This window comes from Mizuhopecten yessoensis, unplaced genomic scaffold (assembly GCF_002113885.1).
Source record: "Mizuhopecten yessoensis strain PY_sf001 unplaced genomic scaffold, ASM211388v2 scaffold7055, whole genome shotgun sequence".
In the NCBI taxonomy this organism is placed as follows: Eukaryota; Metazoa; Mollusca; class Bivalvia; order Pectinida; family Pectinidae; genus Mizuhopecten; species Mizuhopecten yessoensis.
This window is the reverse complement of record NW_018406858.1, coordinates 163,473-235,561: the sequence shown is the minus strand read 5'-3', so window position 1 is coordinate 235,561 and position 72,089 is coordinate 163,473. Positions and strand designations below refer to the sequence as shown.

The 72,089-nt window shown below is 36.4% G+C and overlaps 2 protein-coding genes across 4 annotated transcripts; both read right to left on the bottom strand.

The window, feature by feature from the left end:
* Window positions 1–12,904: 12,904 nt before the first annotated feature.
* LOC110453002 (netrin-1-like) lies at window positions 12,905–63,980 on the bottom strand. Of its 3 annotated transcripts, none has more exons than XM_021501791.1 (7): window positions 62,221–63,980; window positions 31,735–31,923; window positions 26,250–26,399; window positions 25,487–25,525; window positions 20,956–20,991; window positions 15,677–15,745; window positions 12,905–15,321 (listed from the first exon to the last, which is right to left on the bottom strand). In XM_021501791.1, the coding sequence occupies exons 1-7, from the start codon at window positions 63,251–63,253 to the stop codon at window positions 14,969–14,971; spliced, it is 1,869 nt and encodes a 622-aa protein (XP_021357466.1). In that variant the 5' UTR covers window positions 63,254–63,980; the 3' UTR covers window positions 12,905–14,968. The 3 variants fall into 3 exon arrangements, with proteins under 3 accessions (XP_021357466.1, XP_021357465.1, XP_021357467.1); XM_021501790.1 differs by lacking the exon at window positions 31,735–31,923 and adding an exon at window positions 31,972–32,160 and having other exon boundaries at window positions 62,221–63,975; XM_021501792.1 differs by lacking the exons at window positions 25,487–25,525; window positions 31,735–31,923 and adding an exon at window positions 31,972–32,160 and having other exon boundaries at window positions 62,221–63,973.
* Window positions 63,981–67,166: 3,186 nt separating this feature from the next.
* On the bottom strand, window positions 67,167–67,781 carry LOC110452994. Its single transcript, XM_021501782.1, has one exon. It carries the CDS (start codon window positions 67,779–67,781, stop codon window positions 67,167–67,169), a length of 615 nt encoding a protein of 204 aa, XP_021357457.1.
* Between the last annotated feature and the right edge of the window lie 4,308 nt (window positions 67,782–72,089).

The window sequence follows — 72,089 nt, the reverse complement described above, 5'->3', positions numbered from 1 at the left end:
CGGATTGTAATGTTTTATATACCCTAATGTTGACAGTGGATTGTAATGTTCTATGTACCCTAACATTAACAGGGGATTGTTATGTTGTATTTACCCTAATTTTCACATTGGATTGTAATGTTGTATGTACCCTTATGTTCACAGGGGATTGTTGTGTTGTATGTACCCTAATGTTCACAGTCGATTGTAATGTTGTATGTACACTAATGTTTTCAGTGGATTGTAATGCTGTATGCACCCTAATGTTCACAGTGGTTGGTAATGTTGTATGTACCCTAATGTTCAAAGTAGATTGTAATGTTGTATACACCCTAATGTTCACAGTGTTATGTTGTATGTACCCTAATGTTCACTGTGGATTGTAATGTTGTATGAACCCTAATATCCACAGTGGATTGCAATGTTGTATGTACCCTAATCTTGACAGTGGATTGTTATGTTGTATGTGCCCTAATGTTCACAGTGCATGGTAATGCTGTATGTACACTAATGTTTTCAGTCGATTGTGATGTTGTATGTACCCTAATATTCACAGTGGATTGTAATGTTGTATGTACCCTAATGTTGACAATGGATTGTTATGTTGTATGTACCCTAATGTTGACAGTGGATTGTAATATTGTATGTACCCTAATGTTGACAGTGGATTGTAATATTGTATGTACCCTAATGTTGACAGTGGATTGTAATGTTCTATGTACCCTAACATTAACAGGGGATTGTTATGTTGTATTTACCCTAATTTTCACATTGGATTGTAATGTTGTATGTACCCTAATGGTCACAGTGCATGGTAATGTTGTATGTACACTATTGTTTTCAGTCGATTGTAATGTTGTATGTACCCTAATATTGACCGTGGATTGTAATGTTGTATGTACCCTAATCTTCACAGTGGATAGTTATGTTGTATGTACCCTAATATTTACAGTGGATTTTAATGTAGTATGTACCCTAATGTTCACTGTGGATTGTAATGTTGTATGAACCCTAATGTTCACAGTAGATTGTGATGTTGTATGTACCCTAATGTTCACTGTGGATTGTAATGTTGTATGAACCCTAATGTTCACAGTAGATTGTGATGTTGTATGTACCCTAATGTTCACTGTGGATTGTAATGTTGTATGAACCCTAATATCCACAGTGGATTGCAATGTTGTATGTACCCTAATCTTGACAGTGGATTGTTATGTTGTATGTGCCCTTATGTTCACAGTGGATTGTTATGTTGTATGTAACCTAATGTTCACAGTGGATTGTAATGTTGTATGTGCCCTAATGTTCACAGTGGATTGTAATGTTGTATGTGCCCTAATGTTCACAGTGGATTGTTATGTTGTATGTTCCCTAATGTTGACAGTGGATTGTAATGTTCTATGTACCCTAACATTAACAGGGGATTGTTATGTTGTATTTACCCTAATTTTCACATTGGATTGTAATGTTGTATGTACCCTAATGTTGACAATGGATTGTTATGTTGTATGTACCCTAATGCTCACAGCAGATTGTGATGTTGTATGTACCCTAATGTTCACAGTGGTTTGTAATGTTGTATGTACCCTAATGTTCACAGTGCATGGTAATGTTGTATGTACACTAATGTTTTCAGTCGATTGTAATGTTGTATGTACCCTAATATTCACAGTGGATGGTAATGTTGTATGTACCCTAATGTTCAAAGTGGATTGTAATGTTGTATGCACCCTAATGTTCACAGTGGATGGTAATGTTGTATGTACCCTAATGTTCACAGTGGATGGTAATGTTGTATGTACCCTNAATTGGATTGTAAGGTTGTATGTACCCTAATGTTCACAGTGGATTTTTATGTCATCTGAACCATAACTTTACTGTTATTTGTACCCTTATTTTAACAGATTCATATCCGGGTAAACTTACAACAACCCTGAAATAACTAATAAAAACCTGAAGAAAGATTGTTGGTATTTAAGTAAATGACAAGTATACATATATGTGTTATGTTGGTCTTGTGTATGTGTTATGTTGATAAGTTTGTTTATTGCTTTATGTGTATATGTAGACTCAAATGACATGGTACATGTATGTATTGTAATAGAATGGATGGATGTATGCACATATTAGTGTCTTAATATAAAGAATGTTTGCAATGTTTATATATGCTGTCAGGCAAGGGTGTAAGTGTGGGATGTACTTATGTAATATATATAGCAGTTTGCACCTGTATGTGAGTGTATGTGTGTACACTTATGTGTGGTATGTATGACTCCTGTAATATTTCAGTCATCTCGATTGTGTGTTTATTTCTTTTGTAAATACATAGTATGTACGTGTAGTTTAATTTCACATGATTGTAAACTGTTTATATGTTTGTGCCTATGTATATAGGTTTATATTGGTAGGTACATTCGTATTTGTACACTGTTAATAGTTTCGTGTCTATGTATATAGGTTTATATTGGTAGGTACATTCGTATTTGTACACTGTTTATATGTTTGTGTCTATGTATATAGGTTTATATTGGTAGGTACATTGTAAACTGTTTATATGTTTGTGTCTATGTATATAGGTTTATATTGGTAGGTACATTCGTATTTGTACACTGTTTATATGTTTGTGTCTATGTATATAGGTTTATATTGGTAGGTACATTCGTATTTGTACACTGTTTATATGTTTGTGTCTATGTATATAGGTTTATATTGGTAGGTACATTCGTATTTGTACACTGTTTATATGTTTGTGTCTATGTATATAGGTTTATATTGGTAGGTACATTCGTATTTGTACACTGTTTATACGTTTGTGTCTATGTATATAGGTTTATATTGGTAGGTACATTCGTATTTGTACACTGTTTATATGTTTGTGTCTATGTATATAGGTTTATATTGGTAGGTACATTCGTATTTGTACACTGTTTATATGTTTGTGTCTATGTATATAGGTTTATATTGGTAGGTACATTCGTATTTGTACACTGTTTATATGTTTGTGTCTATGTATATAGGTTTATATTGGTAGGTACATTCGTATTTGTACACTGTTTATATGTTTGTGTCTATGTATATAGGTTTATATTGGTAGGTACATTGTACACTGTTTATATGTTTGTGTCTATGTATATAGGTTTATATTGGCAGGGACATTGTACACTGTTTATATGTTTGTGTCTATGTATATAGGTTTATATTGGCAGGTACATTGTACACTGTTTATATGTTTGTGTCTATGTATGTAGGTTTATATTGGTAGGTACATTCGTATTTGTAAACTGTTTATATGTTTGTATCTATGTATATAGGTTTATATTGGTAGATACATTCGTATTTGTACACTGTTTATATGTTTGTGTCTATGTATGTAGGTTTACATTGGTAGGTACATTCGTATTTGTACACTGTTTATATGTTTGTGTCTATGTATATAGGTTTATATTGGTGGGTACATTCGTATTTGTACATTTTTATTTCCACATACATTCTTTTTGAGTTATTCCAAAATACACATGAAAAACGCACTTTTTTTAGTAACATAAATTCGGTTTATCAGTTTTAAAATTTAGGAAAATATAGCAATCCCAAATCGAGAAAGCAGGGTTTTGGCATACAAATGAATTTATAAATATGAATGTACCTGTACTGTCAATATTTGAATATGAATAGAAGGAATGGTTTGGGTAATTTAAGATATCATTTTGTTGAAATCAAATAATATTATTATTGTAAGGAATGAGAATGAACGAATGATCGATTTTGAGTTTGAGAGAAAAAAATGAAGAAGAAAGAGAGAATGAAGGGACAGAGGCCTCCTGCGTGATGCTATATTGTGTAAGAGGGATGAGCCCGGGGCAACCCAACCCTGGCAACCCAACCCTGGCATGCCTCCAAAAAGATGCTGGGGGAATAAATTCAAATTTGAAACAAAACTATTACTATCAGTACCCCAAATCTGTGTAGCAGTAACACATTTCCTTATTTTCAAACTGATTTCCTATTTGATACACAGGTACAACATAATTCGTTTAAATATTCTGAAATATTGCATGCAGTTTTAAGTGATGAGACTTGTCAATGCGTTCAGTTCACATTTCCGAAGACGACCAAGGATGCTACCAATATCCGGTAATCAGTTCGTAAATTGGTTTAGATAGCCAGATGTTACTCACTATGAGTAGGACGAGTGACACTGTATGACAAGGACTCATCCCTGTGCCATTTAACCTGACATATTGTGGATGTACGTTGGAGAGTACCTGGTAACTCAGCCGCACGTGACATACGGTAGTTGACGATCCGTAATAAGAACTTTTGATTCCGTCTCCAAGACAGAAACTGCAATTATCTTTGAAGATTATTCTCTAACAACCTGCACGAATCTTATATCCAACCGTAAGCTGACTCCGGAATAGTTTCCTCCTTCCTCTGGCTAATAATCATGATGACCTAAGACAGTGCCATTGCGCTCACGTCAGACGTTCATTTCCCATCCGAGAGATCGAGTTGCCTCAAATACACCCATAAACTAGTAATTTCCTGTGTTTCGTCGTTTAAAAACAAATAAAGCTCTCTAAACCCAATCGTTTGTTTTTCTATGGACAGATGAGGTCATATTGTTGGTAATGATGTTCACTGTAAGATTGGTGTCCAAGGTTTTAGCAAAATTTTATGAATATTTTTTGTTACTTGGTACAACCTGTAAAGTAAATTTGATAGACAATACATTTCGGTAAAAGTATTACCTACAGACATAATAAAACATACCTGCATGATAGATTAAAATACATTGTCTTCTCATAGAGCAGAGTTCGCTAGAAAAAGCAAACAATACTTTTGAGAATGAAAAATATACTTCCTGCGAAGTAGAGCAGACAAACAACGTATTTAAGTTAACATAATACCTGAAAATGTGCACACTTCCAAAGTAAGTTACAAAATACAATATAATTAATACCCGAGGCTAGTTAGAAGTACAAACAAAGTACAAACGAGCACCAAAATATATTAAAAGGCAACAGGACTACCATGTAGATAAACATAAATAATACAACATCAACATAAAAACATTTAAACACCAAGCAAGCAAATAACTCGCAAGACCAGGAACTAAGGAGAAACAAAACAATATGCACGACCAAGAACTCAGGAGACACCATCATAAAGACAGCACCAGGATGCAAGGAAGCGGACAAACAAAACAAAACAAAAAATGAGCTAAGAAAACACCATTAGAAGACAAACAACAAAGCTGGCACCAAAACAAAACACAAACCCAGAACCGAGGAGACACTAAACCAACACGCCAGACCAGGAACAATCAGGAACCAATGACACAACAAAGAAAGGAAGACCGCCAAACAACCAAGGAGGAAACGGTACCCTAACATGACGAACGATAGAACTTGTACGTGATATCGGTTACAGGATGTGACAGGTGTGAGTTACACGGTGATAAAGGTGAATGTTATAAATGACTTGATTGGAAAGGTATATGTTATAGTAATAGCCCTTGCATAAAATTAGTTTCTTTGTAATACACAACAGGTTGATATAAGGTGATGCACAGTTTTGTACCCTTTGAAATTCCACGTCTTAGACCATAAATGGTCGGATCCCGATACTCTTCAGATCTCCGAAGGAAACAGCGTAAGGAAGTGTGTCATTAACTACAACTAGCCCAGTTCGGGTTTAGCTATAGTATGGCTGGGTTTCTAAGCACTCTATAGAGGCGTGAGGATTAAGACATAGTGGCTTGAAGATTGGACTGTGGTTTGACACCGCTAGGTCTGAGCTTCCAGTACTGTTATTGTGTCTGGTACCAGAGTATGGCGCTGTAGACGAGAAGGGAGGTGACAGTTATCGGCCACTATCCAACCCCATAGAAATAGGTGTCGATTAATTAATTAAATTTTGTCTATGTTACTTTTGAAGAAACAAATTAGTCAAAAAGACATTCATCTATAAATAGACGGTGCCAATTCATTTTCTCGGCACTCCAGTGCAATATTCACAGTGTAAGACGTCGAGAAGCTGGCGAGGTCTCGGCTAGACTATTAGCTTGTGTTAATGACTCGCGTGCAGCCCTCTAGTAGGTTGGAATAGTCCTAGCCTGGTCGAGGTGACGAATACGCTTGCGTTCGTTGATCAAACGGAGCACCCCCTCTTTATATAAGTGGACAGTTGATGCCTTCTTGCCTATTTTTGCTGCCTGAAGACAGGTGTATATCAAACGCCGTTTTCCTGGAGGTGTTATACTCGTTATATATCTATTACATATATTGCTGTTATTACCGTCTGGGGGCTTTTAAGCATTCCGTAGTTAAATATCCATTTGATATCTCAGATTGTTATAGAGGCTAGTGTGATAACGCTACAATAATGACAAGTTACACCATACAGCAAATTTGGGTACATTTGCCGAGGTAGTTTTTTATAATTTCCTATTTCATCGTAAATATTTTGCATTTCATCTTGAAACATTTTTTTTTGCATGCACAACCGACGTGGACGCAACGGCGACTTTATAACGATAGAAAGGATTGGGTTTCTTAAATTATCTTATATTAACTTGCTGTCCTCATTGCAGCGATAGGGACCTCTGTTCCTACCTAGCAATGATCCTTTTCAGCGGGGTCTCCTTCAGCATCTGTATCCGTGTGACTTCACTTCAGCATCTGTATCCGTGTGACCTCAGATCTAAATGTTGCGACGACGTTAAACTCCAAACAAACAAACAAATTATTTTGATTCAAGTGCGCTCTTCCTTATATCTTTTTTTTTTTTTTATATACGATCGCCGGTAATACATATCTGAACATTACTAGTGTCCAGTACTGCAAATTGTGATTACACACGATTAGCGGTGGGACATGGAGGGACAACCGACTTAATCTTACCATCTGGAGCCATAATATATCTGTATATTCACTAAAATCCACTACCATCACCCCTCCTAAGCTACAATCTCACCACCAACACAAGCAACACCACCAAAAATGCCACACCACCACCACCACAATGCCACACCACCATCATCGTGATCGCCACCGCCGCCACCACCACACCATGCCATTTCTATGACGGCTACTGCAGTTTATGGACATATTACCGTATCGTAACTACCTCAGTTCAAGGTGAACAATGTTGTATCCCGTCGTGACTCATCTATCTTTTTAACGTTACATTCACATTGCTGTTGTATCATAAGTTAAAAAGAAAGTTCATGTTACTAACATTTATAAACATTAACAAACAAAAAAATCCAGACCCATTCACATTAAACAGTTGCAGTATGTAGATATGTACGGTGCTGTGTCACTCTCAGCTAATTGTAGAACTCCCCTATATTACAGATGACACTGCCTGTCGTCAAAAGGAGTGTAGTTTGTTTGCGTGCTTAGTGTTTAGTAAACCTAAGTTGTATATCATTGCAGATTTATACACCCCACGTGACTTTATGTTCTACCTCGCCAGGTCCAGTCATAAAACGCTACTAAAGCGGGGTAATAGTTACATATTTAGAGCACTTTGAATGCGTCTATGTAACAAATCGCCGGCTCGTTCTGCTCGTGCCTCTAACATCAAAGTTGGCTCAGGGGACGGCAGTGAAGATAAAGCAGGACCCAGAGTCTTGGAGGAGCGACAGGTGGCGTTTTACTGCCCCCACCGTAGTGTTGACAAGTACCACCCCACTACCGGGGGATGTATTTCTCACCAACACCGGTCTACAGTTCTACAGTTCCAGATGATACTCGTATCAAGTATGAAAAACATCCAGTCCAAATTGTAGGTATGCGAGATTAGCTATCATGATCTCTCTAGATAGTGGTATATTTAGAGCACGAGGTGGTTTCCACAGCGCCATGTCAAGTGGGAAAGGTCTTTAATCAAGTCATGAAGAGTTCCAGAGGTCGTTATTAATATAACAAAATTACCACTAACAAATTAATCAATTAGGATATTGACCATTATGTGTTGTCCTCGTGAGAGTTAACATGTCGAAACGATTAACAGCTTTGTTTGTTTATAACAAATTTTAAAATAAAATAGATATTTGGAAATAAGAAATGAAAAAACCCCAATGGTATTTGTGGTTATTCATAATTTCGAACAATGAGGTGATAAATAGCTAAGAGATGTAGTCATATTTCTGTTTTTAAGGCTTTGCGTGTTTTGTAAATTATCAATAAGCTATCGTGTCTACTCGCTATTTCATGTAGACAACATGAACCTAGATTTTTACAAGGGATTCTGATGTACACTGAAGCCTCGTGTTTTCCCGTCTGTTGGTGTACAGGAGGACATTTATCGGTAAATGAATTCCTGGTAACCAGAAATTGTCTTATAGTCTACGCTTATAAACTGGTGTCCTATCTACAGTTGTATATTACGTAATGGTTTTGACTGTTTGATGGAAAACATGTTTTCTATCCAACTTGTATCTATACACCTTAATCAGTGATTGAAACCACTTCCGGGTACGTTCACATATTGATCTGAACAATTTGCATTGGAGTCATAGTTTGTATTATACGGCTAGATACACCAATGTTAAAGAATATGACATAGTGTAGGTTTGTACATATGTTTATACTTTGTTCGTGATAGTTTTGATCTGCTGACGCAAAAACCAGGATATCACTTCAACTTCGAAAGAACGACTAGATTCATTTAAAATCCCGTCATAGTTTATCCTTGGCTTTATTACAACAACAACACTATTTAAAGTTTTGTCATTATTAGAACTTCAACACTAATTGAAACTACGTGCACTGTGATAGGAACTACGAAACTACAAGAATCAACAGTCACTCATCATACTCAATTCAGAATATTTTATTGTATATATCTCAAAAGGAAAAGGAATCGAGCAACAGGCAAAACCAACGTAGGCCCTATCTAACATTGTTGATCAGTCTCTTGCCTTTTGACTGACATAGGTATTTCGATCTGATAGGGTAAAATAAAGAATGCATGTACTACACATTCTTTTAAATATGCCATTTCCTTTACCTTTAATTCTCAAACAGTGGAGAGCTATTGCTATATTACAATATGAGTATAATGATGAATTAGTATTGAGCGTATTCCACTGAAATAGAACGGGATTTTTTTTACAATTGGCATTCAAGAAAATAAAAAATAAATTAAAGGTTAATTATGATATTGTGTAATTTTAAGCATGTAAACACTCTGTTTGTTTGTATACATTGTACATATTTATGTTGTATTTGCAACTTATGGGTCGCAAGGCCAAAGGAATAAAGAACGTTGAACATTGAACACTGATGTGCAAACTACTAATAAAAACTTATTGAATATAAGATACATATACGCAAAACTTCAATAATTCGATGTCATTGGTAAAGAATTATTTCAATTATTTTACTTAGGTCACGGTTTCACTTTTATTATTTACATTTCACTGTTCACAAATTCTTCATCTGCAGTATCATGTCTGCTTTGGCCCCTTTCCTTAATTTAATGATATATTTCTCTTGTTCAACACTATTTCAAGCTCCTGTTCTCATCTGATGTCGGCGACCGTGTGACGTCTGCCATTTAGTGAAGTACAGAAGACTCTAAAAGAACGATGTGTCCAGGCAGGCGACGGACGTCGGTGTTCTGAAGACATGTGTGTTTGGTCCTCTTGGTGCTGAAGATGAGCTCTTATGAAGATTGTCTCGTAACGAAAGGGTTATAGCTGTAAATACTATGGTTTGACATGGATGTAAACTGTATTTATGTCATCGTCACAGTTGTACAAAGCTTACACAGTTATCGTCATAGTGGTATAATGTGTATACTGTAATTATTGTAGTTATACAGTATCTAAACTATATCCTCATCCGAGTTTTAGAAAGTGTATATATGTTATATCACACAGTATTTTCTAATCACGAGCACGTTTATAAAAGCAAGAGGCAACCACAGGTAAGCTTCATTACTATTCATCAGTTTGGAATATGTGATATCAAAGTTTTACTTTCTACACAAACAATGTACGCATTGAACGTGTCGCAAACAATTAAACAATCTAATAATTGAATTAAAAACGAAAATTGAAAACAAAATTGTATTGGCTCCATATGGTTATTAGTCACAATGACATTGGTGGAACTTTTAATCCGTACATTGTTTGTGTAGAAAGTAAAACTTTGATATCACTGGGATAAACTGTTCATTATTTACAGACTAATACCTTATATATTTTTTCACATTCATAAACAAGTAAACAAATACTGTCTCTTCCAATCGACTTCTAGTCCTTATGATAATCGAAATCGTCGGTCAGTGATAATGTCAACAAATGCAAGTTTTGCACGGAGGAACACCGTGAAACTTAAAACTATGTAAAAAGATTTTATTTCCGCTTCATGACGTCACCTGGCACGAGGAGAAATCCGCTTTTGAGAAAAAATATTCCCTGATGGCAAAATCAATTTTCAAGTCGTTCTCATCTTATGTAGTATTCTATGCCACTGGTAGGTGGTATAAATAATGTTTAAATGATAAAATAGTTAAAATAACCATAGACTTACAATGTACATAATACACATTGTTGAATCACGTTTTAGCTAATACGAACTTATTTTTAAGAGTGAAATCGAATTAGGCTACCATTTTCGATAGCCCTATAGTAAGCCCTCTAGTGACATCTAAGTCGGATAGCGAGACTTACATGAGCACATCAATGACACCCTCAGTGTTAGAGAGACTAAATGAGTTCACCACTAACACCTAGTTAGGTCAAAGTTTAGAGATCTGTCACCTTGTACCGACATTACCCCCTAGAACAGTGGGGTGTATGTTTGAAGAACACATCTCTGGTCTGCACAGCTCATCTGCCTCCTCGACTTTCACATCGGCAGATAACACTGATGACTATACCATTCCTCCGTCTGCACACAACCACAGCAAGTCTTTTAACATTCAACTTGATGCGTATAACAGGCCATCCTGCTGTCCGTTCTAGAGTACATAGCATATACCATTGTCATTGTGACTAATACCTATATGGAGGTTTTTGTTCCTTCTAATTTTCGCTTTTAAATCCATTATGAAATTAATTTATCTATTTACATGTACTATGAGTATTTCTGTATTGTTCACCACACGTTCGCTCATCAATCAAATACAACTTCAACGAAAGACTTATTAGAAAAACAGGCGGTGTGAAACGTATTCAAATGTTTGTCGTAATTGTACAGTAGAAGTACATTAAGAGGCTTCCCATTAGTACATCGTACATATTGTTGACTTTTATTAAGTCATTTGAGAGCGTGGTTTGTGAGAAGGAAGCCTGGGATCATTTGACTGTATACATGGTTATTAATGACTTTATTACCTGAAATTATCCAACAACAATCCAAAGTCTATTGAACATTTTTACCGAAGGCAAAATAGTCTGTCAGATTTCTTTTACAAAAAGATGAAAAATATCCACCGAAGGTAAACAATTCTGTCAGTAGACATTTTCACAAAAGGTGATAAAGTATGTCATTAGAAATGATCACCAATGGTAACAGTCAGTAAACTTATACACAAAGGTGAAATAGTCTATCATCAGTGAATTGGCTTAAATGTTTACATGTTTTTCAAAGACGTGTGTCGGTTTCTTGTGAAATGAATGTTTCGCGGATTCTGTTAGCTTCTAACTGTTTTGTCATATGAATATACCCAAAATATTTCAATAGCTCACTGCATCAAAGTCATATGTTTTTTTCTTACTGTTTGCAGGGCATTTTGTTTTTGCTTAATACAAAATATACAATTCACAAAGTCTATGCACGCATATTGTCTTGTGTGATTGTATTTATAAACACAGTCGTAGTTTAATGCTTTGTCTGTTTGACAATAACTTCCGCTAAATAACTGTTCTCTCATCAATTTCAAAGTACAAGTAACTTCAAAATAATTGGCCTCAACACATGCAGACAAGAACACTATTATCAAAACTGCATACAAACTAATTAGTATCGTACACTCGGTAAAGGAAACACATTTGTGCTTTCATGGAGTTTTAGGGAATTTAAACGCTAATCTGACAGAGTACAAACCTTAGCAAAGAAAATCATTTCCATATAAGTACTAAATTATAATCACTTAAAAATGTCTTTCTGTCATAAGGTGATATTTTGTTTTGTTTCTTTTTATTTTTTCATGAACACCATCTACGAAACCTGCACACATTTATTTTAAGAGAAAATAATGCGAAGTGAGCGATTAGCAAAAATAACGACAGTTTCCGACCAAAATAATACATTTTTTATTTATTAACTTGGAATGAAGAATCGACAACTTATTTTTTGAAAACTGCAAGAAAAAGGGTGGTTTACGTGTTTTGATTGTTTGGAATACTAAACTTAAGTGAGAACATCATCAGAAATATATATTGTGATGACGTTAGACTGTGACTTAACTTTCAATGACAATGTAGACACTATTATACTCAAAGAATAGGGAATACCTTAAATTGCTCATTTACTATATAAAACCTATTTCTATGTGTTAGGTCAGATCTTTGCATACATTTAAATATCAAACATCTCTCAGTTAGAATTAATAGTCAATATGAATGCTAAAGGGAGCGTGACACATTCCATCAAGTGGACCAGCTATGAACGCAAACTGAAAGATGCTTATATTTACTTTTAACTTTTTTTTGTTAGTTCAAATAAATATGACGTATATTTGTTTAATGATTAGAACGACCAATTTCAAGTGAGGGTCATCGGCTTCCAACGTTACGAGTATGACATGATAATAATAGTAATATCGACAATCTGGTTATGACATTCACATCTGATGTGAATGCCATTTGAAATTTGTAGAGTGATATAGTGGTATGAACAGTACACTATAACAGATACGTTCATCGAACAAAGAATAACAGGAAAATAAAACTTAAAACACCATAGCAGATTATTTTGTTTTATTTTAGATGAAGATTTACATGAAATTGTATTATATGGACAAGGGGCACAACCAATATATCACACTGTCGTCTGATAAAACCCTGGTGTAAATATCCACTCACTTCGTGGCATAGGTCATCTCGGTTTGAGGGCCCGGTACATATATTCTGGACGGTCCGATTGCTTCGTACAAACACTCCGGACGGGTCCAGAACCCTGTACTAAATCACTGGATTGTCAGAGTGCTCGCTCCGTATTCGCACTCTTAACGGTCCTAGCTCTTACAAACACTCCGGACGGGCCCAGAACCCTGTACTAAATCACTGGATTGTCCGAGTGCTCGCTCCGTATTCGTACTCTTAACGGTCCTAGCTCTCACAAACACTCCGGACGGGTCGAATGCCCAGTACACATGCTCTAAGACAGGTCGTGCGCCGGTACACGTAATCTGGACGGGTCGAACCCCACGTAAACATATTCCGGACGGTTCAACCGTCCGGCACAAACATGTATACTGTAGACGGGTCGCGCGCCCGCACATATAGACTGGGAAGTCCGAGTGCCCTTTACATATACTCCTCCTCACGAAGATTTCTGAGATAGCATATATTGTGGTGTTTTATGGTCGTTAGCGTATCAGATGAACAGTAGGGTAAACAGTGTAAAGGAATAGCAACATATTTATGTACATCTTCAAAACATCTAAATAACAACTTAGTCAATGTAAATTATGCACCTCAACAGTCAGTACAGCACTGGTTTGACGTTGGTTCATTATCAATAGAGCCTAAATTAGTTAGTTGACGTCTAAACCATATCAAGAGGCCATGTACCTCCCCAACTTGTGAATTCACGTATTGATCATATTCAGTAGCACCTAAACTACGGAGTTGACATTTTTATTACAATCTGATGTGCGACCTGTACCACCCCAACTTTTCCTCTTTAATAATTTAATGAAGACTCGCACAATTTTGACAATTCCCTATCGAAGCAATCTGTCCATTTATATACATGGCAATATTGCTAAATTTGACTTTATGTTGTGTGTGCGAATAGGGATTTAATATTTCAATGAACATCTGCTTTGGTAAAGGTTGCCAATATAGATTCATATCTTACTGGCATATATCTTAGTTAAATAATATCAAACGCATGTCCAGGCGACATGACTAAACATTTGTAATGGTGATGCCATGTACATATATGTAGATAATCTATATCCTGAAATGCCATAGCTTTCAAGTCAAATATTATATCGTTAATATAACAGAAATATTTAAACAGATTTCATGAACAATAAAATATAACGATTAAATTATCTATATACATATCTCAAATACTATACACATATGTAACGTATACAAAGGAACAATGAACAGTTGCCAAGACGGTTACAACACAACAGTATATCCGAATGACGTCATTAACATTTGTCACTGTGTTTATATACACACGAGTCGTCTAACACTGGACAACAATTTCACAACGGAACCAGTTTTGACAAGTTCTCCATTTTATAATTCAAATGGGATCGATCTTATAGAAAATAGTGTGCCTGTAAACACATGTATGAAAATATACTATGTTTTCAAACTGTAATATGTTCGCACATAAAAATAATCCTCACTGCCGCCTCGTCTTTACTCCCTTCTGGTTTCATAGGAGGCATTTTGCCAGATATGCCTGAATGAATCCTTTGTTTTGTGTACTTAATGCAGAAAAAGGACTTTTATAACTTTTCTCCAAAAGACACAATGGAAGTCGGTGGTCACTTGGTATAAACTAATATAACAACACAACCTGTTTTTTTCTGTCGAGGTACGAATTTCCAGGTGGTAGTTTTCTATGAACGTTATCAAAGTTTGTGTAATATAATACCCGTCACACTTAGTTGGTTATGAAACCATGCTACAACACTGTTGTTGTCCGTATGGAATAGTGTGTCATGAGTCTATGTTAAATAACGCTGAGTGACATATCACCTTGTTCGAATGCGTTCTTATTTGATCAAACTCCAGTTTTCAATAATTATTGAAGTTCTTATTTATGCTATTTCATCGTTTTTAATTTCGCTTCTTCCTCAGCGAACTGTTTGACCTACATTTGCCTTTCCGTTGGTGTTTCACAAATCTTCGGAGACGACGCTGCCACCTGTCTTTCCAGCGGATGACGATAGTCTTCCGGTCTACGTCATATCCGGTACGATTGTTTCTCCTCCGGTGTTTACCAATAAGAAGATACTGACGATTGAGACGCAGTTTTGGACATTTACATTTGACGTCCTTTTTGGGAATCCACAGGTACGTTTCACCTCGTCTGTTCTGTTTGGGGTCTGGTTTGTATATGCTGATGACGTGGACTGTAAATCTGATCATATCTCCGACAGTCTCCCTGGACAGAATGTTGGCATGGACAGCTGAAATAATTTAATTGAAAATTTCATGACACCAAAGATTATAAATAAAACATGCAGAAAACAGAATCCAAACGAGACTTTTTGTAGTTGATGTGTCTTCTGCCAAGACAACATATATGGAGTTCAATGGTTTATATTGTAAGATGTGTCCTTTAACTTGGCGATACTATGCACTTTTTGTTTTGTTTAAGACAGTATTAACGTACCTGTTTCTGTTATATGTAACCACATTTTACATTTTCAATCCAAATATGTGTAATTCACACATATACATTGTTTATATAAAGGGATTGTTATTTTCAAAACAGAATCATATGACTGGAACAAAAACTGAACTATTTCCTTGAAAACTCACCGAAGTCGCGACGGCAATATTTCCGAACGTTGACTCTCTTGTTTTTCGATTTGCATTTTCCACAAACGGCTGAAATGGGGAAAATTTGTCTTAGAATGAAGAGCAATACAAATCAGACAATACAATATTACAATAATGAACATAAATTAACACAAAATCAACAGCAATTCAGTGTAGATTCATAGGTCATACTCTATACTACACATCCTTCACAATTAGTGTTAGTACAACACAACGACTGACTCCAGGATACATGAATATTTATTTTCCGTCGATTTTGCAAGTCTATGTCGTATAAATAATTGTTTAGCGTTACACTTAACTTTCAACATATATAACGTCTAAAACATTGAACAAAATCTGGTACAAATTGTAACAACGTATCAACCTATCTATGTCCATACAACATAGTGTTGGCCTGACTTTACTAGTTATATATATCCTGTCACCTTTACTCCGTATTTTATACTAGTTTATATATGAATTATCCGTTGTATATTTGTTACGTTATAAACGGTTTTACAGGCACCCTTTCCGCTGTTTTCTACATATGCTTGGGACCACCTTTAGACAGGGAGTTTCAGGCTATTGACATTGACATTTGTAGCAATGAGTTGAGTCCTTTATAGACGAAATGGCAAGAAGGTGTAGTGAAATCTTTATTTCGTTTAGGTTTCTGTATTTTTAATTAAGATCCTGAAATCCTGTCTTCGTATTCTAGTGATTATGCCACCCACACCATTGTTTATTTGTCAATAAAGACAGACACCAAGGAACATACGGACGTCGTTTGTCCTGTCGTTTATACAAGTCCTCGTGATTGCATCTATGATTAATAATCGCGAATTTAGTATTACACCCACAGTAATGATATTTTTATTACACTCTATTGTTGTTTTTGATGTAGTTTGTCGATTGAAAGAGTGCCATCACCACTTTGTACTACATCTTCATCAATTTGACACCTTAATTGAAGGCAGTAATATTTTGAGTTATGCAATGTACCATAACTATGAACTGAGAAATGAATACACCTCCATAGAACATACACAGCAGGAACTGTATCCTTTAAAATCTGGCTAAGTATTGTATACGTATATTGTATTAATTGTTTGTGTATTTTATAGTAATTGTATATGTATACTGTGTTACTATACATGCCCTTTACGTTGTAAAGCACACTGGAGCTGCTAGCTTCAGCAGAATATGGTTCTATAACTATTGATCCCATTCAGTGTAAATGACATTTATATGGCATAAACTAATTCAAAGAATGATGGAAGATGTAATAGTAATCATTCCACTAAACAACACCAATAAGTCGACATATATGAAGTACTGAATCATGCCATTAGTGATAGTGTTTTACCAGTTATCAGAGGGACATAGAGCGTGGCGTGGATGGCAACACCCATATCGGCACGATCGGCAGTGTGGAGTGTTATAGGTATTATGATATTTTTATTACTCAATCCAAACCAAACTTTTACCTATAATTGACATAATCGCAAACCGTTTCAAAACGTTATTAACTTATCAAAATCAACGATATTTATTACTAGAAATAGTGTTGAGTGATAAAGGTTTAGAACCGGGCGTTAAGATATTACCAGTGTTTTACAGTTTGTCTAGACAGTTAAATTGTAGTGTGTCTATGTCTAACTCAATCGAGGGTTATAATTAGCAAAAATACGATGTTGTTGCTATTAATTTTATGTAAACAACGTTGCAGTGCAAATGCATTATGAAATATGTTTGGAATATAGCTTTTGTGTGTGAAAAGATACAATGCAGTTACAGTATAGATCAAATCTAGACGTGTTCCACAATGCATTCTACAAAGTGTGGGCACGTATTCATGAAACCGATCTCATTTTTTAAGCATGGATTCTGAACTGAAACTGCTTGTTACTCTCTTAAATGATGACACGGTTAAAAAGTTAAGTGTAAACATTTTGAACAGTATTCCGCTTAAAGTCTCTTTTTTCTTCTTTTCCAAAATCATGAATAAAACATGATTTATGACAGCGGTTTTACGAATACCGGCCCGTGGTGATGCAGAAGTGCTGCTGTATGTGTATAGATGTCTTAAACGTACATTTACTATCTGTGTATAGTGTAACACTAGACTGTCAGTAAGCCTATCCTCTGTGTACAGATTGTCGGTACAGTATACTAACTGTCTATGTGTACAGTGTGTACAGTGTATACTACAATGTCAGTAAACCTACCCTCTGTGTACAGACTGTCGGTATAGTATGTCTACTGTCTGTGTGTACAGTGTATACTATAATGTCAGTAAACCTACCCTCTGTGTACAGACTGTCGGTATAGTATGTCTACTGTCTGTGTGTACAGTGTATACTACACTGTCAGTAAACCTACCCTCTGTGTACAGACTGTCGGTATAGTATGTCTACTGTCTGTGTGTACAGTGTATACTACACTGTCAGTAAACCTACCCTCTGTGTACAGACTGTCGGTATAGTATGTCTACTGTCTGTGTGTACAGTGTATACTACACTGTCAGTAAACCTACCCTCTGTGTACAGACTGTCGGTATAGTATGTCTACTGTCTGTGTGTACAGTGTATACTACACTGTCAGTAAACCTACCCTCTGTGTACAGACTGTCGGTATAGTATGTCTACTGTCTGTGTGTACAGTGTATACTACACTGTCAGTAAACCTACCCTCTGTGTACAGACTGTCGGTATAGTATGTCTACTGTCTGTGTGTACAGTGTATACTACACTGTCAGTAAACCTACCCTCTGTGTACAGACTGTCGGTATAGTATGTCTACTGTCTGTGTGTACAGTGTATACTACACTGTCAGTAAACCTACCCTCTGTGTACAGACTGTCGGTATAGTATGTCTACTGTCTGTGTGTACAGTGTATACTACACTGTCAGTAAACCTACCCTCTGTGTACAGACTGTCGGTATAGTATGTCTACTGTCTGTGTGTACAGTGTATACTACACTGTCAGTAAACCTACCCTCTGTGTACAGACTGTCGGTATAGTATGTCTACTGTCTGTGTGTACAGTGTATACTACACTGTCAGTAAACCTACCCTCTGTGTACAGACTGTCGGTATAGTATGTCTACTGTCTGTGTGTACAGTGTATACTACACTGTCAGTAAACCTACCCTCTGTGTACAGACTGTCGGTATAGTATGTCTACTGTCTGTGTGTACAGTGTATACTACACTGTCAGTAAACCTACCCTCTGTGTACAGACTGTCGGTATAGTATGTCTACTGTCTGTGTGTACAGTGTATACTACACTGTCAGTAAACCTACCCTCTGTGTACAGACTGTCGGTATAGTATGTCTACTGTCTGTGTGTACAGTGTATACTACACTGTCAGTAAACCTACCCTCTGTGTACAGACTATCGGTAAAGTATGTCTACTGTCTGTGTGTACAGTGTATACTACACTGTCAGTAAATCTACCCGCTGTGTACAGACTGTTAGTATAGTATGTCTACTGTCTGTGTGTACAGTGTATACTACACTGTCAGTAAACCTACCCTCTGTGTACAGACTGTTAGTATAGTATGTCTACTGTCTGTGTGTACAGTGTATACTACACTGTCAGTAAGCCTACCTTCTGTGTATAAACTGTTAGTATAGTATACCTACTGTGTGTGTACAGTGTAACATTAGACTCCCAGAATAGTGAATATAGAGTATAGAGTAACATAAGAAAAGTCTTGAAAATATATTCATTAAAATTAAATGGGACTTTCCACACTCATGTGAATAAATATGGCGTATATTATAAACGTTAATACCACATTTTACGATGGTAATGCTGAATGCAAAAAAAATACCATTCTATTTGTAACCCGATATAACAAGGGTAAGTGCACTCTCCGTGAACGTGAATTTTGAACGTACATTGCTATAGTTACTCTAACCTGCTAATATTACACCACCTAATTGTGTATTAATAGCTCTCCTGGCCACACTTATAAGTTCGGTGTTCATTATACGATTTCATTACCTTAATACTACATCCTATTAATGCGTTCCTTTTTATCCTGGTGCTAGACATTTGCTCGATGAAACAGAGTAGTACTTTTTTGACGCGCGTGTTTTCCCCGTACCTAATGGACCCTAGCTGGTGCGGCCAGGTGTACGGGCCACACACAATACATTCACATGCGCATCGCATATACAGGCGGAATGATTTCAATGAATCCCGTGATTTCGTATGAAAAACATTCCACAAGAAGAAATAGTGCGAACTGTATACACTAAAACTAGGCATGGTTGTTTTCTTTCAGGACTTGCCGTCGAAGTCATAACAAATCTTAGAATTGGAATGGTATCAAACTGGACGCGAACCAACCAAAATAACTTTTGATTTCAAATAGGAAGGCGGGTATTAGTGGTGAATGGAGACAAAAGGTTTGTTAGGTGGCCCGGTCTCTCGTCACTCTGCGCCTCTTCTTCCGTCTTGTAATAGAGTGTTAGCGCTCAATCCGACCCATTAAACGAAAAGCCTTCCCAAACTCTACAATCAATCATAGAATTGGCCATGGCTTTCAGGCGAGTAAACCAGGCGACAGGCCTTTCGTCGGATATTGCATTTTTTACTGAAGTATGGTCTGAGATAGCTCTTGGGACGTTTTCAACCGTAAGAGAGTTTGATATTTTGGATTAATCGTGACAGTAGGCGTTGTATTAGTAACAAATCAAATGTTTGATTCAGAAACTTATGTCAAAGATATTGAATAGGGGTTACCCTGTGACTGTATGTGGCTTTATGCGATCCTGTAATTTGGTTAGATTAAGGTTTGTGGAGGATTAAGTTCGATGATTTTCTCCCAGAGGAAACATTTCCCCACCAAACAAAATGAATAAAGAATTACAGGTTTGATTTAAATTTCAGTAACGTATTATAAGTTATAAATTTGCACATTTGATGCGGAATTATCCGCATACCACTGTGGTATATGCTCGCATCGTTAAGTCCAACACATCACGTGAAATAGCTAAGAGACCTGTAGTCCCAGCCCTGTCCGCTGTATGATACTAAACAGTACATGTAAGTACATCACTGGCCTTGTAGAGATGTTCCTCTATTGTAAAAACAATCTTACTTGTTTGCGTTATTGTGTTTCATTATATTTCCCCCCGTTAGTGTAACTATCAAATCTGTTCATTTTGATGTCCAAATAAACCTTATAATCGGGTGGTTTTATTAACATTGTCAAAATAAAACATTTGATACATTGTTGGTTAATTATTGTTAATGGCCTACCTGGTCGGGGTCTTGAGGTCGGAGCAACAGGTATCTCTGAAATTATCAAAGAAATTATTTATTAGTACAAACACAATACAATAAAGTATCTACTATATATATGTCAGCATCCCTGATGTTTCAGCTCACAAAGACTAAGGAACGTAACAAATTAAAACTACACCTTAAGTATGGGACTGAACTAAAACAACTCATACATAAAATAAGGTAACAGAAACAGACAAATATACACAAAGTGCTATACCACGGCTACCGCTATGCGCCGCGCCTGCTCTAATGCGACATCTATCGGCTTAATCGCTCTTTCATATGCTAAATCATACAAATCTTGTCTGCTTTACAGGAAATTTGAAGCAATTTCGAACATTTAATGCATTAATTCTTATGAGTTTGGCAAAATTGAAAAATGATAACATCTTGAATTTTCTATGGAATCTAATGTCCAACTTGAGAAAAGAGGAGTAGTAATGGCATCGCTTTCTGATCAGACAGCTAGTTTGTGCATCGACATTCCTGTGTTATATGGGGACGCACGAACTTTCCCCGACATGCACGTGCCAGTGCACATCCAGTGCTACCTTCTACAGGTCTTAACAGACATTCCATGTAAAATATATAATAGCTGAAATCTGTCTACATAAAAATCACACCAACAAAATATTCCCTAAATCATATACGTTGTAAAATATATCACGACAAACACACATCGTCCGGAACGCCGATCGCGAATATTTGATTATGAACTGAGACAAGAGACAAAGAACACCTTATGAGCGTGGACGAACGTTTGTCGTGAAATATGACATACTATTATAATTAAATAGTTAAAACATCTCATAATTAAAGTGTGTTTATATTTCAAATGCTCAACCCTTTTGGCGAAAGCTACTCCGTTCACGCCCTAAATGTGAGCCGTAGAAACCAGTTTATAATAATTAATTCGGACTTTTTCCTACATAGACATGCACGGGAGATAAATTGAGTTTGACTGGTGGTAAACATGCCAATCGTATGGTTAGACCGACTCATGCGTGTCTGATTAAATGCATCAACAAGTTTCATACTAGTTGACATGATTTATGTTGTTAGGGCGAGGGTGATAAGACAAACATTATTTCACAACTACAGCTTTATTTTGGAACTTATTTTGGATTTTTGTTTAATATCAATTTGGCTTTGCGTGTGTTAAAGTTGAAAGTTGAGATACAAATACGATTTTATTATGTTAATTAGTTATCTCCACTATCTTCTATTTAATAACAGTTTCCGCGTTTTCATATACAGAAACATGATATATGTATTTATCTTAAACAAAATCACAGCATATTACTACATATTTTTCATTTACATTGTAGTTACATTCATTGGCCTATTGGCGTCATTCAATCAGTGTCATTCGGACGTTTCTGCCCTTGTCCCGCATAACGTGAGATTATCGTAAGAAGCAAATATTTAGATGATGTTAGTCTGTTTCAGGAAAGACTTTGTTAACTATTAACTTAATATATCACTCAATATACGTATTGAGCGGAGTTTCTTTTCTTTATAAAAAAAATGACAGTTATCAATCTCAGTCTTCGAGGGCCTCATGCAATATAGATGCAATCAGTTTGCGCTAATACCTTTTTGAATGTTAAAAGCTAAAATGTAAAAAAAACCTCATTCAATCCGTATAACAGAAACACTTAATATGTGTACCTTTACCATGACTACACACACACAAAATGTATATTGATTCAATTAGATTCAATATAAAGTTAACGAGCATAAATTATCTACCTTAAAAACATTTAAATCGAATTTTGAGGATAACACTTTGACAGTCGTTTATGATTTGGCAAAAATCTCTGCTGTAGCATTTCCGCTACGTGATCAAACTAACCACCGAATTATTCCTTAATCTAATGACTGTCAAAGTTTTATCCTCTCGATTCCGTTACGTAATGATAATTTTACGAGCATTGCTAGGACCCATATTATAGCATTCGTACCGACTAAATGCACACACTAAACCCCTAAACAGATAGCACGTTTTCTAATTTACAAACACTTCACACAAAGAGTAACTTGCAGAGATTCGGCTGTTTCGGAATAAGAAATCTTCATCTGTTAGCAACTAGGTAATTTGTTAGACAAAGTGTAGGTACAAGTCACCTTCCTGTTGTACAAGGAGGAAGTCATGTACAGATAACCAATCACAGAAACATGGTTAACATGAACATGCACGTCCGTCATTCCTTAAAATCATGTAAATTATGTGTGAACAGTGGGCAGACCTGAAGTAGTAGACCTCTATAATACATTGGTGGCCCCCTTGCCGTACATGTTTGTTGTTGATATATAAAACAGATACGGAATAAGCTCCGTCAGTTTGTGTTTAACACGATATAGTCAGCTATATAATATTATGTTGTTTTTAATTTTTACACTGGAAATGCCACAAAACCCTTTTGTTAGCTGAAACACGAACATATCCATCATATATTGTCGGACAACTCGGCAGGATTCATTACAGGCAAAACTCGAAATATTTTCACGTATTAAAAATCCTCGTTTTGATGCCATTAGTGGAATCGTGTTACAGGCAGCTGTTGTGCATGCATTACTGCCACTTCCCCCCCTTCCTCATCTACTGACCGCACCGAGTGTAAACTATACAAAGCTGTAGCGTGTACGGCGAGGGGGTGGAATAACTTACATTACAACTATGCTAAAACTATTTTCTTTTATTTAATTGAAAATGTGCAGGCTTCAATAAGTGAGTCAGCCACGCAAACGAACATATCATGCAATATTAAATAAAACACTTTTTTTTTACCTATGAAAGTATGTATCTCATGTCTTTTTTATTTATGAATTTGGAACTTACACTTGTAAAAAGTATTAAGTAAAGATAACTTAGGTTATGAAACACTAGAATGGTTTCCTTATCTATATTTTCCATATCCTCGTAACAGAGAGAGGGAGTTTAACAGATGTTCCTGTACTCGCCGCACGGTAGCTGCACAGCGACGAGCGCGACTACAATAATAAACAGCTGAAATGTCAAACCCACAGCACCCCTTCCCGGCCGTGATTGATTATTTGTAAGGAGCCGAATCCACGTATTAGTTTATGTATTCAATTCACCAAAACATAATACTCCTGTTTTCGAGTTCTGATGACAATACGGTATGTTATACATTCACTACTGGTCAAACCTTCAGTGGCTGGGTGGATCATTCTAGTTAGATCTGTTGTGATTAAGTATGAGATATTTTTGTAGTTAGGTAAGGGGTAGTTTTATTGGTAACTAAGGGTAAATTGTGTGGTTACACAAGGGTTATTTCATTGATAGATTAGGGATTTTCGGGCTAGTTAAGGGGTATAATTGTGGCTAGGTAAGTGGGAGCATTTTGGCTAGGTTAAGATTGTTTTTGAAGTTAGAGATATTTTAGACGTTACGTCAAAAATTTGTTTGAAGTAAGGGATATTTTAGACGTTACCTAAGAGATATGTTTGAAGTAACATAATGGTATTTGTGATGCAAGGATAATGGTATTTTTGAATTACATTAGGAGTATTTCTTTTTAATTGGGATAGGAGTTCTTCGTAACATAAAATAAAACAAGTTATATTTAAAAAAAAAAAAAACTTTTGAACAGGATTTCTTATTTATTCTGTATATTTTTACAATTCGAATTCAGTGTAATTACAACTGTAACATAATTTTTAAATTTTGTTCTAGATAGAAACCGCACACATGCATTTAAGAAGTTGCTTTGTAACCGAAAGACAATTTTCATCCGAGAAAAGGGGAATAGTTATAGTAATATAAACATATCTATGCCATTATTGTTTATAGTGTTCAGCCTAATAAAGATTTCATTCTTTTTACATGAACTTTCAAAAATGGTAATTGAATGTTTCCTTCGTGAACTATCTCTTACAATGTAGTATGCTCTGTCATATTTCGCTAAAAAATAGGTAAAACTTCTTTCAAACATTATAACCAATTCGAGATCTGATTTATTTACGTGGTCGGTTTGAGCCATTAAGTCTGTATCCTACTTATCGCAAACGCACGTGATTCATTAAAGCGAGCATCGTTTTACTGACTTACATGTATGACTGTATGTTGAGCTGTGTTAATACAATTTTCATGAAAAGGTGACAAGGCTCTCATAGAAAACTGGTAAGTGTTAAAAATGTCCTCAACGTTAGATTGACGCATCGTGTTATTAATACTTCTACACTCTTTCTTGGTGCTATGTACTAGCGGGGCCACTTTGGTAGCGAAGCTAGTGTTAATAAAACAGAAAACAACAATGATACTTAACACGATCGTCAGTTATTGACCATATGTATAGTGCAATATCTGTTTAATTAACAAATCTACGCATGCCATATTGCTTTTCAAGAACAACAAAAACCAAACAAAAACGCCATTGAAAACACTAGAAATGCCAATCATGAACTTTGCTTCCCTATCTATAAACTTTCCAAATTATATCTGATCTACGCATGCGCTAGACGAAATAATAACACAAACTATTTTTGTTGTAATCGTTCGATGTCGAGTTGGCTGTTCCTGAAATAGAGGAATAGCATTTTCCAAACAAGAAGCATAATGTTTAGTCTCGCAAATACATGTTTTGTATTGGGTTTGTTTCATGACTTGCGACGTTGTGCCTATAACGTTGATGCGACATTTAGTTTTTTCACTATTTCTGAATGCATCTGCGCTTTATATACACGTGTAAAACAGAAGAAACAAAAAACAGCTTACAGAGCACGACGGTAACATTTACGCGCATATACATATTGGTATGTACGGAAATTAACCAAGTTGGTTCTCTCATTGTCTGCCCATGCATACGATAACAAACCCGAGATTGTTTTAAAATGGAAATCAGTCTTGAGTGACGTGTATAATGGACATGCAAAATACATTACTCATTAAAAATTAATTAATTTTACATTTCATGAAAATACCAAGATATTCATATCATCACTGTATTAAAATGCCTTTCATTTCTACTGAAAAATCACAACCATAATTACAAATTATTTATATTTCATTTGTCATTTGGCGCAACAATTACATGTATAAATGATTGAAAACTTCTGTGAATAATGTTGCTGATTTGTGTAGTAAAATCTTTATATCAAAATGTAACGTTTTAAACCGGCAGCAACAATGGAAAACTATCACTCATTAAAAAAAATCTATATATAATTTTTGTTTTGTTATGTACTGTAAGTAATTGTCAGTATATGTGTGTTAGAATCTAGAATATCACATGTACACTTACTTATGCACGGGGCGATGGGGGAGTTGCTCTGTTGGTATCCTTTAGCGCACCTGTTACACGTCAGACCGGTCACACCATCCTTACAAGGACACTGTCCGGTAGATTGGTTACAAGTTCGTCCAAGAGCGCCGACGGGGTGACAGTCGCAACCTGCAAAGACAATTTATGATACAGGGTATGAACAAGTCACATCATTGTCATTAAGATCCAATACATTCATGTACATCAAATGTAGCATACTATCAAATATCCATGATCTTGTCCTGTGAAATAGAAAGAAAGAAAAAATGGCTATAAAAAACAAAGTGCCACATCGTCAATACACAAACTTAAAGTCAACACAATATGTACCACACAGTCAACACAATATGTACCACACAGTCGATACATTATGTACCACACAGACAATGATATAGCACATTTAAAGGTATATCACCATCAGTATACTTACACATTTATCCGAAAATTGGTGGACCAGAATTTGACAAATATAACAAGCTATCGACTGTAGCGATTAAATATATATATTGTCTGTGAAGCCTGTTAAACCTTTCAATATTTGATCATCAGCTATCAGTATATTGCAAGTACATGTACACGGTAGCAGTGCCCACTTGTCTACGTTATAGAGCGTTGTCCTCAGTGCACGGATGCCAGGTCGAATTGGCTTGTCTAACTTAATGATTAGATACATGTACATACCAATCTTAATGATTAGATACATGTACATACCAACCTTAATGATTAGATACATGGACATACCAATCTTAATGTTTAGATACATGTACATACTAATCTTAATAATTAGATACATGTACATATCAATCTTAATGATTAGAAACATGTACATACCAATCTTAATTATTAGATACATGTACATTCCAATCTTAATGATTAGAAACATGTACATACCAATCTTGATGATTAGATACATGTAAATACCAATCTTAATGATTAGATACATGTACATACCAATCTTAAACATATTGCAAAATACATAAATAGAGCTTTACTCACTGAACAGAAATATATATCAATTATGAATTATATATACGCAATTCAAATACATATACAATCTGAACATATATATAAGAAAGTTTCATGCATTGCAAACATACATCCATTATGTATTATATAATTTTATATATTTTTTATATTTATTTGCATCATAGACATTCTTAAAAATGCCTTCTTTCCGAGATAGTGATAACAACCTATTTTACTATATTAAGTAATTTAGTAATTACAATTTAGCTCTTTATTGACATTTCTGTGACGATAATTGAATTCCTCGTGTGTCTGGAAATCAATATTCCAAGGCAATGATTGTAATATATTACCGCGATACCTACCACAGAAATATTCAATACAAATACATTTTACTTTAATCAAATAGAGCATAACATACCACCACATGTAAAACAATATAACGTATTATTGTAATTTGCTAGCAAACACATTTGCATATTGCATATTTCATTTTAAGCACTTTTACGTACAATATAACGCAACGTTATTTACGTTATCCAAATGCCTACCAAACGTATTTAGCACATTTAAAAATATCCTTCTTAAAATAAAAATGATTTGCAGATCGCTTGCATAATTGTGCAAACGAGAACTAAAAACAACATTAACATGCAATGTGTTTTATTTACATAAACAGGTTATATTTAATTCTGAATAGTATTACGTTGCGAGTCAACAGAGCTAATAACAGGTGCCGTATGGAACACGCTGAGAGGCGTCGTTGTTGAACTGTATTTTAAACAGAAAATTATATTCGCAGGTAAATCTGACACTCGAACTATAAACGTCAGACTGTTGTGATGAAAGTGATCGGTATTGTCATGCACATTAGCTTGTCAACAGTAGACCATCGCGGGCAAAATAACACATTAAAACTAGTAGCGCAAATATAATTATTTTTCGGGAATGTTCAATTAATATATTTACTTACAAAATCGAAGCATTAAAAACAGGATTATTGATTTCGATCTTATATATATAGCCATTATGTTTGATTTTACCAAAAAAATGAAATATCATTTCAATATCGTATTTAAATTACAAGCTGCCTCGGCCGATGCATTCTTGAAAAGAAGTGATGTGTAACATGCCGGCTCCCTCCCGCTTACCACTCCTCTTTGCTATCTTATCCACACTACAGTATCAAAGTCTGAAGCTTTGGCGAGGCGAGAAAATCGTGTTCACTCCGATGTTGCTCCCCATTTTCCTATATACACACTACTGGCCTGTGCCAACACAATTCAGCAAAACAAACATAGTGTAATTGGAAAAGACACCGGAATAACGGATGTCGGCAGTATGGTAGAAAACTAGGCTTCAGAAAGAACGGTTTCTATTTTATAAAATCATTAAAATATCTAGGATGTTTAAAAATGTTTTTGACCATAATATATAGTAAATGAAAAGCAAACAACATCGACAGGCCAATCAGCATATAGTAAGAGTTTTAGATATCTATATTTACTGACATTTCGCACTTGTCTGTAAAAAATAAATTTCGAAAGGCTATGTGAACGAAAATGATAAATAAAGTACTTTGGAAGTAATTGATATAATTGAAAATATATACATTGTACATAAATAGCAGGAGTACTCATTGTATATTGTATAAGGAACTGTATAGATCCAAGTTAAATGCAATGTTGGTGCTTATCACTTAAGAGAATATTGGTGACGTACACCTGTGGACCGAAGGAAGACGCACTAGAAGCCAAGGTGTTAATTGCCTTCGGCGTTTGTGCGTCCCACCTCCTGAATACTACCGCTTCGTGGAGGTCTACTCGAGAGCTTATCTGGGGCTGAGGGTACGGCTATTAGCACTAATGAAATAGGTGTTACTAACAATAGTATGAGCTTCTTTTGATAGTCCTTGGGTAGATTTCAATGAAAGTTTTGTCACAGCCTCTTAATAACTCAAGTGTTAATCTGAAGCTTGTATCGAATTCCAGCACACATTTACATCGCTAAGTATAAGTACCTGAACATAGAACACTATCGGCAAAAGCCTTTTATCTTACGAGTGTCACACATAAACACCGATGTCATTGAAAGCAAAACGGATAATTCAAACAGGTGACACAAAAGAGGAGTTTCAATGTCTGAAATCGGTTTTTTTCAAGAAGGGGCGAGACGATTGCTTAGAAAGACTTAGCAATGTGACTATTGCGAGTAGGATAAGTAACGGCCTGGCGCCTTCTCTATTTAAATGATTAGTGCCAAAGTGTCAAATGACCTAACAATACCACAATACATAGAGCATTGGATTAATTGCCAATGATTACCTCATGTAAAAATGTCTTTTAGTGATTGAAGTATGTGCTACCAAACTTTCTAGTGAAAAATTGAAACTTGACAACGATAAATTAGTGTATATTTGGATGTTTTTGTAATTGATCAGGTGTGCAATTGTTTTGTAAATAACATATCCAAAAAAGTTCAACTTTCTTGCGAATTAACTATAATTTTTCGATGATCTCAGTAAGATTCAATGAGCTTCAAGCTATTCTGGCACACGTTCCATTATTTTACAGATCCATTGTTTTACAGATCCATTGTTTTACAGATCCATTTTTTACATATCCATTATTTTACGGTATCAGGGTCTGATGGATATTTTAGTATCTTAGGAATGACGAGATAATGTTGTGAGATAAAAAGGGTATATTTTTATTTAACATCAGTCATGACAGGCTTGATCCAAGACCCTTTTGTAAACCCAGACGTTTCTCTTTATAATTTCGGCTCTAAACTCAGAATGAAAGTATGCAATTCCAGCAACAATTTCAATATAATTCAACATCATACCTAGACAAATGTTAGGGAAGCTAGGTGTGATTTTGTTATATTTTCATAACCTACTAATTTAATTATCAAGAAATGAAAAACCGGTGTTCGATTTATAAATAAACCCCAACAATTTACTTTCCTGGTTTAATCAAATACTAGTATATCTTTGAATACCTAAGCATGGGTGGGCGTTATATAGCACATAGTTTCGTGTATATTTTTACGAATTATTATTGCATAAAGCATCTTTCAGGAAAAATTCCGAAAAAAGTTCAGTAAATTGAAGAATTCCACTTTGCAATCTTTTCTGAGATGTGGGGCGGAATAAAAGGGTTCCGTTAACATGCCTTTTTCACACCTCTGGCAACCGCTTTATATGGCGGTTAACGCGAAGATTGCGTCGATCTAAGTGGAAACACACCAATAAAATGGATTGATTTAGTTTTCAAAAACATGCCAATGTGGTTATGATTGTTAAGTAATGCTAACTTTCACGTACTATACATTTCCAGCTGGAGCCTGTTAGACAAGCACCGTTCATTTAAGCGTGGTTTGGTTATTAACCATCTTTCTGTAGTATTAAGCACGACCAGCTAGTGTCTGGTCCACACCTGTGAAAGGAAACTATAATGACTTCTTTTCAAGGACCACTGCATTGCCTACACGTGTACATGTTATCCTGATAATTCTGGTCTGTGAATCTCCCACTCCTCCACCCTCACCCCCCGTTTACAACCCCCAAAAATTCCCCTACGGATATCATCACAATCCCGCCCCTTCATAGTTCCAGGAAGATCCTCCTACGGATGTTATCACAGCTCCGCAACCCCTAACAACTCCAGTTAGGTCCCCTTATAGATGATTTGCAAGTCCCCTCTCTTCCCCTACAGCTCTAGGGGGATTCCATCTTGGATGTAATACCAGCGCCCCTCCCCTGACAACTCTAGAAACATATCTAACGGATGCTATCCATCTGTAGGTCTGTAAATGAAACAATTATCCAAGTAACACGTGGTACTTCCATTCGTCAAGTAATTCTAACTCATTGTAACAATTTGAAATCAATTTCACATAGTTCTTTATCCCGGGTTTTTAATTTGCAATACAATAGTGTATAGTGGTCGGTTCAAAGCCTATCAAACTAATCGATATTCCTGATTAATGTTCATCATTGTTCAATCATAATCCACGTCAGGGTGTACTAAGGTTTAAAATAAAATTGATGAAATTAATTTAGATGAAATATATGAAAATGTTAAGAAAACAATAGCATACGAAAAATGATGTTTATAAGTTGATGATAGAAAATAATCATTTGGCCACGGTTTAAGAGAAATAGAGCGAGAATAGCATTGGCTATTGATTTTAATGACAGACTATGTTCATATAACGTTAGATGTCGATTTTAATGACATAATTTGTTATTGACATTGATAAGATGACGTGTTATCTATACAATCAAGGATTTAACAATAAATACATTGATTCCGACGTGACAATAATTGTAACAAAAATACACATGGTATGTTGTCTTTTAGTAGTGTCAGCGATTTGTAAGACAGAGAGACAGTTAGGTAAGCCAGCGTCAGAGTGTTGGTAGCTCTACAGTGTATAGAGGAGAGTGCAGCGGAGGATGAGGAGACTAGATCCAGTAGAGGGTTCTGCCTACCTTTGCATGCCCTGCGATGGGTAACGTGCTTGGAAGGGTCTCTGTAATAACCCTGCTTACAATAGTGGCAAAACCTTCCCGCAGTGTTGTGCTTACAGCGCAGACATACTCCACCGCTCTTTTGGCCGGAAAGCTCAAACAGCTCTCGGTTAAAGCGGCAGCGCCGAGCATGCAAATTGCAATTGCAAGCTGTAAAAAAGAAAGTATGACGTTAAGTAAGTAGTCTAAATGTCCTACCTTTGCAAGCCTTTCTGTGCGTAATAAGCTTGCTCGAGTCCCTATAGAATCCCTCTTTGCAATAATGACAATTTCTGCCAGCTGTGTTATGTCGACACTTGATGCAAACCCCTCCACTCTTTTGCCCCGATAAGATGTACAGTTCCTTATTGAACCGACATTGTCTGGCGTGAAGGTTGCAGTTGCAGGCTGAAATGGACAAAGCATATCATCAAGATCCGTGTCATCATTTAAATGAGAATGTCTCAAATCAAAGGAAAGTTTCTCCAGGCTGAAATAAGAATATCAATTAATGTTTTTTTTTTTCATATTTCATACATTATTTACATATTATTTTACATTTTCTAATATATTTGAATTAGTTATAAACTTGCCATTACCCTAGAAATCGTAAACAGTTTGTATAAGAAGGCAAACTATATAACACTTATTTGTTCCGTAGTAAAATGTAATAATTCCAAAATACGATAATAAGGTTAATCGGGTCCTTATTAAATCTACTAATTGACACAAAGTTTCGGGCGTACAGTATAAGCGGCTAGTGATGTCCTTCTAATTAGATCTCGGGCACAATTAGAGACATTTATTTATGTGATGGCTAATGTAATGTATCAGGAAATGTTGGCAGGGCATACTATAGAGATAAATGTGAAGCGGAGGAAACTGTAACAAATATCAAGTATGATGAGGTAGGTAATGATTGCGCGTAAATGATGTTATAGAGATAATCATTTGGTGGAATTCATCAGACGATTTGAAAGTTTTTAACTTCCGGTAATCACACAAGGTTTGTTTTTTATATTCTGTCACGATTTAAATACGTACATTTTCTTCCTAAATGACTCTTGTTTTTGTTCTCTTTCGATATCATGTGTTCATTTCCAGCGATCAGATAACAGGTCTATAGACACCCAGCAGGGGAAACAAATGTCTTAGAGATTCTGATAACGTCATGCTCCTCATCACTCTATTATCTGCAAATTCATCATTGAAACGTATAATGAATTTGCAATTTGTTGTTTATGTTTTGCAGTGAACTTGAACGAGAAATTTTCTATTAAACGTTTTTTTTTTATATATATATATTTAATTCTTGAGTTGTCTAGTCAATCTTTAATTTCTTACTTCAAAACGTGTCGCTGAAGATCCCCCTGAGCAGGTATGTATAGTACGTAAACTGTTCTCTACGATTCATGATTTGATTGGACAACCATTACCCCCTGCTGATCATCCTATTACAGTCAATGAGAACGTCCCACGGCGTCCTTCACTATCTTTCCCATTATCCGAGCGTGAAGCTTTTGAACTGTTTAGTATGTTACACTTAGAAGTGTTGTAGGGAATTCTATTAGCCCACATCGCTATCTGTAACGTTCTCAAACGATGATCTAACCCTCTCCTATATAGTCCATCATTTAATTACTCCGAGTGTGATCAGAGGACGAAACTTGAATTCAAAAAGTTTAATATTTTGTCTCACTATCACGATGAGGTAAAGGACAGATTCCGGGGCTTACTTCCGGGAACAGCGGGAGTCACTTCCGCACGTAAGCATGGCAAGGCGCATGGGCTATCTGTTTTGAAACGATTAAATGTTTATCATCGTATTTGATCGCTTTGTTTTATAACATCCGTTTTCCAAGACGAACAATTCAGTACACATACATTTTGATTTTGTAAGTGTGAAAACGATATTATAAGACATTTGATAGATATAGTTCATCAAAAGTATTGGATGAATGCCGAACACTCCCTTTCTCTCACTGGCCCTTGTTTTATAAAGATACACCAGGAACACTCGACAGGTTTAGTTTGTAACTACTTCCAATGTTTCATCAAGGTACTGCGTCACTTATTCTTTCCTCACCGTCGATTAGCCTCGAAGTGAACTATCCGAACATTTGAGGTAAACGTCGCGTGTTGTAGTCGAATAAGGGTCTTATTTGATCCTGTCGAGGCAATTAAATCACATCCTCTGGCATGCAACAGGGATGGTAGGAATACATAAATAGCAGCAACGTTAAATCGCTATCATACGATATGGTCCTACTTGAGGTATGAGAATATTTGAAAGTCCACCTGGTGATCGGGTACAGAATTGCACCTGATATGTGATACTAGGTATGTTACACCGGGATATCGGAACACCACGCACACAACTTCTGTTTACTATCGACATTCTATCGTCAATATACCTGACATTCCAGCTTTCATAAACGTTTTTGTTTTCATCAACAATAATGTAAATATCATCTATAAAAATAAAGATCCTGAGAAGAACCTGACCTGGGATGTTTATACGGCGGTATAATTTTATCATACGATCAACCAATGGTGAAGTGAACAAACAGCTATACCGTAATACAGCGTACACTCCAATAATCCTACATCTTCTAATGCAATCATTGATCATTTTATAATTAAAAACGTTTGATAATAAAAGGAAACAGCCGTTGTGATGTTTTAGAACGTCCAAAATTCATACGAATGAGCTTAACATATACCTGACTACTTCCGAGTGTTATCACCACATACACCCGACTACTATCGGGTGTTATCACCACATATACCCGACTACTCCCGAGTGGTGTCACCACATATACCCGACTACTTCCGAGTGTTGTCACACCATATACCCGACTACTCCCGAGTGGTATCACCACATATATCCGACTACTTCCGAGTGTTATCACCACATATACCCGACTACTCCCGAGTGGTATCACCACATATACCCGACTACTTCCGAGTGTTATCACCACATATACCCGACACCACAGTGATATCACAACATATACCCTACTACTTCCGAGTGTTATCACCACATATACCAGACTACTCTCGAGTGTTATCACCACATATACCCGACTACTCCCGAGTGGTATCACCACATAAACCCGACTACTCCCGAGTGTTATCATCAAGTTGTTGATATAGGCATTTCCAATAGCATCCTTTAAAATGAAAGATACGACAGACTTCCGCAATTATTATTATTTTACTTGACACTTGAAAGTTTGAAATCTTGTTTTACAATAGTCATACACGTATGTTTCACGTATGTTAAAATTATCGGCAAATACATCGCGCACGTTGAACTTATAACACAGGAATGTGTAATCGATTGATGTGGTTCTTATAACTCATCTACACTCATCTATAAGAAAATGCTGGTCAATACATGACACTCTCATCAACATTACAACACAGTCACAACACAAAAACATCCCAGCACCAACACAATACAACATAGCTACCACACATACACACACCCTCTCCAACACCACAACACAATTAATACACATAAACACACCCTCACACACACCCTCATCAACACCACAACACAACTACCATAAATAAACACACCCTAACCAATATCACAACACACTACCACACATAAACACACCCTTAAACAAACCTTTACCAATACCACAACACAACTACCACACATAAACACACCCTTACCAATACCACAACACAACTTCCACACATAAACACACACACCCTTACCAACATCACAACTTCCACACATAAACACACCCTTACCAACACCACAACACAACTACCACACATACACACACCCTTACACACACCCTCACCAATACCACAACACAACCACCACACATAAACACACCCTTCCACACACCCTTACCAACACCACAACACAAATATCACACATACACACACCCTTACACACACCCTCAACAATACCACAACACAACTACCACACATAAACACACCCTTACCCCCACCACAACACAACCACCACACATAAACACACCCTTACACACACCCTTACCAATACCACAACACAACTTCCACATATAAACACACATTTCCACATACCCTTACCAACACTACAACACAACTACCACACATACACACACCCTTATAACACCCTTATAAACACCACAACATAACTTTCTCACAAACACACACTTACAAACATCTTACCAACACCACAACCCAACTTCTACACATAAATACACACATAAACATACACGTACACACATCCTACTACATGTAACACCACAACACAACTACCACACATAGACACACACCTACACACACCACAACACAGCCATGACACAAACTAAACACTTGAAACTACATGTACCATACAAACACAACCAACTGCCGGTTTTTTGTATACACCACAGAAAAGAGAAAACAAAGTTGATTTGCTAAAACGTATTTCTTGAATTAGTTTTTCTGCTCGAACAATGTAGCTGTTATGACCACGGTTTTGTTGGCTTCACAATATGTCAGACACCCTGCGCTGATAACACATATATACTGGACACTTACATAAATTCGCCAACAGTAAACACCCAAGCTCAGTAATATGATATATCCTACGGTAAGTCATTTTGTTGTAAATAGATTAAATTTCATGTTTACCACAATGTATTGCACATTGATGTGAATATAGATGTATTCATTAATGCCCGTGTCCACTAATTTCCTATTAAATCGTCTGTTACAACAGAAACGTGCAACACAGGCCTGTATGTAATACAGACTAAACAGTTATCATCTAAAATATCACTGATATACGTATTCACATAAATATATTCAGCATTTTATTTATTATTGTCTGTATTTATGTACTGTTTAAGTTTTTCATTTTAAGACCAGAAAACCTTTGCGAATACAACAGCTGAATTGAACTGAACATACGAGGCATACAGAGGACGTGTGGCAAGGTTTTGTTATAATGGCTAGACCGCCGCTGACGTTCTCCTTTACAATGAGAACGGACGGATACAGGTGTGGGTGAATGCTGGCTTACATAACTGTTACATAAAATATCGTATGAAATCGCGACTGCACGTGTTTCGGTAAAACATAGCGACACAGACGAGCAAACCCGGGGCATAAACGCAACATGTCAAATCAAACAGACATTGCAATGAATATCCCGGGGACGACAACGGCTGGTACAATTTGTACCACTTTAAACCTCTTGTTGGATATGAAAAAGCTGGTATAACGGAACACCAGTGTAATGTAATGTGTAGCTGTATAATGTATATACCAGTTTAACAGAACCCAAATTCGAACTCAAAATCAATAAAACGGGGTAAAATATTAAAAAAGGAAAGATATTATGCTCCAGTATAAACCAGGTAACTCAGTATACTCCAAGTCCCAGTACTAGCCTAACAGCATTGAACTGAGGGTAAACCATAGCATAGATATAGCGTACTCTTATGTAAAATCGTATTCACGAAACTGCACAAAACCTTGCTTACTCTCCTCTCCATACATAAACTTGAATGAAAAAGTGTCCGTATTCCGTTTTATACTGACAAAAAATGACATAATGAAATATGAATGTCCAGATGATCATTGTTAACCGATTAATTAATTAATTAAAATAAACTGTGCCTGCATAACGTGTCAGGGTACCCTGTCTATGTGTGTACTATATACACCTATGTACACTGTATAACGTTTAGTGTGCTTCATCAAAGGCTAACGCATTTAAACTCCTACAAAGCCTGTGGGAGCAGTGGAGGATATGTAATCTTCTATTTAACAATATTTGATTCTTATATCGAATTAATTAAAGTCAACAAACAATCAAAACGATTTATTCTATCAATCTAAAGTTAAACATAGAATGAGGTCGAGTTAAAAACACACAATGACCGTCAATGTGTGTTATTCAACAATAATGTATGAAACGACCCTGTGTAATCGCCGAGTAATGTGCTCGAATCGTTGAGAAGGTCTTCCACAAATATATTTAACGTTCAGATGTTGAGTAATTCTTTGCCAACACTCCCGTGGTCTGGTCTGTTTACTTCTCACAAGCTATAACGAATTGAATGTTTTCATTGAAGAGATAGATGGAGATTTTTCTACTCCGTCTGACCTTTCAGAATGACTTGCACACAAATGAAATAATCCGATTTGATTAAAAACGTTTAAGAAAAGAAAATCAAAGAAAATTACATCAGAAACGCTATTGAATGTACTGATTTGTCAATAAAGAGCTCGCTAGTTACAGAAAGAATTACTACCGTAAACATTCCTCATAGAGAAATGGTTTCTTGGATGGGAAAGTGTTATTGTTAGACAATCAATAAACCTTGTCAAAACGATCATTATCTCAACATTAACTAGTAATTGAGGGTAACTTTATTACCTATTACACAATTATATTATAACACAAGAGCAACTTTATTCTCAAGAGGACATTTTGGAGCATAAAAGACATGTTAAGAGTTTATGATAAAAAATCCATTCATCATTCAGATATGCCGTAATAAACATTTAAAATAGAGACTTTATCTTTAAAAGATATATTATTAAACTCAGAATAAATTCGTTCCAAAATCTCGAATGTGTTTGTGATTGTCCCGTAGTGTGGAGGTCGTGTCACCCACTGTTGGACATTGCTTGGTCAAACGTTCCGTTTACACACAACGAAGAGGCGATCCACACATTGCATGTATACTCATGGACCCCCTATCAACTCATTACTGACTTGTGATGAATCCATTACAGGGCTTTGTGAGACCAGCAGAGTCCCGCTGCTGACTCGCCGTGCGGATAACTAGTCAATTTAAAGCTCCGGTGCCTCTATCAACCTACCTGCTGCTTCTGATTTTCGTAGATGATTTGATAAAAATTGAATGGAAAATTGGCGACAATTGAGCATGAAATGTTATAGCGGTAGGTGCTAAGTACGTTTTGGAGAGCTGACAACATATCTGGGCTAGATTTTATACGAGAGCTTAGCACTTCTGCTGGTATTTCACAGCACGATATTTCAAAACGGAAAACAATATAATGCGAACAACATGTTTTGAAGTACAACCTCGGATTGAAGTGGCTTCCATGCTAGCACACGGATCACAACATACCTTACCGCTAGGACGGTGGTGTAAAGCACGTTAAACTATGTATTTATTGATATATTGAGATGTTTAGAACGTAACACTATTTGTTACAGCTATAGATCAGGAAATTGATAGCTGGAGAAACCAGGAGGGACAAAAAAAACTATTGTGGATATAAACGCACCGAGATAACACGGAGAGTAACATCGACAAAAACAGGAGATATGCTATTCTGAGAACAAACAAGCGGCATGCCTTCCTGAAAGGACCAAAGATCAGTGGGTCCCGCTTGGGTGTACCATATATAACAGATAGGAAATGACCCCACCTACGTACCGCTAAACCTATCTAGATTGGCAGTGCAAACACATCTTCTAAAATCAGATTTACAACTGAAAGAAACAGAAATACCAGCATCGGACCGGGCAAAACATGAATGTTAACGCCACTGTTTAGCTGGAGACCTGCAGGTGTGCTAGTCTTTTTGCAAAAGATAAACTGCATGATTGTAAGGGATACGGCTAAACCAATAGCACAACACCCATCCACTTGTACAATCGGAAAGCTCGAACCATCGAAAATACGGTTTTGAACCAAATTTAACAACGGGGAACAAGTCTATTGATACATCCGCACTATAGGAAAAGATCTAATCATACCCTGAAATGATACTTCCCACTTGAAATTCAGGATACGTCAGGAAGTTAGAGGGAATTACAGGAGAGATACAGGGCAGGGATACGGCAGTAACGGGGACTTATCCTAGTCAACTATTATCTGACAAACTCAGATTCATCCTGATAAATAACCTCGGTAGATGATGTCAACAACTTTTAATAGTCGTACGGAACCAGACGGCGTCAAAAAACGTCAACTTATGATGCATATAGCGCCAAACAAACACGCATCTTAAACACTTGGGCAAAGTTTGGTTTGATCAGGAAACCGATTCTCCCTCGGCACCTCCAGTCTCTCTATCATCCATTCATTCTAGTTAGTGAGTTGTCGTAATGATAAACAGTCTGAACTATCTCTCGCTAGACGTTACGCCTTCGGATTTTTCCTAACTACAGTTGTAAATCTTGTCTTTATTGGGTAAGAGACATATTGAGTACGAAGTGTAAAGAACAATCCCATGCAATACCACACAACTGTAGAGGTTTTCCTACCGCGAATCCCGCTGTGGAAACGGTAGGAAACACGCGTGGTAAATCTCCGACGGACTTTTCATTACGGATGCAGTATTATTGTATCTGGGTCCACTCCGTTGCTATCACTCCTCCTATCCGTTCTGATGCCAATAAGTACGACGTGCAAGCGAGAACTCGAGTCTGATGCGAAAATTCCTGGCAGAGAACTAGTGTTTTATCTTGAACTTTAGGAGATGATACTGAAGGCGACTGTAGATAGCGCATGGCGGGAGCGAGGCCTGACGTAGCAAGGTATGAATTCACAATACAGATTTGTTGGATCTCCTCCACCGATCTTGCAAGAGGCATGTAAATAATTTGATTGTTATCATAAGTGTGAAATATACTTTATTGATAAAATTACGGGCTCAAAGGATTTATGCGATATAAAGCTACATATATAATGGGTAGATAGGCGGTCTGACCGTCGGCTTGTCATGTAAATCAGCCCGGCAAACGATCGGACAAGGTGATAATGAGTAATAGACAGCAGAAGGACAGGAGGAAGAACAGCCTTGCTGCGTCTTAAACACGGAACGTATGTGGACGCATTCTGCGCGACGCACAGAAAAGTACACCAGTCCCTCCGACTTATGGACAATTAGTCCAAAACATATCTCATAAAACATAATCCGACAGAGATGCGGGAGAAATAAAGTGCTTACAGCTCATGGTGAGCAGCTAGAGAAGGTCGAGGGGAGCCATTGAGTAGCATTGAGTTGGCCTAACAGGCGGACACGTGGCTCCTGTTTGTGTAGGGTATCAGACCACACAAGAAACATTTGTGAACGAAGTTAATGTAACGCTACGCCGACCAAACAGTCGAAAAACAGCCACAACATTCTGAAATATATTCGTATTTGCTCCATGTCATCTTTGGTCATTTGCATTGTAAGAAAAATTGTCAGAAAACATAACGCTCCATTTACTTCGCGGAAATAAGCTAGCGATATATCAAATAACGTTATGAATCACGACAGAATCCCCTAAATCTCGTCTGGAGCTCCTCGCTAGATGTAATCTCGCACAATCTCGCCGTGTTTCATTGCTAATGAGGTGTGTGTATCACACATCATGTTCAAGAGAATGTTAAATGTACGTGTATGGCGGGGTTGAAATTGCTTCCGATTGCCAACCAATATACCCCATCCACGAGCCTCGCAAAGCTACGAAACTTGTGTTAAGTGATGGGGGATTTAGTAACAAGTGTATGTCTATTAAGATGATTAAAAGACATCTATGCCGTAATTAGCCGTGTTATGATGCAATTAACACTGCAGTGAGTAGAAAACCTGCGTACTTACCAAGACCAGCTGACATGCAGAAAAGTATACAACAGCAACTTGACAGAAACTGTATGTTGACATATTGACAGCAACTTGACAGAAACTGTATGCTGACATATTGACAGCAACTTGACAGAAACTAGTATATAGACAACATTGTACAGCAACATGTATGTTGACACGATGTTCAACTTGAATGCTGACACGCTGTGAAGTAACTCGATAGAAATTGCATGTTGACAGGATGTACAACTTGTATGTTGACACGCTGTACAACTTGCATGTTGACACGCTGTGAAGCTATTCGATAGAAACTGTATGTTGACACGCTGTGAAGCTATTCTATATAAACTGTATGTTGACACGCTGTGAAGTAACTCGATAGAAATTGCATGTTGACAGGATGTACAACTTGTATGTTGACACGCTGTACAACTGGCATGTTGACACGTTGTGAAGCTATTCGATAGAAACTGTATGTTGAGACGCTGTGAAGCTATTCTATATAAACTGGATGTTGACACGCTGTGAAGCTATTCGAGAGAAACTGCAGGTTGACAGGTTGTACAACTTGTCTGTTGACACGCTGTGAAGCTATTCATTCTATAGAAACTGTATGTTGACAGGTTGTACAACTTGTATGTTGACACGCTGTGACGCTATTCTATAGGAACTGTATGTTGACACGCTGTGAAGCTATTCTATATAAACTGTATGTTGACACGCTGTGAAGCTATTCGATAGAAACTGCAGGTTGACAGGTTGTACAACTTGTATGTTGACACGCTGTGAAGCTATTCGATAGAAACTGTATGTTGACACGCTGTGAAGCAACTCGATGGAAACTGTATGTTGACACGTTGTGAAGCAACTCGATATAAACTGTATGTTGACACGTTGTACAACTTGTATGTTGACAAGGTGTACAGAAACTATCTTCATCAGCCGTCAATGTTGATACGTAACACAATTCCTGTCATGTGACTGAAATTGAACGTTTATTAAAGTTCAATCCGCTAAACAAAGATTAAACGTTGGAATGAAACTATTCTGAAAGGGTCCATTCAAGAAAGATTGTGCACAGAGAAAGATATTTTAAAGGAAAAAGTTGATCATACGTTGGTATGAAGGATTGGATTGGCATATTGCATTTCAAAATCGCTCAAAAGCATGTCGTAAAAAACCTAGCTAAGACCTTATATATGTTTTATCAAGAGTTGCACCTAACTCGTACTTTGAGGAAGAGTAACGGTTCAAAAAGGCTTCATTTCATCAGGCAGCATACTTTGTTGAATTAGAATTCAAATCCCTTTTATACTGTAATAATTGAAAACCGTCCGAGATATTTATATTCCATCCTCATTTATTTCACTACAATATTGGTGCAGTTGATACGATCTGCAGGTACAATGGGGCGAAACACCTCATCCCTAGGTGTCCATCATCACAGTGGGTCGGCAAAGTGGTCACGCCCCCTTGCTACTAATAACGGTTACACAACATCACAGGATACAACAAAGCGAGACCCAGACTTATGCACCGTGAACAAGAAACAGGTTTATTTATTCAATAAGTTGTTTTATTACAGAGGAGAGGTGATACAGTGCTAAGGATCAGCCACACGTCTTAGGCAGCAAGGCAACTGACAAAAAGGGGCGAGTAAGCCCACTTTCTCCGTGACATGATTTGTGGGATTTCAATGTGGAACATGGTTAAGCTTCTTATACAACTGAGCGAGATCAACATACCAATTATACACATTATTTACAGAAATATATATGTTTTCGTAGAGGTACGTCATAATATACATTATTTATAGAAATATGGTAAGGAGAGAAAACAGATTCATTGCCATGTTTGTTATAATTATGTACAGACGTTAAACCACAGATATTAGTGGTTTAACATACAAGTAACTTTGAAATACTACTAGTCAAAATATTTCAGCAGACTATGCTAAAAAAATATGCGAATACATATTTTGACTCTGGCAGTGAAAGCTACAAGTTTGTGTTCAGACAGATAGAAGTATTCTATCCGAACACCGCTTGCTTTACTCTGGGAAAGTACGAACTTATGTTGACACTCGCCAGTTTCAGAATTAGATAGTTATTTGGTTGGTTTAAAGACTAAACACAAAATAACTGTAGGTGTTACAAAGAAACTGGATTCCATGTACCGAAGTTAGTAAGCTCAACTAAGCTCTTCAGTTTTCAACGGATTCCTACAGACTAAAAATAGTCGATATAAAAAACGCCAGTTGAAAAGGGAATTGATGAGAGGGAAAGGAAAGGAGGAGATAATGATATAGTGAGGACATGTCTAATAAAGGAACCCAGTAAAGATAGCGGATTGTAATTCCGGAAGAAAACTTGTAAACATTGTAGGGAATCATGTGATAAAACCTACACAGAGCTGATCGGCTTACACAAGATGGATGTTCTAGGTAATTCCGAGTGTATGGGCATATAAATCTGCCCAGAGAATGGCGATATTCTTGTTTGTCGGGTGTACGGCCGGGTGGGGCTGGGACCCCATGCCCTACCAGATGACCGCCATACCAGTTGTCATGTTAATTACAGCCTAGCCTTGTCTATGAGGGTCCACATCTATTTGCTTGACTTGATTTCGTTTGATACCAACTGTAATAAAATCTTCAAAAGAAAAAACACTGGATTACAAGTGTAGGTCAATACGAAATTACATCTATATGCCCAGTGAATATGAGAACACATATGATACTCCATACTCTCGATTGGTAATGAGGGCAGTCGAGCAGGAGGCGCTATCGCCCGTACGCATCCCGACCTTTATACAATGTTGTAACCGCTGTACATATTGCCAGTCATCGCATGCGTGTTCTCGCATAAGACATCGTCCCAGAAATACTAGCACACTGGCCAGGTAGATCTCAAAATAATGACAACAAATAGAAAGTCGAGTTAACTGTTTCACGTGATCTTCGCCATCATTGTTCTGTCCTACAGGTCGCTTTACTGTAGGCCCTAATGGCTATAGTGAGGTGGCAAAACAATACCACTTGTACACCATTTTTGTTTTTTGTTTTTCCAAATTAATATGTTAGAGAAACAGAAGAAAATCATATACAATGTAAGAAATAATACAGCGTGAAGTAAATGTATTAACAAAAGGGATAAATCAACAAGCTATGCCAGTCTTCCCCTCAAATCAAGTTCAGTTTATCGTTTACTTCTATTGTAGATCATAAGGAGAAGAGAAAGAGAAACCAAGCTGTTCGAAAAGATTAATAACGAACTCACTCTTTCATATCCATGCTTGTTTTACATAGTAAAAGGCAAACAGATGTAATAATTAACATTGATTACGTACGTTACTTTAACATTTTTTTTTATACACATCGGTATTTTTAAAGGCACACGAATGTATCAATACGCGTGAGTGAGGTGTGATTCACTTGTGATTCTCTATCAACGTCTCCTCCCAAACCCACATTAAAGATGTTCACAGCATGAAGTGACTCCTGTCACACCTTCATGTATGTTTTCCCAGCCTTCCTCGATTCAACAACTGGTAAATAAGCCTACTAGGATAAGGACACTAAAATTCAGCTGTAACTGAATAAAGGAGTTTCTAAATCATAAATCCATTTGTAACAGAACAAAGATTTTTTTCAAGCTAAAAACAAACTGTAATTTTAATCACAATTGTTCAGGCAAAATCGAAACAGTAAATTCAGCAATTAAGATAAACAAGAGTGATTTTAACAACAATTACTCCAGCTAAAACCCACGTGTTACTGAATTAGAATTTCTCAAGCTAAAACCCAACTGTAAACTTTAACCATAACTCCTCAAGCTAAAACCCAACTGTAAATTTTAACCATAATTCCTCAAGCTAAACCTATCTGTAAATTTAACCATAACTCCTCAAGCTAAACCTATCTGTAAATTTAACCATAATTTCTCAAGCTAAACCCAAACTGTAAATTTCACCACATTTCCAACTGTTGCTTTTAACCAATATGGTTCAGTCGGAGAAATGTTAGAACATGACGACAAACTTTACATGTATCTGCTTTAATGTTGCGATAGGTTTGGCGTTTATGAAGACTTTGAGAATTGTGATGGATGTGCGATGATTGACAGATCGGGATTGTATATGTATCGCGCGCGAGAACACCTGATTACGGCCCCACAAACAACACTGACCAGCTTATCGTGGAGAGATAAGGCACGCTCAGTAACATGTCTAAATCAAACACAGCTCCACACCTCTGTAGCTTGTTATCATAGCAAGTGTAGTAAAACTACTCGGATTATAGTCTATATTGGCCCTCGTGTAATAAACGATTGATATCGAGTTGTTGATGTGACGGGTTTGCTACCGTCAAGATGGCCCTCATGGCCACTAGGCCAAATAACCCTTTCTTAGGCCGACTTGGAGGCCCGGGATATGACAGGTAACGGAGCCGACATGACGATTACTTGTATTGTGCAATGTGCAACAGTATACAACTAAATAGAAATCAATCTTCCTCGTTATAATATTTCACTCTATCATGAAATTGGTGTACTGGCACTATAGCTTTTCTCACAGTTAGACAGGAAATCCATTCATTTAATATTTAATATCAATATTATATTAGAACATGTTTCAGTTGTGAAGAGAAATAACAACTGTCAGTCCGGTGTTATCCACATTGTTAAATATAACTTTTAATATGAAAACACCCAATAGTATCACCACTACACATTGCAAAATGAAGTGGCCATCAGGTCTCGATAACAAATCGAGGTCATCGCCGTCAAAGAATTTATTTTATTTACTAATTCATACAATTTTTAATTTCGTCCTGTCAAAGATTTGTCCTTTGATTACGCATAGAGAAAGCCTAACTATGCATGATTTGTACGTTCATCAATAGCTGCTCTACATTGCAGACTCCCATAGCCAGAACATTGGGTGTTCATGAATTATATGTTTCCGACAGAATAGTTTGTGTCACAGAAAGGTAATTATCTTACACACCACGGCTGGCCTACTACGGGGATCAGGCATCTCACGCGCTGCAATGTGGGCACGAGATGTGAAGGCCGATTAGGAAATTTAAGAAAGTATATCTCGCACAGTAAAGAATATTTTGCCAGCTAGGTTTGAGGTTATCGGCAAGGTATTCCATACAGTTTCAGATGGATAAGGAAACCAGATTAAATTCTTGTCCGATTTTTTTCAGATCTTTGAAAAAAGGAAGGTACTAGAATACATCAATGACTACATGACTAGAATATGTTATGGTGTTCGTCCGTGCTCTGACTAATAAAACCGTTTCAGTGGACATAGCAGGGTTGTTTGCTACAGTTGTAACTCTCTCTCTTCCTGTGTTGAAGAAACACTCCTAGCTTCTTTATTAACTTAGCATCAAATCACTGGCAATCTTAAAAAAAATCGTATATCTCTTTTTTCTTCCCCTCTACATCTTCTCGGGATTCACGTTTTTGGTTCATTTTTAAATGGCAGCGTAGTCGAATCTTCTAAATAATACAACGTAGTGATGTAAAGTTGGATTTACTTCAAATAAGACATTGGAACAGGGGAGATGGTGTAAAGCCGGATGTACTACAAGTACAGAATTAGAAGGGAGAAAGTATGTCAAGCTGGAGGGTCAACATAATAATGCATAAATACACATTTAATGTTCCAGTTTATAATATCAATATATTTTTCTCTCTGATAATACATCTGATTTCTATTCGTTCCAAACAAACCTTAATCAAAGATTGACAACTGCATATTATACTGAGACAAAAATTATCCGTAAGTATATACTTGATTTCGATTAATGATAATGATATCATTATGTAGCGTTAATTGGAGAATTATAAAACCAAACTGATAACGTTGAAACTAAGAAAAACAGTTCCTTTAAGGTCTAAACCTTCAATGATCAGGCAGCCTTTTACACTTTGCAAATATGACTGTAACCAAAAGTTTGGCCAAGTCGTAACGTGGTGTATGCATATCCACTTTTAAATTAATCGCCTCACACTAAGACAGATCGTTAAGCTATGTGTGTACTACTATGAGTGGTTCCCCGAAGGGTGCAGGGTTTAGGTTGACTTCACATATCTTAATGGAACATCCTTCTGTTGTAAAACATTGCTGCCAATAGAATACATGGTGTTCAATTTTTATTTATAAGACATCAACATTCCGTCGACGAGGAGAATTAAAGTGCGTAAATAACACTAGAACAAAAATGCCGACACATCATCTGAGTGCTTCAGCACCATAATCTGGCTATTACACATGATGAGTTTAATAGCCTATCTATCATTTCATAATGTCCAAGTGTATAGTCAATAATGTTGAATTAAAACTTGACACTTGTTTTGCATCGATCTAACGGCTTGGTTCAGTGTAACTTCCATTCTGAATCATGATGTTGGCGCATCAGACAACGTATGATATGTCCAATTCATTTAGCGGTGTGTCGTGTCCGCAGATAAGACCAGATTGGTGTATCTTTTTATGGCATGAGTATGGCAACAGAGGAAAACCGATCTTAGATGCACGATGCATTTTTGTAATATCGTAAATGATGAATCGGTACAGGCTTGGGGTTTAGGATGAGAGTGCTACACTTAGTGTAAAGGTATAACATGGTACCAGCTCCACTGTAGGGTAAGCCATACATTTCACCGATAACAATATTCATTGTGAAAAACTGGAACGAGGAAACAAAACTGGTAAATGTCGACATAACGAAGACCTCCATTGCAGCGTAATGTTTGTGATATGTGTTTCCATTATAAGATGAATTCTTCTACTCCCATCATTTAATGGTGGGCAGTACATACTGTAACACTGGTTCAACTCCGTACATGAAAAGTCTGGTGGACAACATATATCAGACCACTGGTCTAGGAAGTAACAATATTCGTGCTGCCGTGTAACTGTAATGTTATATCTGGTAATCTGATCTATATGTTGCACTTGAACCGCTTTTCGGTGCAAATAAATCTACACTTTCGTTTTCAGAGACAAATAAATAGCTATATAACTTGTATTATGTAACAAACGTCTATAAATACCCCGATTGAACCAATCAAATGTTTTACAGACAAGACGGTTATTAGGTGATCGACTTCGTCGTCGAATAAAATGTCAAAATGATAAATATACTACATGAGACATGACTATAACAATAAGTAAATTACCTTTGTTAGATAAATATAGAGTCATGAACAACCCATGTCAGATAAATACACAACTTTCCATCATTATAGACTATAGAGTCATGAACAAACCCTGTCAGATAAATGAATAACCTTCTATCACTATAGACTGTAGAGTCATGAACAAACCATGTCATATAAATGAACAACCTTCTATTACTATAGGCCAGAGATTCATCTACATTCAACTATAAACCATCCTGAGGTTACAGTGACTACCATGCAATGTCGCTGGATGAACCAATTTATAAACAGATTCCTAAGGATGCATGCCAAACTTCTGTGTTAACTGACGAACAAAGGAAATATAAGTTCTTTCGCGATCTAAAAATTACAGGTCAAGATCATATAATTCTGAAACCAGGACCAGTTAACATTTGAAACTGACGACGGACAGAAACATATTCGTAATACACAAAACGTTAAATTACGTTTAAGTCTTTTAAAAATAGCTGTTTGCTTATGGCTGATCGTTATTACACTGAATTTCTGACGAAAGATAGTTTGGTACATAGCGATAAAATTACGTCATTAGTTTAACGCTAGAGTAGTTCATCTGGTTGACAGGGAAATGAAACATATTACCTATTTGTTTTAAAAATTTGCAATATTATTCTACCTTTTTGGTAATGTTTCCCCATAGCAATCAAACCTCGACGTGTACTCATCAAATGCAAATATAATCTTCTTTTTACAAACGAAAGACAATATATCAATTCATTGTAAAATATATAAGAATGCGTTTCAAAATCAATTTCAGCATTCATTCTAACATTATTTATATCGCCGCCATTTTTAGATGGTTTCATTATGTTTATGTTATTGATATAAACTTACGTGTTATGTTATATTCTAAATTATATTTTCCCCTTTCAAATTAATTGGCGTTTTGTATGATATTACTTTTAGGTGAAACTAAATTTTACTTGCGTTGAAGTTAACAAAATTATACCTGTAGTTTCATTATCAAAGTTATATTGCATATCTGATAACAGTTGTGAAAAAAATGAAGTACATGTATGTTGGTATTTTTTTTTAAATTTATATACAATTTGTATATGGAAAATTTATATATTAATAAATAGAGTAGGTATTGTTACCTAAACATACGTACTTCTTAAGCTACTAACAACTGGTATATTTCATGGATAAAATGAAAATTGTTGGTTCCACGTTTTGAACCCAATATCAAATACGTAAAAGTGATAAATACCTATATGGTCAGAGGTCAATAACAGATGCATAGTGATTTAATCAACGTAGATAAAAGTATCTCTTGTAGGTATCCCCAAGTACACAAATGTAGTGTATTGGTCGACGGGCCATATAGATCCAGACTATCCTTACACCTTGTATTGGAGAGGCGAATCAGCTGTGACTATTCTATTTAATTATGATAACTGTGACTTTTAGGTTTCACAAAATAATGTGATTATTTGGGAAGCTGTATCTGATATTAACATTACGTGTTATCATTGAAACACATCAAACGAATGTGGAGTATTTTAAGTAGGGTCTTCTAGTTTTTTTTATATCTATTATAAAATGCCATCCACCTCCATTTGAGTATACATATAATATTTTACTAGGATGTTAAGGATCTGTCATACAATGTTTTCAAGTGGAAAATATCAAGAAAACCCCCCAAATAAAATGGAATGCCTGTTCATTCGTTTTATTTATTTATTTGTTGCTATTTAGATCGGTCAAAGATAAGAATATTACTGTGTATACATGTGTTTAAATGTTTTACTGAATTTGATCATTTGCAAAACAAACCTATACAATATCATCCGAACGTGTTATCAGAAGTCTATGAATGACTGCAAAATGGATAAAAGATAAAAAAAAAATCCCTAAAGGATGGAAATGAACTTTCTTTGAAGTATATTTTATACTCAGGAAAGCAGTTAATGTACCCTTAGCCCTTATATTTGAATTCAAAAATAAATTAAAAATGAATAGTAGTAAAATAAGATAAATAAATAAACAAATAAATGACTTGAAATCAACTTTTTTTCTAATTTATCTATTTTTATGAAAAACTCCGCTTAACAATGACAATAAAAATGACCAAAATTGTCAAGTTGGATGAATACCTCTTAAACTAGATCAATTGATATATGAACGAGATGAAAGAAAGACTGTTTCTACGAATGCATTTTTGAATCTTTTAGCACATTTAATCTAAAATAAAAGAGTGACTTTTTATATCCATTTTACTACACTTTTTACAATAAATCATGTCACTAAAAAGTTTATTTTTTGTATCTATCAGTCGAGAATGAAAATTTATTTTATTGATTTTTTCCATTTTTTGTAAACAATTGCAGAATAGTTTGTGTTCCATGTTCGGCCTTACCGCTTTTGTGCAGCTTGTAATGGACGAAAACATGTTCATCATTAACACAATATCAACTTTCTTCAAATGATTTAAACGTTGTGAAAATCTGAAAACCCCTGCTATATTTAGTCTAAGGATTCGATTTTAATCCAAATGTTTCCCAAAAATATCTGTAATAAGCAAAACCGGAAAAAAATGCAGTTGTAATGTTGCAGTTACTTTTGTCCGGATGCCTATGGCCAATATTTTAAAAATAAGCTATTTTGAAAAAGTAGAGCAATCGTTAATAAACACAAGCTCGGAAGGTTTGTAGATAATATCAAATGATAAATCATGTCATGTTACATTGCTTCACGCTTCCAGTCTGAACGTATGAACTCGTAACCTGAATTTTAAATTATTTTGTGATTAAAAAATAATGCCATCTATTTTTAAAGTGTGAACACTAACTTTTTAAAAATTCTATTTTTCTGATGTTGTGCTTTCTTTCCATGATGTGTATATACGAATTGAGACGCACTATGTTTCATACAAGTTTCAACTAAATATGTCAAAACTGAGACAATCATGTATAATAACTAGAATGTACAGCATCCTTACATCCCCGACAAGGTTTACACATATTGTGAAATGTCTAATGACCTTAATGTATAAAATACCTACAGATGTTCTTTATATGAAAATAAATTTTCTGCATAAAATACAAATCATTATTCCCCATTAATGTTTGCTTTCCAAAAGAAATCTAACAATGCGAACTTTCACGTCGATAACGGAATAATAACTTCCCTATAACGTAATGTCAGATTTTTTTAAAATCCATTCCTATTGAACTGGTCGATTCATGGGGGAAAAGCGGTGTGTTCCAATTGTGTCTCGATCCTTTTATAATTTCGCCTATTACAAAAAGGTGTAGGAAATTATATGGTAGGTGTATTGTTGATTTGCAGTGAACAGCTATGATATCAATTGATCAGTAATGTAACCTCACAACGTCAGCCATTTATTAGAATGCATCATGATTCGTATTACTGTATTATATCATATTATTTTGCAATTACAATAATAAGTTTTAAATGTCCCTAACAGTACAAATCAGCAAGACCAATAAGTACATTGTACAGGTATCAAAATAGGTTAAAACCAAACACGTTACCCTACACTTCATATATAATATGAGAATCTGCACAAAGTATCTACGTCTGGTGAGAATGAACATCTAATCCACTGGATTATTATTACATAGGTAGTTTTGACAAAATGTATCTGAAGTAATTAGAAAAATGTACCACAGTGTCCACACACAGGGACACAACCTCTGTTTAACTCAATACAAAGACAGCACCAAGACAAGTACCAAAACAAATAGCAAAGGTTAACATCAAAACAATGGGACAAAGGCAGACATCAAAACAAGTGTGGCAAATATCGAAGAGTAGGACAAAGGAAAGCATCAAAAAAATATGACAACATGTAAATTCAAATCCTCATTGCTGATATATTTAATGCATATGTTTAAGTAGGATGTGTTTACACTCTCAACGCCTACCCCATTACTCATACCATCCGTAAATGGTATATTAGCATATTTAGAGTGCAATGTCCTACCTCAATACTCATACATTTAATATATATTAATATATAGTTACCGTATAACGCACATAAATATCAGCTCCTAACCATTCCTACCACCGAACATGCAGTTTATTCTACGTAGTATTAAGAAAAAATGATTGGAACAATTCCATGAGAATGTGATAGATTACCAAATAACTGTTCGATATAGGTATTTTTCTATATGTACATCGTTTTGTCCAATCCAACATTTATTACAAAGAGCTCGTGTCAAATTTTGTCAAAGTATTTTGAAAACATTTTGAGGTATCGCATCTCAAACTATGTTGAAAAACAGCAAAATTGGACATGTTGTTCAAATTTTACAAAAAAAATATACATTTTTATGTTAAGTACAATATTTAAAAGTATTTTATATCATCTTTTCCATATCGTGACCATATTTAACCACTCACAACATGTGTATTAAATATCACTTCGAATAATGAACATGTCTGCTCTATACTTTGTTTAATTTAAAGACTGCAAGCAGATTCATCGGTAAAAAATGAATTCTATTTTTGACGACGTTATGCTCAAAATGAATCAAAACTGTCTGGATAAAAATGTTACCTTTCTGACATGTTCATAGACGTTCTTGTAGAAGCAGATTTTTTTTATGTTTATCTAACTCTCATTAGATAATTTTCAAATTGTGAAGATATTAACTAACCCGATTGAGATAAACACGATAATTTCACCAACCATACATTCTAGGATAATCTGTATTTCAATAGATCTACGATATCTACTGTACTAAAATAATGGTTACATCGTATTACGATACTAATTCCTTCTACCTTGAGGTTGGGTGTTCGACCATCTTTTCTCGAGTGTTAATTTGGACATTAGTGAGGGATTGCACTTGAGGGTAAATTAAGAATGGGTATACCTTAGTTAGCCTTGTCGTATAGCCGATCAACACCAGGGTGGTCCAATACGTGTGTTACTGTACCGTGTGTCATACGACGGGAATTTCCGTGCATTGATGATATTTAGTTTAATGACCGTTTAACATGAACTAATTATAAACTCTGAATACATATGTAAATAGTAGAAGTGACGAGAAGCTCGGCTGAGTGGCGAGAGGCTCGTTAGTGACTTGTAAGATAGGTGGGGAAGACTATGTGGGGGTAATATCCTCAGTCACAGCGACCGACTGTTGTTGATATACTCCTAGTCTACCGCAATTATACTGTACATGTGACACAATGATAGCAAAGCTGACGGAAATCAGTGGCGAATTGATAAAGAATCAATCGTCTATCCTCAAATTTAATTTAAACATCACTCTTGATGAAAAGAGTATCTGCCTCGACAGTCAGCTTGTTATCAACATATCGACACAAGTTCAATATTTGCCTAAGCTCCACTTCGCCCCTCGCCTGTCCGGGACTGGTTGGTTCCGACAGATACCAAGTGCTATAATTTCAATAGTATTTTTTTCACACTCTGAAAGTATTGGTGTCCCTCTACATTTGTCACGTACAAGTACTACATAGGTACACCCCCTCGCACCTGCTTATCAGAGCCACTTCCCGGGCAGGGTACTCGGAAACCAACGTTTCTGTGAGCTAGTCCAAAAACATATAACGATGACCCGGGTCACATATAGTGACACTTTCTCATACATTCCGAGAATAATTTTATCATGACTCATACGAATTGTAAATGTATTTTCAAATATTTTGTTTAATTAAAAACGCTCGGTTACTTTGAGTGCAAATGACTGATTGGAAATGTGGAGCACGTTTAAATATAAGCAAACAATAGCTAGTTGTAACCTGTTACCTACATTGCATCGGAATTATTTACATTGTACCCTTTGATAAATTACAACCTTTATACATTGGCTGACATGATCTGTGGATTCCAACATGCAGACGGGCGAAGTAATAACCAAGTATTGACGGCGAGTAATGCTTCCTAACACACAGTAAGCCGATGAGACTTAAACAAGCGGGTCAGGTTATTTTTGCAAATCCTTGTCATCTGGTATGATATTCTCATAGAACCTGATCAAACAGCGAAAGTCAGATTGAACTGAGCGTATTATCACGTCTCCACCTGACAGTGGCGGCCAGGCTGGGCTGGTTTATCCTAGACATGTTTCTCATGTCAGGAGATCCTACTTATATTATTTTGTAGATTTTCAGAATGATTTATGGACAGGTCCGGAGTCCAGGATACTTAGACCACAGGATGTGGTTCCTTCGTCGGCAGTGTCTTATCACGGAGAGCACCACAGGGAAACGGGAGGGGGTCACCAGACAAGGCAAGGGACCATCAACTTAGAGAGGGTACCACTTCTCATACATGCTAACATGGCAGATCTCGAGAGGCCAAAGTGGGAAAATTAGACAATAACCCGTTGTAAGACACATGAGGGGTTCAATACCTTCTATCAATGACAGAGATTGTCATGATGTTCAGGAATTCAAGTACAGTTGTAAGCCTTGCAATGATATCTGTCCGAATACCTTTCCAATCCATATTAATATCGACACTCGAGTATCATTGACATGATATCCATATGTTTCATGTCTGTTCTTTCTTCAAGAAGCACGGTATATGTATTCTAGAAATAAAACAAACTAACATGCGTTTGTGTAGACAGAGGCATGTATCCGAACAACAGGAACAAAGGCACACATCAAAACAATATGGCAAAGGCAATGCAATCAATTTATTGAAAGAGTAACTGAGAACATAAAAGTGTAACATCATGCATGCGTACTGCACATCACCGAAAACCCGAATATCTAGTAATTAAATAAGTTTGTTGTACATGTATAACGCTTTGTTTGTTTGTGGTACAGATAATGTTGTATCTAGACCGTGTTCCTGTATGATGGAACCACTCAAAGGCCACTTTTAAATGTTATTTCCCTCAAATAGCATGGCACAGTAGCATGACACTTCACTCGACAACTTATACTGACGACGGGCAAACCGCCACCTATGTAAAGCTGATCGTCAATCAAATGGTAATACGTGCTAATTCGAAACGACTATGACTTGTCTCGGACATGAGACGGAACATTCCACATAGCCGTTTTTAGTTTGGAAGAACGCTTAACAACAAGGCTAAACGCATGTATTGCTAAAAAAAAAAAGAGAGAACAAAAATATCTCAAATGTTACAAAGGGTGTTGCTGACTTACTTTGGTCGTTTTCGTGTCCCCAATAAAGGGCGTCAAAGAAAATTTCTTAATTGGCAGGGGTTTTCTGCATAAGTCGTCTCTAACAAACGAAGAAGGTTGCAGTAGGTGTATTTCACCAATAACAAAAATTAAAAACATTCTAAGGTAAGTCAGAAAAAATAAAAATATAGAACCCAACGACGAGACAGTAAAATCAGGAACCGAGAAGACGCCAAAACAAAAATGAGGGCAACATGAACCATCAAGACAAGCTAAAGGAGATATCAGGAACTGGGGAATAGTCATCTCTTTCCGTACCACATAATAGAATAATATCTATATTATACTGTTGTAATTACTTCGTGCCATTTACATCATTGTGCTTTATTTCATATTTAATCTTAGATACAAGGTCATTTACATTTTAAAACGAACTTGTCGGTTTTGCCGAGGTAATACTATTTAACTGTAAATAATTCACTTTAATAAGTATATTTCATACATTTGTTGAAAGCTACAGGTTGGAGTAAAGTAAGCATTACAGTGCGAGGCATTGAAACGATATTTTTCACAGGAGGAAAATGTAAACATTATTTTATATAGTCAAACAATAAATTAAAAATCGCAGATAACAAAATCACATTAGAAAACATAAAACGTTGACTACAAATTTCTTCTATTCATTTAACGGACGCAAATTTCGAAGCAATTGCACTTCTTTGACCAAGTGTATTACTACGTGTATCGCACAGAACCACGCAGCAATAACACACACAGGGTAAACAGGACATTGTCAAAAATGAACAGTTTTGTTATCAACAGGTGGTTCGTAGACATTGTCATATTTAAATATACATGTATTTGTCAACTACAGATCAGTTTCATTGAATCACAAAACTGTAATACAGTTTACATTTAATTTTCCTGTTTAATGTTATATATAAATTATTTCACTCGTGCGATATAATTCTTTATAACTACCCTCACTTGTGCCTTACTCCCAGGTGTTTTTTGTCTTACAGAGAATCCGTTATATCAATGTATTTCAAACCCAGTGGTGTTCATGAAAGTCCCGTTTTGGCTCGGCATTAACAATAAACATGATCAGGGATGATACTTATGTTAAAGTTGTGCTCCTCTACTGTGCAATGTTGTATTGATGGCGGCTACTTCTACAGATAAAACCTTGTAAAACGAACACAAGAAATGTTGGTTACAGAATATTTAACCGCGGGAATGAATCTTGACAGAAAGTCGGTGAAGAAGATGATAATATCTGACACCACATAGAGGGCCTAATCGAACCGCTGTGATATCTGATAACGGCGGGGATAATAACGAAAACATGTCAAAATATTGCATCAATTAAAAAGTATGTAATTGGTTTATATAGTTTGGTATATAAGTTACAATTAATCTCCCTATTTTTCCACACTTTCTATTAAATGACTACTGAGTAATACGTTAAGACATCAGCAGTGTTAACCGGTTTACATATCTATTGAATAATATATAATACATAAAGAACTGATGTAGTAACGGATGATGGCGTTGGTCGCCATATATATAATTGTCATTTACAGAGCAGCATTACGAAACACCGTGACCATCTGTTACACGAAATAGAGACCGAACGTTCCTTTGGTGAAATACTACACGACTGAAATATTAAACCTAAACATGATCAATTAAATATGAGTAACAATTCATTCAAAGTTTTATGTGTGTTATCATTGCTAGAAAAACTCATATTAAAACACGGTGTTGATGGGATTATTTCCTTTTTACTAAAACACGATGAATTAACCTGGTAAAGGGTGATTTATAAGAAAATTAGTACAGCACTGATTAACAGAAGTGAGGGAAAAGCTTGGTTGCATCGCACTATCAATATACATGTAAGTGATTTAATACATTGGTTGCATCGCACTATCAATATACATGTAAGTGATTTAATACATTGGTTACATCGCACTATCAATATAAGTGATTTAATACATTGGTTGCATCGCACTATCAATATAAGTTGTTTAATACATTAGTTGCATCGCACTATCAATATAAGTTGTTTAATACATTAGTTGCATTGCCCTTTAATATAAGTGATTTAATACATTGGTTTCATTGCCTATTAATATATGTGATTTAAAAAAAATCGGTTATTTCACTTATAAATTAATATAAGTGATTGAAAACATTGATTTCAATACACTGTTAAACATCGCCTTTTCTCATTCATTATTTTAATACACTGGGTGAACCGCTCTGTAGATATTATGTGATTTGATGGCGCTACAATCGTAATATGGCTCGACTACCCTTCATCAGTTGATAGAGAGCTGTTACCTTATGTTATTTTCAACTTGTGACAATTAAGGGATGCCAAGATCAGACACTCGTGTTCTCATCTTCAATGTCATTACATTTTTAAGTATAGTTTTTACAGGTGGCGAGAAAATCTTAAACTATTATTATAAACCAACTTCACATCGAAAAGAGCTTTTCATTTGTTTGGCATCAAAGCATGTTACTCACACTGTAATAACATATTGCAACTGTAAATACAAACTTTCTTATCCGATATCAGGACAAGAATGAATCAAGAGGTGGTGCTCACAAGTACAAGATGGTGGCACGGGAAGGTACCACGGCGGGGGCGCTGTCGTGTTAGCCTGGGTTATCACGGATAAACATTCAAGGGAAGGGGCGCTGTCGTGTTAGCCTGGGTTATCAAGGATAGATGTTCACGGAGGGAGAGCTGTCGTGTAAGCCTGGGTTATCACGGATAAACATTCAAGGGAAGGGGCGCTGTCGTGTTAGCCTGGGTTATCAAGGTTACATGTTCACGGAGGGGGCGCTGTCGTGTTAACATGGGTTATCAGGGATAAATATTCACGGAGGGGGCGCTGTCGTGTTAGCATGGGTTATCACGGATAAATATTCACGGAGGGGGCGCTGTCGTGTTAGCCTGGGTTATCAGGGATAAACATTCAAGGAAGGGGCGCTTACGTGTTAGCCTGGGATATCACGGGTAAACATTCAAGGAAGGGGCGCTGTCTTGTAAGCCTGTGTTATCAAGGATAGATGTTCACGGAGGGAGCGCTGTCGTGTAAGCCTGGGTTATCAAGGATAGACGTTCACGAAGGGCGCGCTGTCGTGTTAACATGGGTTATCACGGATAAATATTCACGGAGGGGGCGCTGTCGTGTTAACATGAGTTATCACGGATAAATAGTCACGGAGGGGGCGCTGTCGTGTTAGCCTGGGTTATCACGGGAAAATATTCAGGGGGGGGGGGAGGGCACTGTCGTGTTCGGATGGGTTATCATGTATAAATATTCACGGAGGGAGCGCTGTCGTGTTAGCCTGGGTCATCACGAAAAGTTATTTACGGAAGGGACACTGTCATGTTACCTCGGGTTATCACAGACAGATATTCACGGAGGGGCCACTGACTGCCGTGTTACCCCAGGGTATCGCAGGTATATATTCACGGAAGAGGCGTAGCCGTGTTACAGAGGGTTCTCGCAGACAGATTCACGGAGGTGCGCTGTCGTGTTACCCCGGGTAATCACGGACAGATGTTCACTTTCCGTGTTGATTGCCTCTTCAAAACCCACGAATAACGATACATTTTGAACGCCTACACCTGCAGAGATGTCTGAGCTTTTCTCCCAGGTTTAACATCACAGGATTGGCCGATAGTCATATCATATTCACATTATGGCAACTTTACAAATATTACAGAAAGTGAGATACAAAGGCTATTTATATCAAAGAAAATATTTTAAATGGTATAAATCAATTATTATAAGTTATGCGAATGTAATTATGACATATATTTCCAGAATAAAATACATAACGAAAATAACTTGGACAAAGCTTGAAAATAAATTAAACTGTGATCATTGTTACTCTCATGTACAGCACTGTCATTCTATAGACGCACTCGCTCTTACACCGGACCCTAATCATGGGAAATCATATTCAAATTTTATTCCTAGTTTATATTTAATATATTAAAATGGAAATTTAAAAGATTTATTGGTTGCTGAAATATGACTATCATAGTCATACAATTAACTTCAAAGGACCTGCTCCTTTGTCACCTATTCATTACATATCTGTGTTTCTATCTGTCAGCGTCCCATCCACCTCAAGTGTGTTGGACGACGCTGAAATCATGTCATCTCTGATTTTAATTCTGATAAGCCGTCACAATATATCGTCACACAATAAAAAATGTATATATAGGAGTGAGAATTTGTCAGTAGCTTTCCTTAGAAGTAAATAACGTTTGACTTCCCGAGAAATATTCAATAATTCCTTTCTGTGAGATAAATCTGAAGAAAGATTTTTTTATTTGAACTATTTGAAGAAAACGTGTGTGTTGACAATTGAATGAGAGGCGTTTTACAAGTAGAGGTGTGTGGGTACGGAATGTGATGACGGACTTAGCTCAGTGTCGGCAGGTCATTACCATTCCAACAGGTACATAGATCTGCTAATGTCGTAGTCCAGCCTAATCTGGGATTACAGACAGCGCTGACACCTGGGAGCTAACCCTATTACCGGAAACACATTAGGTGTGAAAACCTGTTAGGGGACACTGCTTTAAGAGAGGGAACAATGGCGGATTACTCCTACTAAGTCGTGTTCCATCGTATGACATTTTAATAAACAATACCGTGTAAACAAAATGACCCGATGTAGTTGGCAGACGGGATTAATGACAATTAAAATAACTGCTTAATCATGAATTTGTTAGGATGTACAATATTAAAATTCAAACAAATTACATATCTTTTAATTGTGATCTGCTCAACTTCTTTTCTTTGTAGTAATATGTTTAACGTTGGTGAAAACAATACATTTTTTTAAATTTAATACTGATTAGCGTGATGGTCTGTAGAGGTATTTGGGAAGTGTACTGTCTATTGTTAGGTATCGGGGACACGGTCGGGTATCAGACTCTGTGAGTCAGCGAAACGCTCAAATGGCTGTCAGTCAGGCAACGGAAATTCTTACAGTTAATTGGAAACCTTCATCACTGACCGAAGTTAACGTTCGTGGCACATTTATCAGCGTAACAGTACACACAGAATCATGTACACACTAACTACTTCTCAATACTCCGTTAATAGTGCACAAACATGTGTCATTCTATAGACCAGTATCGTATTGTCTATTTTAAAATATACAAAACACCCCAAAACGCCGCTTTTTTTATAGACATCTAGAGAGTAATGAAAATTCAAAAGGTCGCCTACCATGTATATATTTTTTCTAAAACTGTAATAAATAAATCTAAATTGGTTTGAGAAATGTATGATAGTGTGTGTAAAAATTCCACTCTGCCCGACGAACGAGGATGAGAATTGACGGCTTCGTGATATCATCAGCCAAAGTCTCAGGTTCGGACGTAAAATCATAAATGACATATATCTTAAAACTGAAATATCCAACATTTATTTATTCATTATCACCAGGAAATAAATATCTTAAAACTATGTATAGGACTGTGTGATATGAAATTTAGATGAAATTTAAAGGAAATATTTTGCTGAATTAAGAAAATATCTTACCCTTTCGTTTATGTAAGTTGACATTAAAAATCCATCGGGACATTTTAACAAGTGTACCTAGCAGGCGGTCATCAGGACAAAACACAAAATACAAGTAACACGTCAAAAACCACACGACGATAAGGTTATTTATTTTACAATGCATCCGACACATTTTTACTCACCGCTAATCTCAAAACGATATTTATCAAACACTCATTTTACTGAATTTTTTGTCCCTTCCTGTAGTTAAAGTACTTAAACCTCTACTGAGAAGATTACGACGGAAGATGGGGCCACTAAATTTGAATCAACACAAAATGTTACATGTAAAAAATCCGTATCTATTTTCATTAAAATCTAAATCGGTTCAGTGCAGGGGTTCCTTTGGACGAGTGGAACTGCTATTTGGACGCCCCATCGGGTCAGAACGACACGTGCCGGGGGCACTATTTGCACGATTTTCCGAAATGATGTGTCATTCCGAAGAAAAATGCCCATTCCTACATTTGGTAATCTTTTGTTCGGTAGAATTTAATTTTAACTACTACAGTGTAAATAATCACCGCCTAATCAAACAAAATATTGGACCAAATCAAAGAAGATCTGTTCTCTTCAATTCTCAAATATTTAAATAGGACCAAAAACATTACGAGCTATTTTAAAGTTTGTTACAACTGTGAAGTTATTAAGATATTTCTATTTTTCAGTCTTCTCCACAAAATGTCTAATTTCTATCCTAACCTGAGCCATGCGAAGTATTTTTAAGAACACCACATATTAACTTAAATAGTTTTACGTATAGATATTTTTATTTCATTTGTTAGCTTTAAAAAACTTTGAAACATATTCACATCGGAATTAATACAACAGGACCTATTTTATATTGTTCAATATAGGATTAAATAAATGATATTTAAGATTTTGATCTAATTTTATTATCAATGATTTTACCTTTGATCTAAACATGTATGTTTAAATGTAAAATCATCTGACGATGAAGAAGAAGAATGTTACACATATAATAAATGTACACTTACCCACACATTCGTTAGCATCCTTGTTGTTGGCCCGAGCCCACGGACGGTCGGAGTGGAACGCCTTACATTTTTCGCAGTCGTATCCTGCCGTGTTGTGCTTACAATCACACTCTAGACGACCCTCTCGGTTTTCGATGCATTTGGAGGCATGTCCGTTGCACTTACACCTTCCTCCGACCGCGAAGTCTGACAGGGCGTAATAGTAGCTCTTCCTCGCAGCCTCGTCATTCGAACTCTCATCCCCGAATGTATTAAGTTTACTGAAGACGACCATGATGTCAGTGGCTGTCACCCAGTCTTGTAGGATAGGGCTGTTGTCGAAATCATAGGCGGATGGTCGACCCTCCAGGGTGCTGAAGGCTACTCTGGCCCCGGACAGGGGTTCGATATTACTGTATGCTTCTGTACACAGGGCGTCCTGTTCATTAGCCTTGGTTATGACAGCTCGAGGAGATTTGGAATACATCTTTTTACATGCGTTTGAATAATATTGGAATGGTACCCACGTACTGCCGTAATCCATACTTTTATGAATGGCCATCGATGCAGGCCTTGCTGAACAAAACTGTAAACTTATATATGTCATTTCATATTTTTTGTTTAAAGATAATTTGAGGGTGACATTTTGAGGATACTGGACATACGTATCAGACATCCAGCACGTTACATTGTTGGGATTATTCAGATCAGTTAGATAGGACGCAGGGTGCTGCCTCTTTGGATGGTTGGCATCACATATAAAACAGTTCCGAATGATCCCATTGTCTTTGCCAAGAGTTGACTTACAGTACTGACTTGCAGGGGCCCCGCACGTGCTTGAAGCGTAAACCTCCTTCGCGAACGCCGCGTTGACGAAGTCGGGTACACACCGGGTGGGTTCCCCGCGATCGTCGTAACAGGGGTCCGTATTGGCAGGTTGTTGGAACATGTTCAAATAGGAGGGAGAGGCCATTATAAAATGGGAACTTAGAAAACTCAATAGTAAAGTTAATCTATACATTTTTAACGATAGTTTAGTCTTTTCGGTTTTCATTCCAAACTAGATTCCATATATATAAATATATAGATATTTACCAATCACAATTTATAGATATTTACCAATCACAATCGCTCTCTGGAGGTAGCATAACTATATCTGTTAAATACGACTTTTCGATAAAGTAAAGGTATTACTACTCTATGGCTGTAGGGAAGCTACCCCCAGTTACACATGTTGAGAGGTGGTGGTCCACAGTACCCGACACGGGCTACCCTGTTACATCCCAATTTCAGACTACTGACCAGTCGGTACCTTCTCATACTCCCGCCACGTGCGGAAGGGATCCCGCGATACCCAGAGTCATGATTCCGTGTCCGAGAAATCCACAATTATACGATCCACGTTATCGATACTATATCTGTTGATTCCACGAGTTTGTTTGATAACTCACACTGATGTAATTAGTAAAATACCGTGTAAGCTGGTAGAGCTAACTTTGCACTCCCTGACAGAGTATATATTCCGTGGCTACAAAGCTGATGACTGGGGAGGGCCTCTCACCTTGTACCAATAGTAACCGTCTAAGACCGGTCTGCTACATACGATTCCATGTCAGATTCCCAACACCGTGGATGTGAAAGTCATGAAACACTCTATCAAGCGGCACTGCGCAGGGCAATTAGACCACGAATTGGATTATACGCCATATAGCTTTGGTCGCTTTCTAGACCTGTGAACGTAAACCCTCTCTTGTTATCTGGCCCCGCCCACCCTGCCAATCAAAGGGGTTCGCAACCTCAAAGCTGCGCTCACAGGCAGTGTACCCGCTATGCCCGGCCCACACTCTCCAGGCTCACAGTATTATTAGCAGTGTTACAATTAAAATCATTCTAAACGAACAGTTATTTCTTTATAGATATAGAACAATGGTGTCAAGGTAGACATTGTTCATTTACATCAATAGTAATACCCATTAATAATAGCGTAATTACATATCTTCATGTGTTTACATATTCTTCTCATACAAGAATGTAAGTTATTCGTTTGATTTTTTTTCTTTTTCTCCCGTCTAAAAATAATAAAATACATATTACCTGCTGTCTGTAGTACTCCTGTCACGTGTATCTCCCGTGTGACAAAGTGCAGACTTATAAGCCACCTGAATCAATACCGCAAGATCCATATCGAATATCGGCAAAAATGTGGGGTCACTTACCCCGCTACCTACTCTACAAGGCAGTGTGTGTGGATCACACTACTGACCCCCNCTCGGTTATGACGTTTTGGCAGAATCACGCAGTATTCATTACAACACAAGTGCTGAAATGTCCGTATTACATGCTTCGTGCAGTCTCAATGGAGATTTCATATTTTTTCTAATTTCAGTTTTATTTAATGTGGAAATATATCTCCAGTTATTTCGGTGGTTTTTTTTTTACTAAATTGTATTCATTCGATTGAGGTATAGTAATCAAATACTGTTTATGGGGTGTTTACAAGTTTAGCGTATTACACAAACACAAATACAAAGCATGATTCAATTTCTGAAATCAATATGGATCTGAACAATAAACAAACATGACAGGGTAAATTATCCACAATTAAATTATTGTCTCGTGATGTTATGGTATGCTAATTAAATGTCCAACATTAATTGAAAAATGGCCTTTATATATATTTGAAGAAGAGGTACATTGCATCCATGGGGAGGTTTGGTTTTGGGGAGGTTTGGTTTGGGGTAGGGTGAGCTTCTTGTTGACAGATACATCAGTAGACCTATAAAGGGGGCAGCGATGGGGAAAATTTGGTGTGTAGTAAAAGATTGGGGGCAGGCAGGGAGAGCACTATGCAGAGTCCTCCGCTTTGTGACTGTCATGGCAGCGCGGGGACGCCCTTGGGAATTTCAATTTAGTGACGGGGAATGTATATCACATATTCATCTTACATTCAGAAAATTGTAAATTTATATCCATATGTGGGTGTATGATGACAAAGCATGTCCTTTACATTATAAAAGAAACGAAACGTACAGAGTTAGTGGAACGTAAAAGCGAGCAGGGACAGAGTTGTCGGGGAATTGTCTTATATATTTTACAGTATATAGTATTGTCAGGGACCTGTCTTATACATTCTATTGTATATAGTATTGTCAGGGAATTGTCTTATATAATCTACAGTATATAGTATTGTCAGGGAATTTTCTTATATATTTTACAGTATATAGTATTGTCAGGGAATTGTCTTATATATTCTACAGTATATAGTATTGTCACGGAATTGTCTTATATATTCTACAGTATATAGTATTGTCAAGGAATTATCTTATATAATCTACAGTATATAGTTTTGTCAGGGAATGTCTTATATAATCTACAGTATATAGTATTGTCAGGAAATTATCTTATATAATCTATTGTATAAAGTATTGTCAGGGAATTATCTTATATAATCTACAGTATATAGTATTGTCAGGGAATGTCTTATATAATCTACAGTATATAGCATTGTCAGGGAATTATCTAATATACATGTATTCTACAGTGTATAGTATTGTCGGGGAATTGTCTAATATACATGTATTCTACAGTGTATAGTATTGTCGGGGAACTGTCTAATATACATGTATTCTACAGTGTAAAGTATTGTCGGGGAATTATCTAATATACATGTATTCTACAGTGTATAGTATTGTCAGGGAATTGTCTTATATATTCTACAGTATATAGTATTGTCGGGGAGTTGTCTTATATAATCTACAGTATATAGTATTGTCACGAAATTGTTTTATATATTCTACAGTATATAGTATTGTCAGGGAATTGTCTTATATATTCTACAGTTTATAGTATTGTCAGGGAATTGTCTTATATATTATACAGTATATAGTATTGTCAGGGAATTGTCCTATATATTCTACAGTATATAGTATTGTCAGGGAATTGTCTTATATATTCTACAGTATATAGTATTGTCAAGGAATTGTCTTATATACTCTACAGTATATAGTATTGTCGGAGAATTGTCTTATATATTCTACTGTATATACATGTAGCTCTCAGGAAATTGTCTTATATATTCTACAGTGTATAGTATTGTCAGGGAATTGTCTTATATATTATACAGTATATGGTATTGTCAGGGAATTGTGTTATATATTCTACTGTATATAGTATTGTCGGAGAATTGTCTTATATATTCTACTGTATATACATGTAGCTCTCAGGAAATTGTCTTATATATTCTACAGTGTATAGTTGTCGGGGAATTGTGTTATATAGTTTACAGCATTTAGTATTGTCAGGGAATGTCTTATATATTTTACAGTATATATGTCGGGGAATTGTCTTATATATTCTACTGTATATATTATTGTCAGGGAACTGTCTTATATATTTTACAGTATATAGTTGTCGGGGAATAGTCTTATATATTTCACAGTGTATAGTATTGTCAGGGAATTGTCTTATATATTCTACAGTATATGGTATTGTCAGGGAATTGTGTTATATATTCTACTGTATAGAATTGTCAGGGGATTGTCTTATATATTTTACAGATTATAGTTGTCAAGGAATCGTCTTATATATTTTACAGTTTATAGTTGCCAAGGAATCGTCTTATATATTTTACAGTTTATAGTTGCCAAGGAATCGTCTTATATATTTTACAGTTTATAGTTGTCAAGGAATCGTCTTATATATTTTACAGTTTATAGTTGTCAAGGAATCGTCTTAAATATTTTACTGTATAGAATTGTCAAGGAATCGTCTTAAATATTTTACTGTATAGAATTGTCAGGGGATTGTCTTATATATTTTACAGTTTATAGTTGTCAAGGAATCGTCTTAAATATTTTACTGTATAGAATTGTCAGAAAATTGTCTAATATATTTATATTCTACAGTATATAGTTGTCAATGAATCGTCCTAAATATTCTACTTTATATAGTTTTGACGGGGAATTGTCTCATACTTTCTCCTGTAGAACTGTCAGGGAATTGTCCCATACTCTCTCTTGTAGAACTGTCAGGGAATTGTCCCATGCTTTCTCCTGTAGAACTGTCAGGGATTGTCTCATACTCTCTCTTATAGAACTGTCAGTGAATTGTCCCATACTTTCTCCTATAGAACTGTCAGGGAATGGTCTCATACTTTCTCCTGTAGACCTGTCAGAGAATTGTCTCATACTTTCTCCTGTAGAACTGTCAGGGAATTGTCTCATTCTTTCTGCTGTAGAACTGTCAGGGAATTGTCTCATACTCTCTCCTGTAGAACTGTCAGGGAATTGTCCCATACTTTCTCCTGTAGAACTGTCAGAAAAATGTCTCACACTCTCTCCTGTAGAACTGTCAGGGAATTGTCCCATACTTTCTCCTGTAGAACTGTCAGGGAATTGTCCCATACGTTCTTCTGTAGAACTGTCAGGGAATTGTCCCATACTTTCTCCTGTAGAACTGTCAGGGAAATGTCCCTTACTCTCTCCTGAAGAACTGTCAGGGAATTGTCCTATACTTTCTCCTGTAGATCTTACAGGGAATTGTACCATACTTTCTCCTGTAGAACTGTCAGGGAATTGTCCCATACTTTCCCCTGTATACAGCTATCAGGGAATTGTCCCATACTGTCCCCTGTATACAGCTGTCAGGGAATTGTCCCATACTTTCTCCTGTAGAACTGTCAGGGAATTGTCCCATACTGTACCCTGTATACAGCTGTCAGGTGATTGTCTTACACATTTCCTTGTATAGCTTCTGTTTATTCGTAATGATAAAGTTACATTTATTTCAATGGTTTTCACACCAAGGTAAGTATTTGGGTGATAAATGTGTCCAGGTAAACAAATATTAGCACCTCCTCGAGTGGATACATGTTTAAACTGCTGTAGACATCGATATAGCCACTCCAGCGGATCTCGTCCCTCAGATACCTGTCGATAACGATGGGAAATCGATAAATTGATCATTAGAAAGGTTAAGCCTGGAGGTGTTTCTTCACGTCCGCTTACCCTTCCCAGGTGTCACCATAGGGGTTTACGTTGCGTAATTAACTTACCGGCCGGATTCCGTTACACGGGTAGGTGTTGAATTCATTTACTTTTCCATTCATGAGCATAATTAGCTAGTAGGCTAATTCCCGCCTCACACTGGCAATGATTACGCCGTGGAATACAGACCCATTGATACCTGTAATCTAGATCAAACATGTCTCGGCCAGGGGAGGGGTGTATCCAGACCTCACACCTGTGCCCACTTCTGGTCGGAGATTAAACAAGAGCCCATTACAGAAATTGTGATAGGGAAGAAAACAACTTTCCTCGGGCGATTAAGGGACATAATCCAGTAACACTAGATTTGGTGAGAACTGTATTGGCGTACTGGGGATCGACGTATTTGGATAAATCCGATCACTTAACATTAACATCACATTCCATTAGATTATCTACAAACAGCAAGGACAGTGAAAACACCATTAATATAACTGAATGGAACACCGTTTGTGTGACAATAGACCGCGAACCAATTCGGTCAAGTCTACTGAAACAACAATTTTAATTTTAATTAGTATTATACTGATACAACCGTAACTTCAAACAAAGATAATAACTCTTTTGAAATAGAGGCGTGATAGTTACTTCCGCAAATACGCCACCAGTGTTTGAAATCATCTACAGTGACCTCGGATGAATCGACCACAATCAAACTGGTTTACAAGAATTGGTCAGCGACGTATAACATTACGTATATGATGTCTATTCCTGTGGTGGCTAACTCGACCAAATCATGTAAATACATTGTAATACTGATAGTTAATTATCTTAATAAATGCTAAGATGTTTAATTTATACACGCTCTTAGAAAACTGTATATATTTCGATTGAAATGATAAATGTGGAAACTAATGGGAACAACCAATGTACATTTTTTTACAATAGCAGAAGTAATATGTGCTGAAGAAGGCTGTGGCGTCCAGGAGGTGTGACAATTATATACGTAGACACGTCCCAGTCTCCACCAGGTCCAGTCGAGGCTTTGATGGAGGTCAAGGGTCACATGTAACACATGCCGGCAAATAACTTAGCGTCCATTCTGGGTCATACACAACATACCTTGGGGTACTCCACTGTTCTGGGTGTATACGGGTATTACACACTTGATGCATAATATATTTGACTCGTGTCACGGAAAGCCACGATTTTACATACTCCATGACGTTAGATATTGGCCTAATGCATGTCGCCATCGTACCATGTCCAGATCAGTGCTAGTAAATAATGACACGACCGGGTCTGTCTGTGTTATCTGTCAATGTTTATGCATTGTAATGTAATCACTGGCACATGCGAAGGACAAAAATGTTCAATTTATTGAAGAAACACTTTATTTATTACCATTAACAATGCAACATCATTATTTTAATATCAGTGTTGGCCCGTGTTGCCTCCGCTAGTGGCAATGTGTGGACATTCCACAATATTTTTGTTTGTTTTTCAAATGTGTAAAAAGATGAAGTTGAACATATACAGAACTTGAATTTAGCGCGCCAAGCATGTTCGATTGATAGCCCGCACAAGGGATGTATTATGGGATATTTATGGGATATATTATGGGATATTTATGGGATACATTATGGGATATATTATGCATTCAAAATGGAGCAGGACCTTTGCAAGTCATGCTTTCGCAAAAGTTATTTTGAATCTAAGTGAAGATCGTTTGTTCCATGTCTTTTTTCCCAACCTCCCACCTCAACCCATGTCTTGTTGTCAACTTTTTACTTTTACCAAGCACGATGTAATTTTGCCAAACTTCCGTCCTTGCAGTTCCCATTTCAGTTATCACAAACCTTTCTACCTATGTACATTGTTTCTGACCATCTCCTGTCTGTCTGACCATCGCCTTCTCATCTCTGCTTGGTCGTGTTGTTATATATTGCTACATTACAATTTTACCAACCCTTGTTACTAACTATCAAGTATTATTCCTTATCTTCCAATTCCAAGTCTTTGATATAAACCCTTCAATCTCAACCAAACACCAAATCTTTGTTACAAAATATTCAACATCTTTCTATAATGTCTAACTGAAAGTAATCTGTATTTGACATGTCTGGTAAACCGACCTCCACCTCGGTTTTTTTTTGAGTCTTATAAATTGCACCTCTGTAAATAATTTATTTTGTAATTACAAACTCAGAGATTCCTTAAGCACTACATCTAGATCTTTAGTCTAAACCCTGAAAATTAATGATGAAATACGTTCGGTGCCATGACAGGACAATATTGGTGCAGAGATACAGAAACGCTTTATTGACGGAGTAGTGCCGATTGGTTGACTGGTGGACCCATTCGGAACACCTCGCCCCGATTCCAGTTCCTTCCAACGTAGATGACCGTATCGGCCGAGAAGTTCCGAGTGTGGTAGACCAGGTCCGTCCCTTCGGGAATGGCTACAAGGCACAGCAACACATAAAACGACAGTATAAACGTCACGAAGGGGATGTGTTACATTTACTTAAAAAGTCAAATCCGAAAAAATAATTCAGAAATATGAACAGCTTTTCGACAAGTTTAACAAATGAACATTTTTTCACACATTTTAAAAGTCTGTTTACAGATGTTAATACTGATGTAAATCAAAATGTTGGAATCCGAGTTAAACCTCTACAAATATTGACTTCTTTATATCGTAATGTTAGTCATGTGTTAAGTTTAATGGAGTGTTTAGTGAGCACTTCTGTAATAATTCCGGTCTTTTACAGGGAGAAGCTCTGTCTCCACTTTTATTTTCTTTGTACGTAAATGATTTTGAAATTAATTTTATAAACAATAATTGTCCAAGCCTTGAACTGTAACTGATTAATATTTTTCTACTTATGTACGCCGACAATATGGTTTTGATGTCCGAAACACCTGAAGGATTGCAATCAATGCTGAATTGTTTACATGTATATAATTATACAAAGGATTGGAACTTAGAAGTCTATACTGACAAATCTAAAACAGTTGTTTTTAGAAATGGCGGGAAACTTAAACATAATGAAATGTTGTGTTATAACGATCAACAATTAGAGATAGTAGATGAATTTAAATATCTAGGCATGCTTTTCAACTACAATGGTAAATTTTGTAAACACAAAAACATGTTGCAGATCAAGGACGAAAAGCTCTGTTTTCCTTAATGTCAACATTACGTAATCATTGTTTAAATGTTGTAACCCGATGCTCTGTTTTTGACTCGTACGTGAATAGTATTTTGTGTCATGCTTCCGAGATCTGGGGTTTTCACAAATCACTCCGATGTAGAAAAAGTACATCTCAATTTTTGTAAAATGTTGTTAGGAGTTCGGAAAAACACTTGCAGTGATTTGGTTTATTGTGAGCTAGGTAGATTTCCTCAAATAATACAAAGAAAATTGAGGATTTTTAGATACTGACTTAATATGAAACAGAGTGACAATTGTATATTAAAATCATGTTATAATGAATGTGTTAATGTAAATGATGACTGGATAGTTAATATTAAGCATGAGTTGTCTAGTATTGGTTTGGAATATATGTTCGAAAACAATTTACCTGTTAATATTGCTTTTAAGATTAGGCCTATAGAACAAAGACTTTTAGATAATTAAAGACGGAAGATTATAGCAAATTTATCAAGGTCATCTAAAGGTTATTTCTACCAGCACCTTGTTGATAATGTTTGTCTTCAATTTTACTTATGTAAATCTATAGAACCCAAGCACAAACGCATTGTTACAAGTTTTAGATTGCCGTCTCATAATTTAAATGTTGAAGTAGGTATAGACGGAACAATGTTGTTCGACAGAATAGATCATGTACTCCCTGTGCTTCTGGTGATATAGAAGATGAATTTCACTTCATCCTAAAATG

Bases quoted from the DNA above. Each gene is read 5' to 3' on its own strand.
- LOC110453002 (XM_021501791.1), bottom strand. From the start codon at position 63,253: ATGAAAACCGAAAAGACTAAACTATCGTTAAAAATGTATAGATTAACT. The intron at 20,992-25,486 runs GTTTGTGTTATT...TGATAATTTCAG, and splicing joins GAACGATTACAACAAAAATA to AGATACCTGTTGCTCCGACC. The intron at 15,322-15,676 runs GTGAGTTTTCAA...AAATTATTTCAG, and splicing joins ATATTGCCGTCGCGACTTCG to CTGTCCATGCCAACATTCTG.
- LOC110452994 (XM_021501782.1), bottom strand. From the start codon at position 67,781: ATGGGACAATTCCCTGACAGTTCTACAGGAGAAAGTATGGTACAATTC.